General features: G+C 49.9%; 2 protein-coding genes across 3 annotated transcripts in view; both read right to left on the bottom strand.

The window, feature by feature from the left end:
• Window positions 1–38,132: 38,132 nt before the first annotated feature.
• Window positions 38,133–56,517, bottom strand: HSD17B3 (hydroxysteroid 17-beta dehydrogenase 3). Its single transcript, XM_004591861.2, has 11 exons — window positions 56,203–56,517; window positions 52,149–52,195; window positions 50,766–50,841; window positions 49,220–49,327; window positions 46,705–46,772; window positions 46,103–46,138; window positions 44,986–45,020; window positions 44,272–44,353; window positions 42,714–42,779; window positions 40,340–40,489; window positions 38,133–38,647 (listed from the first exon to the last, which is right to left on the bottom strand). Exons 1-11 carry the CDS (start codon window positions 56,354–56,356, stop codon window positions 38,537–38,539), a joined length of 933 nt encoding a protein of 310 aa, XP_004591918.2. The 5' UTR covers window positions 56,357–56,517; the 3' UTR covers window positions 38,133–38,536.
• A 10,651-nt stretch (window positions 56,518–67,168) lies between these two features.
• Window positions 67,169–70,748, bottom strand: part of SLC35D2 (solute carrier family 35 member D2) — a 27,379-nt gene continuing 23,799 nt past the window's right edge. For both annotated transcript variants that reach the window (XM_004591860.2, XM_058657381.1), the window contains 3 exons: window positions 69,174–69,252; window positions 68,628–68,710; window positions 67,169–67,722 (listed from right to left, as the gene is read on the bottom strand). In XM_004591860.2, coding sequence (XP_004591917.1) covers window positions 67,620–67,722; window positions 68,628–68,710; window positions 69,174–69,252 — 265 coding nt within the window. In that variant the 3' untranslated portion in view covers window positions 67,169–67,619. The remainder of the gene's footprint in view (window positions 67,723–68,627; window positions 68,711–69,173; window positions 69,253–70,748) is intronic.

The following is a 70,748-nucleotide window of genomic DNA, read 5'->3' as shown; positions in this document are numbered from 1 at the left end:
CCAATAAAAAAGTCACACTTGTGGGTGCACATGTGCACACACAGTTTCTTCTTGTGCAGCCTCTGGCCCGAGCATTTTGAAAGGCAACAGGGCCTAACCCGGAAAAGGTGGGAGCTTAGATAGTATCAGGGGCAGGCACAGTAAGGAGGTGCCCCAGGGAGCAGTTGAAGCCGAAAAAATCTTGTCCTAGTTAACTGCCCAGACGGACCTAGGCCCCTGGGTACACATGCCAAGCAACAGCAGAATAAACCATCATCACATCTCCCAAAGGTCAGACCCCACCTGTCCCCAGACCCGGGCCAGGAGCACAGTCCCAATGCTATGACTCGAGCAGACAGAAGATTTTGGCTCAGAGAAAGCTTCTCCCAGTGTGACTCCTGGGAGCCAGTTGGGCTTCCTAGCCCTTCCCTGATTGGCTGGTGACTATTCTGGGAAACGTTAGCTTCATGCGTCTCCCAGCTGTGTCCAGGTCTGCCAGGCATGTCCCCTCTCCCACCTGGTTAGGACCCTGGGACACCAGTCAACTACTCAGGAGAAATGGCCAAGCAGCATGCCAAGGAGCCCCTAGGCTAATGGTACCTGAATGGGAGAAGGGACCCACACTTGTGTGTTCCCACAACACAAAGTCGTCACATTTCTTGTGCAGCTTCTGTCCTGCGTTCACAGGCAGGCTGTCCCCATCCTGATGTGTGACCTTCTAGAATTGCTAAGGTAGGCACTCCACTCCCTTGCTGGCATAAGTCACGCCTTAAAATGAGGGGCACAATTAGTGTACCAAGGACTCACGGGATCCTGGGAAGTCATCTCTGGTCCTTTGTTAACTTGCAGTTTCATATTTTTAAATATTTAGGCCGATTTATTTTTATTTGTATTCCTTCTTTTTAAATTTATTTGAAACACAGGGAGAAACTCACACAGAGAAAGAACCAAAACTCTTCCATCCTCTGGTTTACTCCTCAAAGACCTGCAACAGCTGGTCCTGGGTCATGTTGGAACAAGGAGCCGGGAACTCCCTCCTGGTCTCCCATGAGAAATAAGACCTGGCGTTCACTTTGGTTATTAGCCCCTCATTACTCATTTCCAGGTCCAAGTGATCATTGTGGTTCACTTGGAGTAGATTTCCTGCTATCCTGTTATCTAGCTGATACAATTACCATTTCAAGAATGAAATGCTCGGGTCAGCATGGTGGTTCAACAGGCTAATCCTCCACTGACATCCCATATGGGCACCAGTACATGTCCCAGCTGCTCCACTTTTTATTCAGTTTCTTGCTTGTGGCCTGAGAAAGCAGTGGAGCATGGCCCAGGTCCTTACTCTCCGACCCCTACATAGCAGACCAGGAAGAAGCTCCTGGCTTCAGATCGGTTCAACTTGGCCATTAAGGCCATTTGGAGAATAAACCAGAGGCTGGAAGATCTTTGTCTGTGTCCCTTTCTCTTTATAAATCTATCTTTCCAATAAAAATAAATAAATCTTTTATAATGAATAAAAAGCAGAAATTTTTAGACCTTGTGAAAACTATTAATTTCACTTAAAAACTATTTTCCAACCATTTAGTAGAGTGGCTATAAATATTGAGGGAATGTTTGCTAAGTACCCTGATGGAGAACATTGCTTCATTTTATAGCCCAATAATTTTTTCTACAAATTTAATAATATAAGAGAAAATAGTAACCATCATACTTCAATTCTAGTGTTTAGAGAACTATTTGCAGTAGGACCATTCATGGTTTTTTTTTTTAAAGATTTCTTTCTATTTGAAATGCAGATTACAGAGAGAGGGATAGAGAAAAAAGATCTTCCATCTGCTGGCTCATTCCCCAAATGGCTACATTGATCCAAGCCAGGAGCTTCTTGTGGGTCTCCCTTGTGGGTACAGGGTCCCAAGGCCCTGGGTTATTCTCCACTGCTTCCCCATGGCCCAAGCAGGGAGCTGGATGGCAAGTGGAACAGCCTGGATTAGAACTGGTTCCCATATGGGATACCAGCACTGGCACGTACAGGATTAGCTTACTGAGCCACCATGCCAGTCCCCAGCTCATGACTTTAACCACACAAAGTACTTCAAGTATAAATAGTACTTGAGTACTTGAAGTACTATGCCTAATTTTTGATGACTTAATTCTTCAAAGAAAGATCCAGTTGTAGGATTTTTATCTCTGAGAATGAATTTCATGTAGAATGCCACCTCTATCTCTTCAAAATTCCACGAGAAAGAAATAAACCTAAAACAATGTCTGACAATGTGATCATAAAATTATCATTCATCCAGATATGGTGAGGAACACTGAACAAGTGAGGATGAGGAGAGAGTGCCACAGGTCCATGGGGCATTCCAACCCTCCCAGCCCTCCAGTCCATCTCCAAACATGAATGGGTTTTTAAAGAAAATGTATTTCTTTCTTTATTTAAAAGGCAAAGTGTTGTGGGCTGTGGAGCTGATTTGCATTGCTTTAGCTGAGCACTCAGGAATCGGGCCTAAGGCGGTAGCACCTGGCCTTTGCGGACTCATTGACGTCCTGTTGTCCTGTTAATGGACTTGGGGGGAAGAAGAGATAATATGTAATAGGGAGGCTTTGGAGCAGATGGCTCCCAGCACTTCTACCACCACCATGGTCTCCGTGTGCTTTTCACTTGGACATTCCCCGTGCCTACTATGCCAGCTCAGCGGAAGAATTCTAATCTGTCCAGGCATTTTCATTATTGTGAGACTGGCTTTTTACACAATGTGAACTTGGAGGTTAATGTCAATGATAATGTCTTACAAAAGGGCCTTCTATTATTCCTACTGTTTTGGGTGTCCCCATTGACCTTATGCTAATCAAGGGACCTGTGTTTAGGGTTTCATCCTTTCCTTAATCTTTAGGTTCTCCTTTTCTTTGTAATACAAGATTAGGTTGTAGGATAAGAATTGTAGCAGGAATTCCTATTGTTTTTGGATAAAGCAGATGGCATGGTTGTCCTTAGAAACACCCACTTGACCATGACATGGAAAGTCTGAGCCAGAGTTTAACTGATTCTGTATAAATAAAGCGGACGGCTTTATTGCCTTGTCCACTATCATCATGGAATCCTAGTGGTCCGTCTCTTTCTGCGCCTCGTCCACGCACCCTTCCCGAGTTCCGAAACCCAGGCTGGAGCTGGACTCCGGCAGCAAAGTGACAGAGACAGAAAAGATCTCCCATCCACGGTTCACTTCCCAAATGTCTGCAATGGCCAAGGCTGGGTCAGGTTGAAGCTACGAGCTTCTTCTGGTTTCCCAAGCAGGTGCAGCATCCCAAGGCTTTGGGCCGTCCTCGACTGCTTTCCCAGGCCATCAGCAGGAAGCTGGATGGGAAGTGGAGCAGTCAGGATTCGAACTGGCAGCCATGTGCGATGCCACTGTCACAGGTAGTATCTTACCCATTGAGCCACGACTCTCAATTCCGACATGAATTCTTCAAAAAGACAACTCTTTGGGGTTTTGCCGAAACCAATAGGTTGAACAGAAAGACATCCCCAGCTGCCACTCTACAAAAGCCGTTTCCAGGAGACCAGGTGCTTCTGAGGGTAATCGGAGAGCTCAGAGGAGAAGCCCCTCCGAGAGCAGCTGTCTTCCCTCTTCCTTTGGGCTGTGTGTGCAGCTGGCGGTGGCTGGGCCCTGCGTTCCTTGTGCACTTTTCTTCCCTTGCCTGGCAGCGCGGGAGATGAACTATGAAGCCAAACACGCCTTGTCTTTATTGTGCTGCCAAGCGGCTGTGGCTCTTCCCAGCAGAGTGGATCTGATGGGGGAGCTATTTATAAACCGAAAGAGGCCATCAGGAAAAGTGTGGAGCGATTGTCTCCAGCCGTGAAACCAGCATGGTGAAGACACCAAGCAGGAATCGCTAGCCTCCCGTGGGTTGTTCACACTCCTCAAGCTGCCTGATGAGAACACAGTTGGGGCCCCACAAGCTGCGGCCTGCCAGCGGCTGGGAGCAGAGCCCTGCTTTCATCATGCTTCTCCCCAGAGATAAACTGCACGTCACAAAGACCTTGGAACAGCCTTATCTTGTAATTGAACAGAATGTTCCAACAAATTGGAACAGCAGCTCCAATGTGTTCCCAGGCTGCCTGAAACACACACACACACACACACACACACACACACACACAGGTTGTGCTGTTGTACCATACAGGAGCAGGGCCAACCCAGAAAAGGCTTGCAGAGAAAGGGGCTTGACCAGCGCGGGGTGCAGGGCTCGACAAAGGCAAATTCTCCTCCCATCTGCCTGCCTAGGGGTCCTGCTTACCTGCCAGGATCCAACCACCTGCGAGGAAGGAGGGCTGAGCTGCCATGGGAACTCTGGGTGGCAGTATCATCTCAAAAGTCACCAGAGTGCATCACCCCATTTTAGAGCAAGGGTGCAAGGATGTTTTCCTCCTAAGGTTCATGGGAAACAGTGGCCAGGAACAGGAGCAAACAACCTTCCCCTCAGTTGTGGCAATCAAAGCTAACACTGGGGGCCCAGCATGGTAGCCTAGTGGCTGAAGTCCTCGCCTTGCATGCACCAGGATCCCACAGGTGTGCCAGTTCTAAATCCTGCAGCTCCGCTTCCCATCCAGCTCCCTACTTGTGGCCTGGGAAAGCAGTCGAGGACAGCCCAAAGCCTTGGGACCCTGCACCCGCATGGGAGACCCAGAAGAAGCTCGTGGTTCCTGGCTTCGATGTGGCTCAGCTCTGACCATTGGGGTCAGTTGAGGAGTGAACCAGCAGAAAAATCTTTCTCTCTGTGTCTCCTCTGTCTGTAAATCTGACTTTGCAGTGAAAATAAGTAAATCTCTTTAAAAAGATTTTAAAGATTTATTTACTTATCAGAATGTCGGGATTACACAGAGAGAGAGAGCGAGGAAGATCTTACACTTACTAGTTGCTGCCCAAATAGCCCCAAAGGCCAGATCTGGGCCAGGCCAAAATCAGCAGCTAGAAACTTCATCAAGATCTCCCACACAGGTGCAGGGACCCAAGGACTTGGGCCGTCCTCTACTGCTTTCCCAGGCATGTTAGAAACGAAAGGGTCAGAAGTAGAGCAGCCGAGACTTGAACCAACACCCCTATGGGATGCCTGTGCTACAGACAGTAGGCTCACCCACTGCACCATAGCACCAGCTCCCAGAAAAAAAAATCTCAAATGCTTGCGATAATGCCCTATCGGCATGTCCTGGACGGGAACTTGCACATTGTGGCCATAGAATACCTGTGAGTCTTGCTGGTGTTCAGGACACACCAACTCTGCCCAGGACTTTCCGAAACAGCCTTCAACTTGGCAGCCTTGCCAAGGTCTTTCCAGGATCCCAGTGACTAGCGGCCAGTGGAATCCAGGGCTGCAGTATTTACTCAGTGTTCAGCGCCCCCTCTTCTCCCTCTTGGAAAACTTATGGTGAGAACAGCTTTTTTCTGGAGCAAGCCCTTAAGAGAAACCAAGCACTGTATCTTAAAAAAAAAAAAAAAAAAAAAGTTCCAGTAAATGCTTCCTACTGATTTCTAAGGAAACCACTCACTGTGCATTTCCTATCAGAGTCGTCACTGGTGTGGAGAAGCTTGCTGGGGACCATGGGTGTGGGAGCAGCAACAAGGTGTGGCTGGAGTGTCAGGTGCACATGGACACCTGTTTCTGCGCCCAAACGGATGCTCAGGTGATTCCTGGCTTACAGTGATTCTATTGATATTTTTTTTTCCTCCTTTTTTTTCTTTTTTTCAAATCTCTTTCTAAGCTGCCATGCATTGGTCCACTCCTCAGATGTCTGCCACAGCCAGGGCTGGGCCAGGCTGAACTCCATCTGGGTCTCCCATGTGCCATTACCTGCTGTTTCCAGAGGTGCCTATGGACATGGAAGCTGGAGTTGATGGCCAGAGCAGGGGACTGACCGCAGGCAAAGGAGAGCCAGAAGTTAGCCCACAGGAAGTATATGTATACACACATGTGTGTGCTTCACATTTATGTTTGTGTGGGCATATGTATCATGTGCATAGACATGTGAGGTGTGCATTTGTGTTCAAATACATGCATTGTTTATGTGCATGGTCATGAGTGTTCATGTGTGCACTCACATGTGCACATGTTCGTGTGTGTGTTGACTGTGTATCGCTTGCATGTTTGTAGGGAAGATGCCAGCTGTGAGGGGTTCATCAGTTCCTTTCAAAGATATTAAAAAGTGGCTACCTCGTCTTCGGTTCCCGCTGTGACTGACACAATCAGCCAGAAGCCACCTGGCTCCTCCCTGGCTCTGTCCACTACATGTGACGCGACCAGTGCTGGGGAAGTTCCAGCACACCCAAGGCACTCAGCCAAGTGTTTCTCGCAGTTTTTTCAAGAAAGAAAAAAAAGCTGAGACAAACACTTACACTGGAACAGGTATCATATACATGCTTTTAATAATTATTTGTTTGAAAGACAGAGCAGTAGGGAATGTGAGAGGGAGAGACACACACAGAGAGATTTTTTTTTTCCATCCACTGGTTCAGTCTCCAAATCGCTATAAAAGCCAGGGTTAGACCAGGCTAAAGCCAGAAGCCAGGAGCTCCGCCCAGATTCCCCCCATGAGTGGCAGGAGCCCAGGGAGTTTAGGCCAGTCCTTGCTGCTTTCCCTGGTGCATTTGCAGGGAGCTGGGTTGGAAGCAGAGTTGCCAGGTTCCTCACGACATATGATAGCCAGGTGAGAAGCCACAGCCAGAGCTGAGCTAATCTGAAGCCAGGAGCTTTCTCCAGGATTCTCACGTGGGTGTAGGGGCCCAAGGACTTGGCCCACCCTCTGCCACTTTTCCAGTCCATAAGCAGAGAGCTGGATAGGAAGCAGAGCAGCCAGAACTAGAACTGGTGCCCATAAGGGATGCTGGCTCTGCGGCTGGAATCTTCACTGGCTATGCCATGGCACCAGTCCCCATTGTGAATTCTTTTGATAAAGGGCTCCTGGCTCCTGGCTTTGGATCAGCTCAGCTCCAGCTGTTGCAGCCTTTTGGGGAGTGAATCAGCAGACAGAAGTCCTCCTCTCTGTCTCTCCTCTCTCTGTAAGTATGACTTTCCAGTAAAAATAAATAAATCTTTCTTAAAATTTAAATAAATAAGAAGAAAGGGCTCCAGAACCCACACTGTATTCCTCCCAGGGTCTGTTGAACCCCAACATCTTCCGTTATACCCTGAATGTATTCTGTAAGTAGCCAGAGGAATTAAAAGAATGTAATGGACATTTTGGAAACTAAAGAGATCACTGAATTTCTTTCTTTGTAGTTTCTTTCTATTTACTTGAAAGAAAGATTGACAGCAGAGAGAGAGAGAGAGAGACCCCATCTGGAGATTTACAGTACCTCCCAACAGCCAGACTTGGAGCCAGTCCGGAGCCAGATAATGTGTTGTCGCTCTGCCAGAACCACTGGTGTACCCACAGCGTGCTGGGCCAGGCAGCATGCCCAGTGATTGAATTTTTTTTTTGAAGTTTATTTCTTTTCTAGATTCCCCAAGCTTAAAGGTAAAGTGCGTGTGTATGAGGTTGCGGAGAGAGAGAATGAACCCTGTGTCTGTGGAAGCCCAGCAGTGTGAAGGGGATTTGCAGGGCGTCTTCCACCCCCCACTGCCCTCTCCCTCTGTCTTGGAGTTTAACAAATGCAAGAGATGTGGAGACAGAGCCACTGAGAGGGCCCAGGGAAGATGTGAGCTTGCCTTAAGGAACAGGACGAAAACTCCAACCAAACCTCTTGGTCAGATAACCCCCAGAACCCTCCGCACAGGCCTGGGGCCAGACCTGGGAACCAGCATTTTGTGAGAGTCAACTGTGGGGGTGGCCTGGTCACTGAGTGGCTCAGGAAGAGAGCCCAGAAGGGCAGACCCCCGTGTCCCCACAACCACAGGGAAGCAGGAGCCAACGCGGGTGGCAACGGACTCCACTCTGGGCCTCTCTGCCCGCCCACCCACCGCCCAACTCCCGGGGCTGGGGTGATGGTGGTGGTGACACACCCGCTGCCTGGAAGGACCAGGCTGACCACCACCGACCGCCCAGCGGCTCGCAGTGGGTGGCATCGGGTGGCTCCTTTCTGATGGTGGCCTGGCCTTGTCCCCCGGGATGGGACGCGCACTCGCGGGTCTTGGGTTGGGGGGGAGGGAGGCCCTCCACAGCCAGCCCCAGCCGCCTCCAACCGTTTTATTTACTTAAACAACAAACACCCCGCCCATGGGCAGTTCCTGAATGGGACGAGACAGCGCGGCTTCCCGGAGGCCACCCACGTTGCGGGCCGGCCCCGGCGGCGGGGGTGAGGAAATGACAAGCTGTGCGTTCCAGCGCCCGCGGCCGCCCGGGACGCGCCCTGACCGGTGCAGCCGCGCCCGGGCGCTCTCTGCCGCCTGCCAGGGTCCCCTTTTATTTTGCCCTGTGCCTTCCTAGTCTTCTCATCTCGGGGGCCCATAAAGAAAAACAGATAATAAGAGAAGAGAGGGTGGGGGGCGGGAGAGAGAAGAGTGTACGCAGTCCCTCCTCCCAGGGTGGGGGAGAGAAGTTTGAATAAGCAGAATGTCACTGAAAAGGCAAACAACCAAAGCTGTTGCTGAAACAACCAGATGGACTCCCAAATGTCCCTCCCGCCTGGCCCCCGGGGCTGGGGAGGCGGTGGGGTGGGGGCGAGCGGTGCCTGGGATGTGTTGGGGGTTAGGGAGGGTGTGTTCACCAGGCAGTTATTTAGGTCTGGAATGGGCAGATCAGCCCTGCAAACCCAGGCAATTTTGGAAACCTCAGCTCTCACTGGAATAACTTACAGTCCAAGGAGCCCTTAATGACCTTGGCTTTTTTTTTTAACGTGTTCCGTATCACGACTCTTCTCAGATGCATGGTCAACGTCTTGAATCGGCGATGGCTGCCCAGATTCTTTTTTTTTTTTTAAAGGCAGCACCAGAGTTTATTTTGTTTTCTGTCCCTCCAGGACTTTCCCAGGCCCGGACAAATGGCCCTGTGCGTGGCGAAATGGGGTCCATGTTCCCCCCTTTTGCTCCTTAACGTGTTTCACGCGCCCTGTGTTCATGAAACCTGCGGTGTTTGCGCAACCGTCTGCGGCAGAGAGACTGAGAGGGGCAAACATTTGTCCTCACACCCACTCCTCTGTCTCCTCAGGAGAGATCTGAGTGGCTTTGGAGGATATTTTGTCCTTAGGGCTGTTTGGGGACTGCTGTACATGGCTTCCCCACTGGCCATCCATGTGCTATCCCACAATGACCCTCCAGGAGCCCACCCGGAGCCCCCCGTTCACATGAGAGTTCCTTGGTGGTGCCCCTCACTCCCTGGGCTTTTTGCAAATGTTGCAATAGGATGACATGTGCCACACGGGGCATTCTGACCACATGGAAATGCCTCCCTGTGCCACCTTGGCAAAGTTCATTTTCCAAAGAGAATTAACTTCAGTGGCATTTACAAAATGCTCATCAACTAGAAGGGACACTTTTTTTCTTACAAAATCTTTTCTATTGTTATTTATTTACTTCTTCATTTCCTTGAAAGGCAGAGACAGAAAGTAAAGAAAAAAAACCCACAGAGAGAGATCTCTGACTCACTGGTTCTCTCTCCAGAGACTGGCAACAGCCAGGCCTCCTTCCAGGCAGCGGAGAAATCCCCCCCACCCCCGGAGACTTCTCTGGAAGCAAACAAACTTTGGTAGGTGATATTGGATGGACAGAGCCAGAGGCAGTGCCCAAGAGGAAGAAGAAATGGAGGATGAGCCACACCCAACCTACTGTGGAATAATCCAACCAAGTTCTTCAAGGATACCAACAAACACAACAGTGGCCAATCACAACAAGCTACCCAGTTGTGAGCTGGAGGGGCAGAAATGTCAAGCTCCTACATTGGCACCGCTGCCACTACCCACTTAGTACTGGATCCTGGGCAAGGTTGCTTTGTCTGACAATGCCTTGAGATCCTACCTACAAAAGGGACCATGCCACAGAGCCAGCTGTGGGGATCCGGAAAGCTGGCACTGCGAAAGATCCTTTCCCTGGGCCATGTGTTTCCTGTTCGAGGCTGTTGACGAAGCCACCCACTTCCTGTATTGTTTCTTGTCCATGAAAGAAATCAGGTGTGTGAGATAGATTTAGATGAGCACCTGAGGATGAGGTCTCCCACATGGGTGCCAAGGCCCAAACAGTTGAGTCAACTTCCACTGGTATACCCAGGCACATTAGCGGAAACCTGGATTGGAAGTGGAGCAGCTGGTACCTGAACTGGCACACAGGTCTTTAAAGGTCTTTAAATTTAGTCAGATCATGTCTTTCAAGGAGCAGATCTTTGAAATCTGAAAGCTAAGCCTGAGAAGGCATCCTGATGAGGAAAGGCAAACACTGGGTTGATACTGAAGTCAAAGAATTGATCCTATTGGCTAGCCAGGGAATTGACAGGCCAGGGAATGTACTTGATAGAGCTTAGGAGGACAGGAAGGGAGAAAGCAGGGAAAGAATAATTCTATTAGATGATGTCAGAGAAAATAGCCCTTGCCAGAGGGAGGAGAGGCAGGTGTTTGGTCAAACTACCTCTTGGGACGCTTGCATCCCATGTTAGATTGGTCAAATCCCATACCTGGCTTTGAATCCTGGCTCTGTTCCCAACTCCAACTCCCTGCTAAAGCACGCCCTGGGAGGTGTGAAGGTTCAAGTAATTGACTCCCTGCCACCCACGCGGGAAACCTGGATGAGTTTCTGTTTCCCAGTTTTGTGCTAGTGAGCCTTTAGCAAGGGACCCAGTGGACGGGAGCTGGATCTGAGTTTGTTTTCCTCCCTCTGCTTCTTTGTCTGTGTCCCTAAAATAAATAAGCATCAAAAACAAAGACAAATATGCTTAGTAAAGCAACAAATGAAACTTGCACTTTTGTGGTTCAAAAGTGGATCCATACAGACCATCTCCAATGGCTCGACCTGGTACGAGAGGGAACACTCATCCATCAACCATCAGCATGCACAGCTTCCCTGTGGAACAGCTGGAGCTGTTTTCTTCCAGCGCATCACCGCCCCTTCCTTGGTGGAATGCAGACAGTGGGTGTAAAGGCCTGGGACCGAATCACCCATCTGAAAGAGAAGAAAACAGCCAATGTGTCTGTGAGCAGAAAATCTGATCCAGGGAAGCCCCAGGTGTAACTCAAGGAGTCGTGAGCTGGAGGAAAATAGCATCTCTCTCAGGAAAGAAAAGTCTGCATTCTCAGATTTGGTAAGCAAACTGGAAATGTCATGAAGCTCGTAGCTTGCAGTTCTAGCTGTGTGACCAAGCCACAACATGAAGAACCCTAATACACAGGGCCGGACTATTCGGAGTGTTCTCTCTGTTAAGTGGATGCAGAGATCCAACTGTACTCCATGACCCCTCACCATTCAAAGATGGAACTTGGTTCCAGATCCTTCCCTTCATTCAGGAACATTGTGTACAATCCTGTAACACAGGGAACTCATGGGGCTCCTGGGGCTCCATCACAGCTGTGCCACAGGGCAATATTCAGCAGTGAGCAGGTGCACGGGTGGGTAGGTGATGACGTCATCAACAATGATGAGATGAAGGATGGAGGGCATGGTGAGAGAGAGAGCTCACCAGTTAGCAGCTGTGGGTAGAAACCAAGAAGAGTCTCTAACTTGTGCTCATTCCTCAACTCGCAACCCAAGCAGTCGGTCAGCGGGTAACACCACCTTCGGTTTAGGATGGAATTGTCTAGGTACAAATCCCAACCATCCCAGATGGCGCAAGTACTCCGGAATCACTGTCTCCAAACCCCAAGTTTTCCCTGTCTCCCTGACCCCACTCCTCTTATCTTCAGGGAAAAAAACTCATGCTTTTCCTCTCTAAGTTTTCATTATAAAAATTCTCTTGGCTCCTAAGTCTGGTGGGCACGTCTCCAGCTACTATCAGACTTCGCTGCTGGTAGCTGCAGAACTTGTGTCAGGACCAATTCTTTCTCTGACTCGTATCTGTCATGGCTCAATTAATCCTCTTATTTCCCAGAACCCTGAATCTCAAGGGTTTTGAGTGAACAATTACTAAGTAAACTCACCATTTAATTTTTGTTGTATCAAAGTGGCAATAAATCCCAGCCTTGAGGAAAGAAACCTCCTAAACTTCCAGGTCAAGGTCCTTGGCTAACCCAAGACGGGTAAGGGCAGAAGTACCAGATGCAGAGACAAGTTTGCCTCCACCCTGTGTGTGTCTGGTCTTTGCCTGTTTGTTTTAAGGATGACTGGTCCAACTTGACAAAGCAGAAGAAAACCGAAATCTGAAATGTGATGAAATCGCCTCTTACTGGCAATTGAAAGCCTCTCAAAGTTTCCAACAACTAAAGTTAGTACCAGGACACTTCAGTAAAAGGTCATGGGAAAGTGGAATTAAAAGATAAGCTTCAAGAAACAGGCATTTAGCTTAGTGATTAAGACCTCAGTGAAAATGGCCATCTTGCACATTGCTGTGTTCGGGTTCAAGTCCCAGTTCCAGATGCTCAGTCCAGCTTCCTGCCAAGGGAGATCCTATGAGGTGGCAGGTGACAGTACAAGTTGTTGGGTCCCTGCCATCTATGTAGGTGACTTAGACTGAGCTGCAGGTTCCTAGCTCCAGTCCCTGCCCAGCCCCAACCATTGCAGGCATTTGGGGAATGAGTTCGCAAAGGACTGTTCCCTGTCTATTTCTCAAATTGATAGCTATTTTTAAAAATTACGGTCATGTTGGGACAAACATTTCTGATACCCATGCCTATCTTTCTTGGAATTTACATTTCTGATAACCATGTCGAAGACCTTCATATGTGGTTGGAGCAATGTCAAAGTCGTTGGTTCGATCCCTGTCTGACGCACAGGAAAAGCTATGTCTGCTTCACTCACTCCTTGCACAGCCAGACTACACAGAGTAGCTGCTCAAAATGATCCTGAAAGGACCTGACATGACAGTTCAATTGGCTAATCACAGTATCACATGTGGGCACTGGTTCGTTCAATGGCTCCTGCACTTCCCATTCTGCTCCCTACTTGTGGCCTGGGAAAGCAGAGGAGGATTCCTGAAGTCTTGGGACCCTGCACTCGTGTGGGAGACCTGGAAGAAACTCCTGGCTGGTGGATTCAGAACAGCTCGGCTCCGGCTGTTGCAGCCATTTAGGAAGTGAACTAACTGATGGAAGGCATCTCTCTGTCTCTCCTTCTCTCTGTAAATCCACCTTTCCAATAAAAATAAATACATTTTTTTAAAAAATCACAAAAAAATTAATGTTATGGAAAGCTATGTGTGGACTTCAGACTTTTTATAGCAAAGTTAACTCATTTGTTAAGTCTGTCTTCTCATGAACTTTTTGAAATACCTGGCTGTATCTGGTGAGTTCATCGCAGAATTGTCTGTTACACTGTACACAGTACATCTGAGCTGCCAATGTTTTCTTTAGGAATAAAACAAACTTGAGAGACCTAAGAGCTGAAATCTTTCTGCGGTACGAGAAGAAAATTCAACTAACATTTAAATGATGTTTCTAAATATTTCTTAGAAACCTGCCCACTCCCAGACCCACCCAAAACCTGCTGAGCAAAGATCCTGGGAAGCAGGATAGACATCAGTACATCATCTACGCCTGGCAACTCCTCAAGGTGACTCTGGTCAGCCTCAGAAATGGACGGAAGATCTTCCTCTCTGTCTTTCGTCCTCTCTGTATATCTGCCCTTCCAATAAAAATAATAAATAACATCTTTAAAAAGAAATAGTGAAACTAGATACCATAGTTAAAAAAAAATTATGTTTGCAGGCCTGGTGCGGTAGCCTAGTCGCTAAAGTCCTCACCTTGCATGCACCAACATCCTATAGGGGTATTGGTTCATGTCCTGGCAGCCCTGCTTCCCATCCAGCTCCCTTCTTGTGTCATCCTCAGACTAAATTATTATAGTTTAAAAAAAATAATAATTAAGGGCCCCCAGTGTGATAGCGTAGTGGTTAAAGTCCTTGCCTTGAATGCGCCGGGATCCCTTATGGGCGCCGGTTCTAATCCCAGCAGCCCCACTTCCCATCCAGCTCCCTGCTTGTGGCCTGGGAAAGCAGTTGAGGATGGCCCAAAGCTTTGGGACCCTGCACCCGCATGGGAGACCCAGAGGCTCCTGGCTCCTGGATTGAGATTGGCACAGCTGCAGCCGTGGCGGCCACTTGGGGAGTGCTGCACCGCCACAGAGCACAGCCCGGGTCTACAGGGATAGCGCTGTGTGAGGCACCACCGCTCGCTTTATCCATATAATGCCGTTCTCAGCTCTGTTCTTCTCTAAGTCAGCTCGGCACCTAACCTGACCCTGACTCCATCACACCCCTAGGAGGACAGCCCCTGAGGCAGCATTTCCAAATAAAAGCTGGCGGCTGCTTCCCCTCTGCCCACCTCCTAGGCCAGGGTGCCCATGTGCCCAGTTCCCTGAGCCTCCATCACAGGACACCATGCCAGCAGACTGCCTTGGAGCTCCAGCCGCGGCTCCTGCAGAAAGGAACCCTCTTTCTGACTCTTCACAAGGTGGTCAGTCCCATCCGACTCCAATATCACACACCAGAAGCACCCAGACATCCACACTGCAGACTGTTGGGAGAGGGGTGTGGATACCCTTGGGGAGGTTGGTATTTAGTCGCATTCCTGGTCTCTGCCCACTAGATGCCAGGAGCAAGCTGTGACTAGAAAAACAACATCTCCCAAGCCTTGCCAAGGGACCCCCTGGGGGCAAACTCCCTCCCCTCTCCTACCTCTGTTAAGAACTTGCTAACCAGCCAGCCAGCCAGCCTGGAGCCTCAAGTGTAGGGATTAAAACCCTACACAAGGCCCCTTGAGGGCCAGTCAGACCCTGGCTGGAATTAGCAGCTGCCCGACCTTGAGCCAGTGAGTTCACCTCTCCTGCCTTGTGGCTTGGGGAGATGGCAGGGCTCACACTCCGTGGGGTGACTGTAAAATCAATCAATCAATAAATCACAGGGGATCACAGGAACACACGCACACGCACGCACACACACACACAGCCTGCTCCGAAATTCTGTTTTTTGTCTCCTGATGTTGCAATAAAAACGAGGTATTTTCCCTTCTGTGTTGAGGTGGGTGCAGGAAGAACTCGGGAATGCTTGTTTTTCCTTTCTTTCTTGCTTTCTTTCTTGCTTTCTTTCTTTCTTCCCATTTTTTTTTCCCCCAGCTAGAGTCCTGTTCGGACGAACAACTAAGAAAGCGTGAATTCTCTCTCTTTCTCTGTGTGGTTAGATCTCCTTGAGTTTTACCTCTTCAGGGGCAGCCACTCCCTGTCCTTGAGAAAGTAGAGACAAAATTGAGACAAACTGCAAACTGTCGCCACCAACACAGGTCGGACTGCTGGGCTGCGCGGTGGCCCCCCAACAGGCAGGCCCTGGCTGCTCCTGGGTGGTCCCGGGCGGGCCGCGGGAATCGCAGCTGTCTAGGGCAAGAGCTGCGCCTTCTCCCCCCACCCCAGGAAAGGTTCTGTTTGCCTCCTAAACGTGCAGCTCAGCTCGGCTTCCCCTCCGTTTCTATCTCGCGCTAAGTAAGTGGGCGAGATGACCCAGCGTCCCTGGGAGACCCCGACTTCGGAGCCGGCGCAGAGGCGATACCAGGGATCTAATCAATGAGAAATCGCACGCACGAGCAGGGGGAGCAGCCCAGGCTCCAGGTGTTAGTGGTTCTGGGACCCGCAGCGTCCACGCACGCCCCTTGCAGCCGGGAAGCCGGGGACACCCCGCACAAGCAGAGATCGCAATTGCATTTGCCTGGGCAGTGGGCAGAGGCACTGCCTGCCCTGGGCATGGTCCTGGAGGGGTACCAATGACCGGGGCGGACGAAAGAGGAAGTGCTTGGGTCGGTAAGGGTTCAGGCTGAAATTGGGGTTTCAGGTCAGAGTTAGGGCTGGTGGTGGAGTTAACTGGTAAGGTTTAGGTGCTGGGATTGTAGCTGGGATTGTGGTTGGGATCAGGCTTGTGCTTGGGTTTAGGGTTAAGGAAGGAAGGGACACGCCCCTTTTTTTTTCTTTTTTTTTTTGAAAGAGCTACAGAGAGAGGAAAGAATCTTCTACTTGCCGATTCACCTCCCATGATGGTTCCAAAAGGCAGGTCTGGGCCAGGCTGGAGCCAGGAGTTCTGTGTGGGTCTCCCAGGCCCTTGAACCTGCGCCCCTCTCCCAGCTGCTTTCCCAGGGACATCAGTAGGAAACTGGATGGGAGGTGGAGCAGCTGGGACTCAGAGCTGTGCCAGTATCCAGCATGCCAGCAACACAGGCAGCAGCTTAAGCCGCAGGGCCACAATGCCCTCCCCAACTACATTTCAGAACAGGAAAAATGAAGGAACTCGTTATGTGTTGGCTTGCAGCACTTCTTTCTACATAAATTATCATCTTTCGTGTTTATATATTTAAGGATTTATTCTGCCAATGTTTTTTGCATCCACAATTTTTAGAGGAAATTCCGCTCTCTTGTTGATTACAGGGTCTCCATTCATATAAATAAGCAGTCACTGTTTAGTATTTTTTTTCACAACCTCGACTTATTCATTTATTTAAATAAAGATATTCTGTCTATATTTAACCCTGTTCCCACCATATGTCAGTAGCAGAAATATGTAAACCTCTCAGCTAGCTGGTAATTATGAGCTCAGAGATGACAAGCCCCTTTCCTTGGTTGCTAGTAAGTTTTGGTTTTGTTTTAAGGTATACAGAGAGAGAGAGAGAGAGACAGACAGAGTGGGGATGTGCGGTGGCTTGTAGGTGAATCCTCTGCCCACAGCGCCGGCATCCCATATGGGTGCCTGTTCATGTTCCAATTGCTCTACTTCCTAATCCAGCTTGCTGCTTAAGGGTTAGGGTTTGGGGAAGGCAACGGAGGATGGCTGAAGTCCTTGGGCTTCTGTGCCCAAATGGAAGGCAACGAAAGAAGCCCCTGGCTGGTGGATTTGGACCGCCTCGTTTCCAGCCTACCATTGCAGGCATTTGGAGAGTGAACCAGCAGATGGAAAGCCTTCCTGTCTCTTCCTGGCTCTCTGTGAAATCTAACTTTAATATGAAGTCTGTTTAAAAGGTAAATAAGGGCCCGGCGGTGAGGCCTAGCAGCTAAAGTCCTCGCCTTGAATGCACCGGGATCCCATATGGGCGCTGGTTCTAATCCCAGCTGCTCCACTTCCCATCCAGCTCCCTGCTTGTGGCCTGGGAAAGCAGTCGAGGACGGCCCAAAGCTTTGGGACACTGCACCCGCGTGGGAGACCTGGAAGAGGTTCCTGGTTCCCGGCTTCGGATCGGCACGCATCGGCCCGTTGCGGCTCACTTGGGGAGTGAATCATCGGACGGAGGATCTTCCTCTCTGTCTCTCCTCTCTGTATACCTGACTTTGTAATAAAAATAAATAAATCTTTTTTTTAAAAAAAAAAAAAAAGGTAAATAAAAAGAGAGACAGAGAGATCTTGTCCACCTGCCAATTCACTCCCCAGAAAAGTTGGGCAGGAGTCTGAAACTCAATTCAGGTACTTCCCCCCACCCCACATGGGTCCAAGTGCTTGAGCTGTCGCCTCCTGCTGCCTAAGATGTCTGTTAGCAGAAAGCTGGGATCTGTACTGGAGCCAGGACTTGAGCCCCTGCATCCTCAGGGCATCTTGGCATACGTTGTAACAACTGCATCGTATTCCTGAGCCTTCACTTTTTTTTTTAATTTTTGGAAATGTTCATTGTATTAACACTTGTAGATTATATTACAACTTAAGATCAGTGAACTATAGAAAATTAAGAAAAAAAGCCCGACGGGACACGTCATGTACCTACTAATATTCTTGAATAGTTCGTTGAAGAGCCATAATGGAAATACCCTTCAGCATGTACCTCATGGTAAGTTACAGAACAGAGGTGAAATTAAATCTTAGAAGATGATGTTTTGTGAACAAATTCTTCAAAAGAAATTACCTGGGGGCTAGAAATTGCTTTGCCCTCACCCTTCAAAATCCTCAGACAACTTGAGAACCAATCCCTAGGAGTCACCACAGGAAGCTTTCATAATACTTACGCTGGAAAAAGCTAGCTCTGAACTGGCTTCCATTTTACCCGAGAAATTTTTCTCTTTTGTTTTGGGATTTTCTTACATTTATTTCGTGACATGCAGAAGAGCAGCCACAGGTCACGCTGCCAATCCCCAGGTTTGGTGCCAACACAACTTTTTTGCTTGACCAACTTCTGTTCTGAAGAACAAATGCCAATATCATCATCTGATAAGACACAGCCCTAACTGAGAAAAATTTCCAAATACTAAACGAACAAAATCTCTGAAGTCTAAAACACCAAAAAATCACAGATCTGAAAGATCAAAATTTCAATCGCAGAAACCCTGGAAGTTGAAATCCCCATAAATACAAGTCCCGTTGAAGAAAAGCTACGCAACAGCGGTTGGCCACCCTGTGTGTTAACAGTGGAAACTTCCGTTGAACACAAGCCACTTGTCTGTCCCCGGCCCTGCCTCCAGCTGGGGCTGTTCATCAACTACAGCCGCATTTGCCTGAAGAAACCAGCCAAGGGACAGAGCTGTTCTCTGCTGCCCCGAGTTTGTGGCTGTACCTGAGTTCTGTCATCCAGGGCAAGGCAATCACAGGACACAGAAGATGAGGAAATGCACCCGGCCATGCATGTGTCCATTGTCCATCGGATTCTGGAAGAATTTCAGCAAGAGCGGGAGCATGTGGAAAGTGCATATCAACATATTCTTCCTGGAGGATCAGGTCCTAAAAGACCAAAATAAAACACAACACATCGAAGCATGCAGCCAGCTGTTCAACACAAGACTTCTGAATAAAGCTCCTGATGCTGAAAGCCAACCAGCTCCTGTAGGCACCTCTATGCAGCTAGGCATAATCTCTCCAAATAATAGATTTTTTCAAAAGCCACATTTTCTTTGGGGGGGGGGGTTGTTTGTGATTTCTTTCAGCTTTTTTCTCCCTAATTTATGTATTTATTTGAGAGACACAGTGACAGATACAAAGGCAGCGACAAAAGAACTCTGGTCTCCCATCCTCTGGTTCACGCCCCACGTAACTGCAATGGTCAGGACTGGGTTGGGGTTAGAGTCAGCTTCCGGGAACATAATCTAGGACTTGCAGGTGGCTGGCAAGAAAGAAATGGCTTGAGTCCACTGCCTCCCAGCAGCTGCATTGTCAGAAAGGTTGAATCAGGAGCTACAGGTGGGAAGCTAATGCCATTGGTGTTGTGATAAGACATCTTAATTACTGGGCTAAAAGCCCCCACTCTCCTTCCCACTCTTTTAAATCATCAGTCTTCATTTTTATAATTTTTCCATGCTCATCTTCACAGCATTGCTAACAGTGACAGCACAAAATTGTGTAAAAACGTTCACAGCGTTCTACTCGATTTCATGCACATTTTTTGCAAGCTTGCCTCAGGAAAATCCATCGCCACAGCCCGACCTGGTGGATAAGCATGGTACGTATGCATCAAGACTGTCCCACTTTCTTATTAGTGAAGAAATCTATATTTGTGAAAGACTTTCTCAAGATCTCAGCTCTTTGAGGGATTCCACCTGCTGGGGTGACCCATGGTGGGTTTGGATTCATCTCAATGTTTCAAGATGGCAAAATTTTAAAAGATCAAATGTACTCTGAAGTGGGTAAAGCCGCTACCTGTGACCTCAGCACCACCCCCAAAATTTTTACATAAAAATTAAATTACAAAATTTTGCAAGTGTAAACATGAATGCATGCTAACAGCAATTGAATGGGCATGACATTATTCATAAAATAAAATTAAGTAAGTAAGATAGACAGCTCCAGGCTTCTGTCTTCAACCTAGCCCAACTCCAGCCATTGTAGCCATCCGGGCAGTGAACCAGAAAATTTCTCTCTGCCTTTCTCTCTCTCTCTGCAACACTACCTTAAAAATTTTTATTTATTTTTGCTGGAAAGGCAGATATACAGACAGAAGGAGATACTGAGAGAAATATCTTCCATCCACTGATTCACTTCCCAAGTAGTCACAATGGCCAGGACTAAGTGCCAATCCAATGCCAGGAGCTAGGAATTCCCTCTTCATCTCCCATGTGGGTGCAGGGTCCCAAGGCCTTCGGCCATCCTCTGCTGCTTTCCCAGACCACAAACAGGGAGCTGGACCAGAGGTGGAGCAGCCAGGACAAGAACTGGCACCCATATGGGATCCTGGCATGCAAGGTGAGCAGTTAGCCTCTAGACTATGTCCAGGCCAAACACTACCTCCTAAAAAAAATTTTTTTTTCAGAGACAGATTTGCAGAAAGAAGGAAAGACAGAGAGAACAATCTTCTGTCTGCTGGTTCACTTCTCAAATGACCGCAATGGCCAGAGCTGAGGCAATCCAAAGCCAGGAGCCAGGAGCTTCTTCTGGGTCTCCTACTTGGGAAGGAGCAGGATTGGAAGTGGAACAGCCAGGATGCTGGTGCCACAGGTGTGGAAAATTAACCTGCTATATTACCACCCCAGCCTCAACACTACCTTCCAAATATTGTTTTAATTAGTATTTTTAAAGGACAACTTTTATGATTAAAAATCAGTAGTAATAATGCACATTGGTGAATATACACTGGTTTTTTTTTTCCTGTCATCATTTTCTAAGCAATACATAGCTCATTCATGGCATTTCCATGCATTGGAGAGTAGAAGCAGGCAGATGTACACAGGTTGTATGCAAATATTCCACAATGTTGAAGATGGGTCCTAAACACCTGTGGATCTGGAGGCTGTGCAGGTCTGGACCCAGTCCCCCTGTGTGCCTCTTACAGGGCCCACCTGACTCCCTGGCTCCTCCAAAGCCCTCTCTACACAGCTAATATGGGGGAGTCATTGGTCAAGTTAGCCATATGGCATCGGTGGTCTCACACCAGTTCATTCCTTTACTTTCCAGCCTGTGTCTCATAGAAAGCAATCCCAACCCTTTGGGTAGACCCAATGTCCTTGAAAACAGCCCTGTTGGGCTTTCTACACATCCCTACTTGGCAGCTGAAACACCATCCTTAAATTTGCCCAGAAAGTTTTAGAAACGGCTGGACAAACCAACCTCGGTAAAATGTAAGGTCCATTCAAGACTTCAAGTCCAATCACAAGAGATTATCTTTAATAACAGTACACATCTAGACTGTCCATCCTTAAATAGTCAGCTAGTACTCATGCTTGAAGTAGAAAGCTGAGGAAAATGAAGTCTGTTCACTGTCATTTCCTGGATTCTAGCTAGGGTTTGCAATTACCTAATTTTAGAAATTAAAGGATTCGTGTGATTCTGCGAAGTATCCAGACCACCCAACTGCCTGCCTCTATAAAGAGAAATAATGATAACCCCTGTATCGGCCAGGTTTTCATCACTATAATCAAGCACTCGAAGCAGGCTGACTTTATAAAGAAGTTTATTTCTGGCTCGTGGTTCTGGAGGATTACAGTAGAAGATCAGCTGAGTCTCACTGGTTGAGTCTCTGGCAACAATTTTCTTGATGACAGAATCCCAAGGTGGCCCAGGAGATTCGGTGGCATAAGATAGGGGACTTGCATGTCTGTTGATATGTGCCTATGGGTGGCATCTTTCTTCTTATAAAACTGCATCCTGGAGCTCCATCCCAAAGGCCCCAACTTTAACAGCACAATGGGATGACATGTTCCCTGCTTAGCACCCTTTAGTGGCTATGGCTATGTCCCCTATGTCATGTTGAGAAGTTGTTGGCTTCACTGGACAAGAGGTAACAAACTCCATCTATCCTCACACAGACTCTGTTGCTTCCTATGTAGAAATGCAAGGCCTGTTGGCTGTCCATGGCCACCTCAGAGTGTCCACAGACTGTTGCTTGCTGTAGATCTTGGCCCAAAGCATTGTTCAACTTGTTTGTCTTCTTCCCTTTGAAGAGATACTTGAAGTCTACTGTTGGATTAGAAGAGCCACTGTCTTATCTTTTGTGTGCATTGGAGTATGTTCTTTAACCTCACATGGGAGTCAGCACTGTGAAGACGGCCCAGTCATGCAACATGGGCTCTGAGACCTGAAATGAGGCATCCTGTTGACCTGAAGCCCACTTCTGATCAGGCCCCCTATCCAGTCAGACCGCAGTCCTGACATACAGCAGCAGGTGCAGAAGACAACCTTGACCCACCCCCAGCCCCACACTTTAACACATGCCAGTGGGTGCAATTCTGGCCCTGGAAGACCCTCAAGAGTTCCCTACTTGACCTGCCCCCCAGACTTGACTCTCATGTGCACTGGCGAGTACAACAGCCTGGATGTATATGACTTCAATTGTGAGAGACTTCAGCTGTGGCCCCAGCTGAGGAGCACACAGGGGTGATGACCAAAGAAAGAAGGCCAGCAGAACTGGTTCTTGGTGTGAATCTGTCCCATTGTCATCTAATGAACAGACGGAAACTAGAGCCATCACCACTGACACACAGGATGTCAAAAAAAGGGAGGAACGAGGCAGTGAACCACATCCCACATCGGAGCTGGACAATTCAGTCCTTGGCTCCAGGTCCTTACTCCAAGTTGATGGTACTGCAAACCGCGGGAGGCAGTGGTGAGGACACCAGTCGCTGGGCTCCTGCAACTTTGCACGGAAGACATAGATTGGGTGCCCACACCCAGCTTTGGCCTCGGCCAAGCCACAGCCACTGAGGGTATTTGGAGAGTATGTCAGTGAGTATTTCTCTTTCTCCCTTCTCCCTTCTCTAACAAATTAATTTCATATTTTTTTTTGCAAAGCAAACTAGAAATTGGCATAATAGCCGTGAACACAACTGGATAGATGGTGAAACCATTCACTAGGTTTGGAGCTGAAGAAGGAGTTGTGAATTAGTTTCCCAGACCCCACAGGGGACATAGACACTGTCAACTGGGAGCTCCCTTGTCTTTCCACTGACTAAGCCAGAATTGACATGCATCTCTGTGCAGCCTCTTTCGGACTCTTCCTATTGCTACAGAAGACATTCCAGATATCAAAGACCAAGCCCTTTGTTTCCGTTTCCGCTCTAGCTTCTCAAGAACTTGCATTCTGAAACTGTTCTCAGCTTTGCCGTCTGTACTCTCCTAGGTTCACTCTACTGTCCCTGGTGGACTTTGAGGATCCATCTGATATTTACTAATTTGTTTAAGAGATGCAAGCCTTATCTCTCATCTGCTGATTAATTCCTCATATACTCTGCAGGACTGGGGCCAGGGTCAAAGCCAGGATTCAAAACCTTAGCCCAGCTCTCCCCATACGGGTGGCAGGATCTCACTTACTTGAGCCATCACCTCTGCGTCCCAGGGCCCATATTAGCAGGAAGCCAGAGTCCAGAGCAGAGCCAGGGACCTGACGCGGGTACTGAGTTGTGAGATGTGTTTGCTTGGCATCATCTTGCCCAGTAGACTCCACCTCTTGGTTCGTGTGCTGGCTTCTCTCTCTCTATCAGATCTCTAAATGTTGGAGGTGAGGATGCATCATCCCTCGGCTCACTTCCCTTCATCGTCCACATTGCAAGCCACAGATGTCACCCAGTTTCATGATCTTAAATTCTGTGTCCACCCCAGTACTCTGAGATCTTTATCTTTATCCCCAACCCCTCCCCTAAACTCCAGATGTATTATTCTTGCCACCCAGACTAGAGGGAAAAAAAAAAAAAAAAAGGAATGGAGAAGAGGAGGCAAAAAGAAATCTGTGAAGTAGATGCCCAGAGCAGAAAAAAGCTCATCATGGATGCGCAGCACTGGTCCTGGGTGTGGTACCCACTTGGTGTTTGAACTAGAGCTGATGGTCCCTTTTTGCCACTTGCCTGCCCTCTGAGTGGGGTCCTGCATGTACCAAATGGTTCACAAAACCCCCTGTCTTTTACCAATCACAAAGAGGTGTTTGCAAGCTATCCTGTCTGTAGTACTTAAAAAGATTGGCTTTGAAATCCAAAGTAGAAGCAAAGCCTGGTGACCACGCGCAGGGTAGAATCTTACAAACCTCCCAATGGCTCCCCTTGCCCACCCAGAAGCCATGCCAGCTGCAGCTGAGGCCCCATCCATACCCCGACACCCCAACACCCTGCCTGTCCACCACGAGGCCTCTCCCCTCCTGCTACACCCCCGGCCTGACTCTACATCCCAGTATCAAGCCGGGCCAAAGAGGAGCCGTGGGCAGGCGTGCTGAAAGCCAAGCCAGAGAGATTGATGTGTGGAGCCCGGGGCCGCCCAGGCCATGTGCTTGCCATCTGTCAGGCTTGAGGAGCCCAGCCAGCCCTACACGGTGATTCAGAATTAAAAGAATATTCTTTGGTTTGACTGACACCCCAGGCGGCCCCCTGGGCAAGAAGGCCAGGCTCTGGGGTCCAGATGGGCCAGAGGGGCCTCTGCTCTCCCAGGGGGAGATGCCTCTGGAGGGGCTGGGCCACCCAGCGTCTGGGGAAAGGGGAGGGAAGAGGGAAGGAGAGGGTAGCTTGGCTTGGGGGTGGGTGGCAGTGGGGTGTGTGTGTGTGTGTGTGTGTGTGTGTGCAGGCGGGGGCCTGAGCTGGGCCTTTCTTGTGGCTAGGCTTCAAAGCCAAGGGTGGGACAGAAAGAAAAGGCCCTTCCCACTCTGCCCCTGCTGCCTAGAACCTCAGGGAGAAGAGCCGTGCCAGGTTTTCCCAGCCCTGGCTGCCCCTGCAATTGCCACTATGAGGTTTCCCCGCCACTTCCAACCCCAGCAACCTTTTAGGTGGGAGGGGTTTCAGGTGAGGTTGCAGGGGAAACAGGGCATGGATTCCAGGGTTTTCTGCACGCCAAAATACATTTACCTTTTCATCCCTTTAAAAACATTTTTTCCCAACAGATGTTGAAATCCCTGTTTTAGGATAAAATCTGATTGCATCCATTTGGGGCTGACACCCCAAGGGTGGACAGAAGGGACTTCTTTCAGGGCTGGCACCATAGTCCAGGGTCCCCTCCCTGCAGAGGCCATAATGGGAAAGGGTACGTCTCCTTCATGGGGTGGACAGGTAGGATTCAGGCCATGGCCAGTGACACTGTGGGCAGTGCAGTGGGGGCAAGAGTAAAACATTTGACACACTCAAGCACAGATGGCTCCTGGTGCCCAGCAGTACTCACTGGAATACACAGAAAGCCTCTGAGGCACCCAGAGGTGCGCCAAGCAAGACAAGAACCAGGACAGTGCAGAGAGAGGCTTGAGTGCCAGAGCAAGTTAAGTTTGTCTCACCACAAAGCCCTCGTTGCAAAGCAACACAGCTTGGGAAGTGATAGCACATTATTGGGGCCAGCTAAGCGTCTGCCTGTGGTGCTGGTATCTCATATGGATGCCAGTTCAAGTCCCAGCTATTCCACTTCCAATACAGCTCCCTGCTGCTAATGGGCTGGAAAAGCAGGCAAGAATGGCTCAAAATCCTTGAGCCCCTGCACGCACATGGGAGAACCAGATCTTGGTACCAGATCTTTGCTTCAGCTCAGCTCAGCTATAGCCGTTGCGACCATATGGGGAGTGAATCAGCAGGTAGAAGAGATCTGTCTCTCCTCTCTCTGTAATTCTCAATACAAATAAATAAATCTTTTTTTAAAAAAAGAAAAGTTGGCACATTGTAAACACTCAACGAGCAATTATAAACGCCAGGAACTTCTAAGATCCCAAGCTGGTAGGCATTCTAAGTTCAAAGCCCTACAGCTGCATGCAGGAGGGCTCAAGTCCTTGGGCCCCTGTACCCACATGGGAAACTAGAAAGAAGCTCCTGGTTTCTGTCTGGCCCAGGGATAGCAGTTGTGACCATTTGGAAAATAAATCATTAGATAGAAGATCTCTCTCTCTGACTCCAACTTTCAAAGTAAATAGATAAATATTTTTAAGAGTCCATTAAGACACATTCCCCTTTTCATATATTGCTGTCTTCTGTTTGACTCACATCATAGGAGACACTTGGTTGTACTCTCCTTGCCAAATTTGGACCTTATACGATAGATTAAGGAAAGCACCTTCTTTTGTTGTTGTCATTCCCTAAAGAGTTTCAACAATTTGGCACTATTCGTACCTTGCTTATTTAGACCACTTACTGACATTTGGGAAATTTTTAAAATATGTCCCCAGGAGCTGGCGTTGGGATACAGTGTGTTAAGCACTGCCTGTGACACTAGCATCCCATGTGAGTGCCAGTTCAAGTCCAAGCTGCTCCCTTTCCAACCCAGCTCCCTGCTGATACACCTGAGAGATGATCTTGGTGCTTGGGCCCCTGGAACCCACGTGGGAAACTCAGGTAGAATTTCTGGCTCCTGACTTCAACATGGCCCAGCCCCAGCCATTTTGGCCATTTGGAAAGTGAACCAGGAGATGGAAGATCTGTATCTGTCTCTCTCTTTCTGCCTTTCAAGTAAGTTCTTCTCTTTAAGAGATTGGTGGTTAATTTTCTTTGCTTTTACAGTGGGCTACCTGTGGTAGGTTTTCTGTAATGAATGGAATATAGGAGGATGGTGGCAGGTCACTTCTGAGATGAGGGGGTTGTACCCATTGCAGCTTCCATTTCTCTCTCTCTCCTCCTCCTCCATCACTCACACTAAGCAACTCCCTGTCATGTTGGGAGTAGGAGACCTCAAACGACGGACCCAAAACCTTTGCCAATAATAGCCAGCCAGGAACTTAGGCCTCCCAGTCAGCATGGCGTGTTGGGGTGGAATCTCCAGCCCCCGCGACCTCACCAAAGAGCCTGGAGCGAAACCACCCAGCTGAGCCACTCCCAGATTCAGAAAGTAAGTGAGATCCTACGTGTCTGCTGCCATTAACAGCAGTGGTTTGTGATACACTAATGGATAATAAATGCTATAGTTAACAAGCTAACTCTCCCAAACTCACCTCTTGCTCAGTATCAGTTTAAATGTTGCTGGAACACGTCCTTTATTAACTCCCTATAAAGATCATGAGGGTAGTAAAATTCATCAGTACATGAAGATGTCTTCCCCCATTGCAGCTTCACGTCGAATTCCTAGTCCAGCAGGGTCTAGAAAGCTGCCTGGAAATGTGTTTTCTTGAAAGTCTGAGGCCACTCGGATGTGTGTGCACACACGTGTGGATGTGTGTGTCACTCTGCCTTACATGCAAGTAGTTTTAAAACAAAGAGTAAGAAAGTGTAAACTGGCTGGCTGCCATGCGACTTGTAAGCAGTCCGTGTGTTCCAAGCAGCATCTTAACCACTAGCCCAAATACCCGTCCCATTCCTTGAGTTTCTGGAAGTGCCCCCATCTTGTCCACACGGTGGAACAAACTACCAAAGCTTCAGCCAGCAAGAGGCAGAGCACGCCAACATCTTGCTCTGGGTCTACTGCAGCAGTCCAAAGAATTCGTCTAACTGGGGACTATGGTGAGGGGCCAGCTGGAGAGGGGTCTTCACACACACACCTGTCAGGGGACTAGCACATGCATGCACACATATACCTGAATATGCCTGCAAACACACACGTGCACACACTAGGAAGGAGCCCTCCTGGTCCACTGGTTCCAGGACTAGTGCCAACAGGCACACATGATTGTAATGAATGGAATCCCTCTTGCTTTTTGAGGTCAGGATGGATACATTAAATACTGTTACACGTAGATGGGCTCATAGATTAAAGAGTTGGCTCCCTGTTGGAATGAGAAAAAGGGAAGAGGCCTCTTTTAAAGATTTATTTTTTTTTTTTTTTAAAGAAGAGTTACAGAGAGGGAGAGAGAGAGAGAGAGAGAGAGAAAAAGAGGTCTTCTATCTGCTGGTTCAATCCCATGTAAGTACAGGGGCAGCAATGGCCAGAGCTGGGTTGGTTCAAAGTCGGGAGCCAGGAGTTTCTTTTGAGTCTCCCGTATAAGTGCAGAAGCCCAAACAGTCGAGTCACCCTCCGCCACTTCCCCAGGCCATAAACAGTGAGCTGGATGGTAAGTGGAGTAACCAAGACATGAACTAGTGCCCACAGGGAACACAAGCACTACAGACAGAGGCCTAGCTTGCTATGCCGCCACACCAGCTCCTCCCCACCCCCAACAATCTGATTTAAAGTGAGATGGAGAGAAAGGGCTGTATAGAACAATCTTACAATCTTGGCATGCAAGGTCCACTGTTGAAGCCTCAGAAAAAGCTTGATCTGTGCCTAAAATCTCTGGGATCACAGCAGTGATCCCAACCCGCAGTGGCTCCTTTCCTCCCCAGAAACTTCTGGGCACTTAAAAAACTACCCTCAAGCTCATGAGCCCACTGGTAGTAACAGGTGGAGGTAGGGGGAAAGGAGACTAAACCCACTCGTGGCAATGGCGTGTCATTTTGCCTCCTGGCCAATGCCTACCATGACTAATAGAGTGTGTGACTCCCAGAAGTTGGGAAGGTCTCCATGTGGAGTTGCTAAAACTTCTGGCTGGTTAGTGTTTAAGCTTCCCCACTGAAAATAACTCCAAACAATTTTTCTTCACCTGCTAAAAGCATCGAAGAACTGATCGTTATCGAGCCAGAAACCCCAAGAGAAAGCTGTGATTGGAAGCGCTCTGCCCTAGAGGTGTTAGCTGAACTTGGCCCATCTGAGCTCTCACTTGTCTGGCCTCCTGGAGCATTGAAGAGAAAAATGATACCTGGGGACCACCCAGGGTGGGAAATCTAATCTAAAAGTGGGGCCCATGAGCCTGCTCCACCCTGCCCCCAGAGGGGCTGCAAGCCGTGCAGGGCTGTGGGGAGGGGGTGGGGTACAGGGAAAAGCAGCCAAGAAAAGCTGCATCTGTGAGGCAGCCCACACAGCAGCTGCAGCCAAAACCACACAACCCCGAGCTGTGAGTTCAGTTAAAAGCATTCCAGCTGCATGGTGGCTTCAGGTGGCAGTGGGATGGCAGGGGCTCTCTGCAGAACACGCCCTCGTTCCAAGCCTCCAGAAACTCCCCACAAAGGACTTTGTAAGGCAACGAGTGACAAAAATAATAGTAAAACACACAGGCAGAAAGTGTCATGCATGAGACCGGCCAAGTCCAGGTGCCCAGCTCTGGCTCACAGCACAGGTGGGCTGACAATAGAAGAACCACCATGGATTCCATCTGATGACACAGGGGGCCTGGGAACAATTGAGCCACAAGGGACACAACATGAAGCACTAGAATAGAGATTACCCCTGGGATACAGGGTCACACTGGCCAGCTGATAGCTCAGTGCTCTGAAATGGAAAGTTCCAGAAACTCGCATTTCTCCATCACGCACTTGACTTGTGAGAGAAGTTCAGTGCTCACGGAAGCTGCCACTGTGGATTCAACTAACCGCAGAGCTAGAATGATCAGCAAACAAAAACCGTGCTTGTACCAAACACGGACAGACTTTTCTTATCCTCGTCTTCACCATCATCGCCTAGGCAGTATAAGGTAACAACTACTTATACAATGCTTACGTCACAGGAGGCGTGCTAAGTCGTCTAGAGGTGGGTCAAAGCATACAGGAGGATGTGCACAGGTTACACATATGCACCACAGCGTTTTGTATCAGGCAGCTGAATATCTATGGATTTGGGTTTCTTCTTTTCTAAATTTGCCATTGTAATCACTTTTTTGAAGATGTATTTTGATTTTGATTTGAAAGGTAGATTTACAGAAAGGAGGAGAGACAGAGAAAAAGATCTCCCATCCACTGGTTCACTCCCCAAATGGCCATAACGACCAAAGCACTTCCGTTACACTGTCAGAAGGAGCAATAGGAATGTTAAGTTTTGTGCCTGGGAAGATCTAACTCAGGAGCCATTTCATGATCACGGATTGGTGAGAGGAAGAGAAGATTCCTAATGCCTTTGTCGGATCTGATATCCTAGGTGTGATGCTGACCACACAATGCCCCTAAACGTGTCGGTCACAAGTACAGGTGCAAGCCTTCTCCTTTCCTCCCAAGGTCAAGTTGAGCTGGGCTTTCATCCCAGTCATCACTCCCTCCCTGTGCCGTGTTGCCTACACCAACATGTCCTACGAGCCCAGCCTCCAGATGAAAAAGCATGCCCGCAGAGCCCTCTGTAGCTTGGAGCCAACATCCACGATGGTTTCCCCAGCAACCCCTCATGTATCCTTTTAAAGATGTATTTATTTTTATTGGAAAGGCAGATTTTTTTACAGAGAGACAGAAAGATCTTCCATCTGCTGGCTCACTCCCCAAATGGTTGCAATGGCTGGAGCTGAGCCAATCCGAAGCCAGCTCTCTGACAGGTGTAGGGTCCCAAGGCTCTGGGCCATCTTCCTCTGCTTTTCCAGGCCACAAACTGGTATTTGGATCAGAAGTGGAGCAGCCAGGATGTGAACCATCACCCATGTAGGATGCCAATGCTTGCACGTGGGGGATTAACCATGTGAGCCACCACACCAGCACCCCTCCCCCATGTATTTTTAACCAGATCCTCAGCGCCATGATCTTCTTATCCAAGTTTGTTTGTTTGTTTCAAAAAACTGAATTGCTTTGAAAGTCAGAATTCCAGAGAGAGGGAGAGATACACATAGAACTGTTCCACCTGCTGATTCATTTCCCAGCTACCCCAAAACAGCCAGCGCCAGGCCAGGTTAAAGCCAGGAACTTCATCCGAGTCTCCCACGTTGATTCAGCACCCAAGAGCTCAGACCACCCTCTACTGCTTTCCCCAGACCATGGACAGGGGGCTATTTCAAAAGTGGAGCAGCTGGGACACGAATCAGTACCCACATGGGGTGCCGACCGTGGAGGTAGCTCTCTGTGGTGTCACGTTGCCAACCCCTCCAGCCGTCTTCCCTCCGCTGTGTACCAGTTATATTGTGGGTACTTTCCACATTGTGTTCTCACGGGGAGCCTCTACTTCAGGAGTGAGAGGGCCGGGAAGAAATACACGAGCCGCTCAGGAAACAAGAAATTTCAAAGAGTGACAGGTGCTATGAAAAAAAAAAATCAATCCAATTTTAAGGAGAAATCAATCTTAGCTTTACACGGGGGTCCGAGAAGAGCTTTTTGCTACACTTGATCCTCTGAGCTGGAATTTCAATGACAAGCAGCAGACAAAATGCAAGATCTGAGCAGAAACATCCCGGGTATCACCCGGTGCACCTGGGAGAGCAGTGTAGCTAGACAGGAAGTGGAGCAGCACCCATACGGGATGGCGGATGGCGGATGGCGGATGGCGGGATGGCGGATGGCGGGATGGCGGGATGGCGGGATGGCGGATGGCGGATGGCAGGCTGGCGGTCCTTAGCCCACTGCACTACAGTGCTGGCCCCGAACCCAGGTATCTTAACTGGCGTCCTCACTGCAGGGTCAGCGCTGCCACATGACCTGGACATTTTTGAAGGGTGTGGGTCAGAAGTTTTAACACGCTGCTAATGCAGACCCTAGGCAACAGCAGCCACATAGATCAATGAGTTGCCAACATCCATGAGAAAGACCCAAATATTCCTGGTTTCTCAGCACCTGGCTTTTGCGTGGCCCAGTCCTGGTCATTGTGGGCTTTGAGACGAGAGAATGACAGGGCTTTCTTCTGTATCTGTCCCTCCTTCTCTGACTCTGAAATAAAGAAACCAAACTTAAAATTTTTAAATGTGAGCTATAAATTTCAGGCCCAGCGCGGTAGCCTAGCGGCTAAAGTCCTCGTTTTGAACGCACCAGAACCCCATATAGGTGTTGGTTCTAATCCCAGTGGGCCCACTTCCCATCCAGCTGCCTGCTTGTGGCCTGGGAAAGCACTCAAGGACGACCCAAAGGTTTGGGACCCTACACCCATGTGGGAGACCTGGAAGAGCTCCTGGCTTTGGGTTGGCACAGCTCCGGCCATTGAGGTCACTGGGGAGTGCCCTCAAAGACGAAAGATCTTCCTCCCTGTCTCTCCTCCTCTCTATGTATCCGACTTTGCAATAAAAATGAATAAATCTCTAAGAAAGAAAAATCAAGCAAAGATCAAGGAACTATTAAACACAACCAAGCAATTCAAGGCATCAGCTTCAACAAGGATATCAGTGGACCATAGGGAAACACGATTAACTTCTGTCAAGCAGATGGCAACACTGTATCAATGTAAGTTTCCTGTTCATTAAAAATATTGATTTGTTTGAAAAGCAGAGCAGCAGGGAGTGAAGGAGGGAGGAAGGGAGAGAGAAAGAGAATCCATCCTTCATCTGCTTCATTCCCCAGGTGCCCACAGCAGCGGGGGCTGGGTCAGGCTGGAGTCAGGAGCTTCATGCAGGACTAACCATGTGGGTGGCGGGGACCTCAAAGCCTGACCCATCATCCTCTGCTTTCCTAGTCACATTAGCAACGAGCTGGATGGGAAAAAGAGCAGTTGGGATTTGAACCAGCGCTCCTGTGGGAGTTACTGGACCCCGGGCAGCATCTTAGCCCACAGCTAACATTAGCTGCATCCCCTGGTATAGTCCCCAGGCTGTGGTTCATGTTCAGGAAATATAGACCGAGTATTCAGCTGCAAAGAAATATCAAGGCAGCTAGCAGGTGCGATGACTCCACTGGCTAACCCTCCGCCTGAAAGCACTCACGTGGGAGACCCAGAAAAGTCTCAGAAATGGCCAAAGCTAATTAAAATAATTTAAAAGGAGAGACAGATAAACATGGCAGCAGGTGAAGGTCTCAGGGAACTCTGAATAACACTTTGCACTCCTTTGAAAAGCTCCTGGTTACTTCAAACTGAACATTTATAAAGAAAATGAATAGTAACTTTAGCATTAGGGAAAAAAAATCTTTAAAAGAAAAAGGTATATGGCTAGAGCCTGCACTAGGCACGCCTGGCACAGCTTCCTGCCCCATAACTGGCAAAGCTGAGCACGCTGCCCGCCTGCCCTCCATCGAGGCCAGCGTCCCCAGACACAAACAACAGACTCTCCAGGGCTTTTCCTGAAAGAGGAACGCTGATGCGGCCTGCAGCCCATCACAGGCCGCCTCGGGCCCCCCAGGTAGCCGGGAGGGGCCGCTCAGCCAGAGCCCAGCCTAGACAAAAGCCAGAATAGCGCCTGTTTCTTTTAAGTCCCACTGTGCAGCTGGTGTGCCCTGCCTGGCCCAGAGCAGCCCCTCGGCAGGGCATGCTCCAGGGGGAGGCCGCTGCTGCCCCCTCCTCAGGGAGGCCGGGAGGTCACGGCCAAAGGCTTCCTGCCAGATCTGTTTGGGTCAGTTCAGAAAACCAACGAAATCGCCAAGGTTGCTTTGACTGCTAAGCCGTTCTTTGTGTGCGTGTTTAATGTATTTATCTGAAAGAGACACAGAACTCACGCTATTTCAGTAATGGCTGCAGCATCCAGGGCTGGGCCAGGTTGAAGCCAGGAGCCAGGCTGTGAGTGCCCCCCCCTTCCCGTGGATGGCAGACAGCCAAGGACCTGACCCATCACATCACTGTGGCCTCCCAGAGTGCACATTAGTGGGGAGTGGGGGTAGGGATCAGAACTGGGGGGTTGAGTAGTGACTGGACCTCCCCAAGCATACCCCATATAGGATGTAAGGATCCCAAGGCAAACAGGGACTGCAGAAATGCCTGTCCCCCAATATCACTCTAGAACAAAGAGGTAACACCCATCCCTCCCCTTTACACACACACACACACACACACACACACACACATTAGTGCATTACACCGAACTCAGGGCACATCCAACCTGAGCATGCATGCCCTGGGGAATGCTTGCTGGGCTGAGGGATGGGTGGGAGGCCGGTGAAGAGGGGACCTTCTGTCCACAGCTCCTTGCCGGGCAAGGGGTCGACTCCTTGGAGTCCAAATTTTCCCACAAATGCAACTTCCTGTGAGTGGGGCTCACCCAGGCAGGCAGACCCGCTGGCCTAGGGAAGTGCTAAGACAGGAACCACGGGTCCTTCTCCGAGAGGCTGGGGTTGGGCGTCTCCTTGGGCCCCCCCACCCCTGACACCCCGGCTGCTGCCCTGTCCCGGGCGAAGATGCCGCGCGGCCAGGGCCTCTGAGGCTGGCACGGAGGCACAGTGCCCCCGCGCGGCCGTCCACCCCGGGGCGCTGGGCCTCCGCCCCTGGACCTGGGGCACGTCAGCTGTCAACAGGCCTCCCGGGTGACAGCTGGGGTCGGTGCGTGGGCGTCCGGACGGCTGGGCTGGGACAAGGTTCCAGACGCGGGGGCCGCGCGGGGCTGTCGGGGCAGGGCAGAGGGACCCCCTCTCATGACCCGCTGCGCTCGGTCCCCTCCCGGCCTGCTGACCGTGGCCTTGAAGCCAGGCTGGCTTCTTCTGCGCTGCGTGATCCTGGGCATCCCTTCGGCTCCCCACCAGCTTGCTCTTCGCCCCAAGGCTGGTGGCCTGCCCCCCGCCCAGACCACCCCCGGTGAGGGCCAGTTTCTCTGGGTGCCCTGATCTCTTCATAACTAATCTGCTCACAGTAGGAAAAAAAAAAATAAGGAAAAGAACTGGCTGAGGCTTAGCGTACCACACCATCATGCTGGCCCCTGAGGCTACTTTTTAAAAAGTGAAACAGGACAGGCATTTGGCATAGAGATTAAGAAACCAAGGAAGGCTGCCCTGTCCCACCGTCCTGTCTCCAGGGCCCGATTCTAGCTCCTTGACGGCTCATCAAAACCATTCTCAAAATTTAATTCCTAATATCTCATAAGTTAAGGGAATTTCACTTGTGTTCCATCGAGAATGTAGGCTCTGGGGGCAGGAGAGGAGCAGATGATGGCTCAAGGGATTTGAGTCCTCCCTGCTCACCTAGGACACCTGGAGTGAGTTCCCTGCTTTGGCCCAGTCCCTGTTGTTGCAGGCATTTGGGAGGTGAGCCCCAAATAGAGTTTTCTTCTATATGCATCTCTGTCTCGAACTTTATGTCTCTTAATTAAAAAAAAAAAATGGGTCCAGGGTGGTAGCCTAGTGACTGAAGTCCTAACCATTCATGCAACAGGATCCCATATGGGCGCCAGTTCTAATCCCGGCAGCCCCGCTTTCCATCCGGCTCCCTGCTTGTGGACTGGGAAAGCCATCGAGGACGACCCAAAGGCTTTAGACCCTGCACTCACTTGGGAGACCTGGAAGAGGCTCTGGGCTCCTGGCTTCAGATTGGCTCAGCTCTGGCCATTATGGCCACTTGGGGAGTGAATCATCAGACAGAAGAGCTTCCTATCTGTCTCTCCTCCTCTCTGTACATCTGACTTTCCAATAAAAAATAAAGAAATAAATAAAATCTTTAAAAAAAAAAACCTTTAAGATAGCAGTTAATTGTGGCACCATCATCCCATATGAATACGGCTTGAGTCCCAGCTACTCCACTTCGATCCAGCTCCCAGATAATGTTCCTGGAAAAGTAGTAGAAGATGTCCCAAATGCTTGGGCCTCTGCACCCAACGTGGGAGACCTTGAACAAGCTCCTGGCTCCTGGCTTCAGGTCCTGCCCAGCCCAGGCCATTGCGTCCATCTAGGGAGTGAACCATGCATGGAAATTTTTGTTTCTCTGTCTCATGTGTGGTAGTCCCAAACCACTGCAACTTTCCAGCAAGAGCTGAATGGGACAAGTGCCATATGGCTGTCCGTCGCCGCAGGCATGGGGGTGACCCATATTTGGAGTCTTTCTGGTAACGCATTTAAAACTTCAACCTAGCCCTTTTAAAGTATGTATCAACTTATCATACGTCCCTGTGACCTCAGTATATCTATTTTAAAACCAGCAGGTGCTTGGGCTGAGCCCTTCAGGGAGAGATTCCTGCTCCAGCTGTCAGGGGTGGAAACTGCCAATCTGTTTTGCATCGTAATGATCCCAGGGCTTGGTTAGCTTTGGGAAGGCAGGAGCCCCTGTCCACCCAGCACTTGTCGTTTAGACCCGGGCGTTCTCAAAAATAGCTGGGGACAGTCAACAGCCATGAGCCCCGGCTGCAGGCAGGCCTGCAACCCCACAGCATGAGGGTAATATTAAATCCATCCTGCTCTACTTCTTTTGGGACGCTGTTATCTGCCTGTCGGCCACGAGAGGGTGCTGTGGCTGCGTGTGTGTACAGCTAGTCTGCAGGGGCGCGGTAGGCATGGTGAACTCCAGCACGCTGCTTCCTGGCTCTGAGCTTGGGGCTTTCGGTGTGGCAGCCCGGGGTCCCTCACGGCCTCATGCCCGACATCGTCCATAGGACATCCCTCGCGGGACTGCAGGGGTTCTGTTACAGTTAGAGGAGCACTGGGTTTCAGCTCCTGGAAGCCCGGTCCGTGTCAAACGCGTTTCTCCTAACTCCAAAGGCTCCGAGGCCAAGGTCAAACTGGTGGTCAGTTTGATTTCTTCTGAAGTCTCTCTCCTCGGCTTGCAGGTGGTCCCTTCTCGCTGCGTTTGACGCTCCTCGTCCTATCAGGACAACGCCCCACAGCCTCCGTGGTCTCCAAACACTGTTCCATTCTGAGACCCTGGGGGCTAGGACGTCAGCAGGTGATTTGGGCAGGACTGAAGGGAGTGTTATTCACTCTACCTCACTGGGACAACTGCACAGGAAAGACTAGCAAGAGAGATACCTGAGAGAGGCAGAGCCTGTGGAGTCGGCGCTGTGCTGTCTTCCACTAAAGACCTCAAGTTAGTGGATGCAAAGGTCTTTCTTAGGATTTGTAAATCTATTATTATTATTATTAGAAAGACAGATTTACAGAGAGAAAGATCTTTCACCCACTGATCCACTCCCCCACGTGACCGCAACAGCTGGAGCTGAACTGATTCGAAGCTAGGAGCCAGGAGCTTCTTCCAGGTCTCCCATGTGAGTGCAGGGTCTCAAGGCTTTGGGCCGTCCTCTACTGCTTTCCCAGGCCTCAAGCAGGGAGCTGGAGGGGAAGTGGAGCAGCGCGGACACCTGCTGCCCATTTCATCCCAGGGACACTGTGTGTGCCCTGGGCCCCTGGGAGGTGGAGAGACACAGGGTGGATGGGTCTGGGAGAATGGCCAGCTTCGGGTGTAGGCAGGTCTCTCAAAACCCACCCCTCCTCCCCCCAGGAAAGGTGCCAACAGCTGGGAGTCTTGGTGGGCCTCCCCACTCTTGAATGATTCGCAGAGGGTGGCTGGCATTGAAAAGTGGCTGGCATTGACATCTGGGCAGCTGGGCCAGGCTGCAGAGCCAGCTGGCTGCCCCTGCTTCCATGGTGGGGGAAATGAAGAATGCAAAGGCAGGCTTGTCTTCCGTTTTGCTGAGGGTCCCCGTATGTGCTTCAGCCAAGGTAGGCAGGAAGGTTTAAACCACGACTCCACCACTCATTACCAGTGCTCCTGCCATAGGATGGGCTCCTGCACCTGGGTTTCCTCATCTAGAAGATGTGGCCACAAGAGCCTGGGCTGTGCCAGGCTGAAGCCAGGAACCAGGCACTTCATCCTGGTCTCCTCTGTGGGTGCAGGGACCTAAGCACCATCCCCTCTGCTTTCCCACACACCTTAGCAGGGAGCTGGACAGGAAGTAGAGCAGCCGGGACTCTATAAGGTGCGCCCCTATGGGGATGACAGTAGTGCAAGCAGAGGCTTAACTTTCTGTGTCAATCGTATCTACTCCCTACATCACAATGAGACCTTCCACAGGCCCTGTCTGTCATTTGAGCGCCAGCAACTGCTGGAAGTCAGCCCCAGGCATGCTGTTTTTGTCACCCTAGCTACTTGCCTTTGGACACACACTGGGAAGCAGTTCCATGGCTGACCCAAGGGCCGAGGGGCTCACCATAATTGCATATGCTAGGACAAGCATTTCTACTCAAGAATGGGCGTGGCATGCGGTCTATCAGAGATGCCTGAGATGAGGTCCTCTATTAGATTCGATGTAGGTTTGGAGTCCTCGTCCTTGAATCCGAGAGGGAATGTGACACAAGTCGGAGCAGCTGCTCATTCTGGGAAGCCAGCCCCACCCATCCCCGAGCTGTGAGGAACCCTGAGCTGCCACGTGGACATGCTGGGGGGACCTGCACTCCTGGCATGCCCAGGTAGCACCCTCTGCCATCAGCAGGCCGACAGGAGAGCACTCTGCAACATTGTAGCTACAGAACTAGACACATCATCCCGTCTACAGCCAGCTCCTGCCTCATGGCAACGGTTTCCCAACTACTTTAAGTCATGCATTCACCTACATTTTCATTTCTATATAGTCTTACAAAGAACCCAGCTATCTTAAAAAAAAAGAAAAAAGAAAAAAGATTCATTTTGGTTTTATTTGAAAGCCAGTTACCAAAAAAGAAGAGAACAAGCAAGAGATTTCATTTGTTGTTTCATCTCCAATTGTCGGCAGCAGTTTAGCTGAGCCAGTCCAAAGCCAGGAGCCAGGAGCTTCTTCCACATCTCACATAATGGGGGCAGGGTCCCAAGAGTTTGGGCCATCCTCCACTGCTTTCCCAAGCCACTAGCAGGGAACTGGATTGGAAGTGGGGCAGCTGGGACACCAACTGACACTGCTGTGAAATGCTGGCAGAGGTTAAACCAGAACTGGCCAGCCTCAAACCCAGATATCTTAAAAGAGACAAAGTGGGGTGCATGCCATGAAATGGGACTGGCGATCACACAGAACCCAGCCTAATGGAGCCGCTGATTTCAGTGAAGCAGAAAAAAAAAGTATACTCTAGAACCTTCGCTTTTGATGCTATCACGCCCCCATGTCAGGGGACTCGGGGTGCTGCGCCGCTCCTCCAAGTCCCCTGCGGCCACCCCTCAGTGGGCCCGGACGTTCTGCTTTAGGTACTCCGTATAGTGTGTCAGGAGCAGCCTCTGGGACCAGCGGCTGTAGAAGATACAGGCTGGGATCAGGCCCAGGAAGCTCGCCTGGAACAGACAGAAATCCTCATGAGTGTCTGGGAGAAAGGGAAAAGAGGCCGTCACACCTGGGAAACTTCGGCAGATGTTCCGTGGGCATGAGCGATGGTGCCCGCCCCCTTGCTCTGGGTTCCAGCACGGGGTTCCTGGGAGAAGGGAGGTGAAGAGGCAGGGTGGCCATTCTGCTGTCAGTGCTGGCCCCACGCACAAGCACAGCCATGGGACAGCTGCTGTGTTCCCCTCTCCCCCTGGGAATCTCCCTGGAGGAGAAGGAACCTCCAGATAGGCATGCTGGCTCCGGGTTCAACCAAGTTGTGTGGGCCAAAGGAACAAAGGCAGGTCCCAAAGGACCTCTGTCTACAGCCTTCCAGAAAACGCCATGAGGATGAGAATCCTCTGTAAGGGCTCTGTACCCTGGGTACCAGTGTACCTACCTACAATCAGGGCAGGCGGGAACACTCTGCTGATTTGTCATATAACTGGCATCTCTTCTGGCTGCCGGAGTCCCTGATGGCTAGAGTGTAAGGACCGCATGACCCTTTGCTCAGCAAACAAGGTGTTGTGTAGACACCAAAGCGATCGTGCCTTTGGACACCCTGGGAATGTTAACCCCCAAAAGACTCTAAGCTAGGAAAACCACACCAACACCGACAGCTGCCTGACTCATTCTTGCCTTGTGAGCACTTGCTCATGCTGCTGCGGTCTCTCATCAAAATAATATTCCAGGAAAGCATCAAAAACGTTCCTGTCAGCTGGCCCATGCCTGGGGCAGGGTACCAGTTAAGCATTGTGTAAGGGCAGGAAGTCATGAGCAGGTATGGCTTATCAACCCGAGGCACTGGCTTCTGGAAGTGGCAGAAACCATAGCTAGGCAGAGGTAGTCAGGAAAGGACATTTTGTGCTGTAGGAGAGTTCCAGCGCTCAGGTTCCACCAGTGTGCTTGCTCTAAGGAGGTCCAGGCTCCAGGAGCCCTCAGCGTGATCTCATTAACCTGTCACTCCTCAACCTACCTGCTCCCTTGAGACCCAGGGAAGACAGAAATGGCCCAGGATCATTTGCCATTTCTCCAGGCAGCTCGGTCCCTCTGATCCTGGAGCCCCTCCAAGGTTGGATCTTTTGGCTTGGTGAGGCCAGCCACAAAGCAAATCGAATCCCCGCCCCCTTGGAAATATTATGCAAGGCTCACCTTACGTCTCCATCTCTGTCGACCCAACCTAGGAGGACCACACAGGAGGAAGCAGGGAGGCTCTGGTACCAAACAGAAGTGGACAAAACTGGCTTTGTCTAGGCAGTGACATCAGGCTGGCAGCCGAACATCAGCCGTGGTGGGAGTGTTTATACCCCAGGGACGTGGCAAATGCTACACATCTAAGTGAATTTTATTTTTAATCCGTGCAGGGCTGAGAGCTAAACATTCAGTCAGGCAGTGGATCAAGCAAGACTGTAATTCCTACATGGAAGCTCATGGCACTTTGCTCTTCCCTGCCCAAGAGCTCCAAGGAGCAAACTGCTTTCTGCAAGGAGAAGGGAAACAGTCCAGAGTGGGATCAGCTCTGTTGAGCATTATGTACGGGCTGGACTCCCAGCCTCCCTTCTCACTGGACAGCATGCCCTAAGACAGTCTCTGAGCTTCCCAGTAGCAAAGAAGGGCTAGACCAACCTGCCTCCCGGGCTCCAAGGAAGGAGGAAGTGACCAATTACCAAGAGTTCATGGGCAAGGCAGCCGCAGGTTGCATCTCCGCTCGTGATGTAATTTAGCGACTCCTTCACAAACTCGTCAGCCGTCTTGGTGATCACGTTGGTGTTTAGATGCTTTGTCATGGAGGTCGAGATCGCGTAGGGTGTCAGCACCTGCCACAGGAAAAAGACCAGGGAAGACTCTGGGCAACCAGCACCCACTCCCCGCCTTCTCCTTCTCGGAAACAGACCAGGGCTCCTTGGTGATTAAAAGTGAAGACCTGGCCCAGAGCTGGGGACCAGAGCATGTGGGCTACAGAAATGAAACCTCAACCACACATTATTGGACAGCTCAAATGATTCAGGGACCATGAGCTAGTTAGTTAGTGCTCGGAACAGGACGGCCAGACTCAAAAAATAGAACAACAGTTCTATGAAGATGAACGCCGGTTCGAGTCCCAGCTGCTCCACTTCCCATCAAGCTCCCTGCTAATGGGCCTGGGAAGGTAGTATAAGATGGCTGAAGGGCTTCAGTCCCTTCACGCTTGCGGGAGACCCAGAAAGAATTCCAGACTTCTGGCTTCACCCTGGCAGTGGTAAGCACGTGAATGGAAGATCAATGATATGAAGCTAGGAGCCAGGAACATCTTCTAGGTCTCCATTTGGGTGCAGAGGTCCTAGGGCTTGAACCATCCTCCACTGCTTTCCCAGGCCATTAACGAGGAAGCTGGATCAGAAGTGGAGCAGCTGGGACATGAACTAGTGCCTATATGGGACACAAGTACCATAGCCCCCAAATAAATAAGTCTTGGGGGAGAAAAAGGTGAAATTCATATTGGCCACATGAAAAAAAAAACCAGCATAATTCTGTCCCGCGGATAGCATGGGACAAATTAAAACACTCTTCATATTCACTTGAAATTGAACTCTGGCTACATTGAAAGGTATCATCCTGCAACCCCATCTCAGAATCTGATGTGTAACACATGACCACAGCTGGAGCAGCGGGAAGCTCTGTGGACTCCCACGTTCACACCTAAGTGAAATGCCCGGAGGGCCACACCCGCACCGTCACACCTCTCATGGAGAGACAGGTAGCAAGCCATACCATGCTCCAGAAACCTAGCACCACACCCCCACACCCTGGTCTGGTGTGAGGAGTACCGTGGGGTTGGAGAAGGAAAAACATCGTGGTAGTTGTCTTGGTTTTATTTTTCTTCCCATCACATTAGAAATGACAGCTGTGTCATAACTGAATTCAGATGGGAGTCAATAAATCCAGTGGAATTGGTTCTAATGGAAATCAGTACTGTAATGAAACCTTTTCTTCCCAGGACCTCAGACGTATTGCTCCCTGGGAAATAAAAGGAAGATGTGTTCTCAATTCCAGTCTCCTGCTAGGAAAATAAGAGCAAATATTTTCATTCTAGCAGCGAGTTTTGGTTGGCAAAACACCTTTACATGCGAGACAGGGGCACCATCAACACAGTTTAAATTTGTGGATTTCTTCATTAGCTCTTCATAATATGCAGAGAAGTGAGCAGGTGTAACCATTCGAACAGGTGGAAAACTGTAGTCCACAGAGCTTCAGTGAGGATCCACCGGACAGCAAGGGTCAGAGCCGGGATGCACCCAGAACTAAAGCCACACACTCTCTCTTTGCGTTCATTTAATGAACAGTTACTGAGCATCACTGGGCCCGGGGCAGAGGGAGGAGGTGTTTAGAGAGGCCAGTTGATGTTTGCAAGGTCACAGCCTGCTCCACTTCTACTTACTAGAAGACTGAGCATCCTCCACCCCCCTCTCCTGATCCCCACTGACCCTCAGCAGCCAGAGCATCTCTGCTGACCGATACTGCTAAGGGCCACATGGTTAGGTAGCAGGTGTCTGTGGGAACCATTCCTGCTTAGAAGTCGCCAAGGAAGCAGAACAGCCCTTCCCCGACTGCCCTAGAAGCAGAATGTGGGGTGCCCAAGGAGCTGCCTTCCTAGGTACAGGGTCCTTCCCCAACCCAGTATGCACCAGATGTGCCCAGTTTTCTCATACGGATGTCCCCCCACAAAAGCCCGTCTCTGTACCTGGGTCAGAGGATTTAGGCAAACCATCATTTTCCAACCTGATACAGCCCCAGATTGCACAAGGGCCTATGGCATTTCTGAGACACCAGCCCCCACGCCATTTTCCTTTGCCAGTACCCAGTGCATGGAAAGAGCAACAAATGCCAGGGGAAACAAGTGGACCCACCATGGCTACCACTGCCCCAGCCACGGTCACTGGAACCCACATGGGGGTCTCCTTGTGGGCTGCCCGTGCATAGCCAATCCTGCTGAGGTCAGGAGGTCTCTGGCTCCCTCGCTCCACCAATAGCAAACCTGAGTCTCCACCATGGAGCACTCACCTGGATAATGATTCCTTTGTCTTTATACTCAGCCCTCAGAGCCTTGGAAAATGTGCACACAAAAGCCTAGGGCGAGAAGGAGAAACCCATCAGGCCCCCAAGCTCGCCGGCCTGGCCCTGCTGCCGTCAGCTGACTCTCTCCAAGGTGCCACCCGCTGTCAGCAGAAGGGTACCAAGCCTCAGCAGTGTCTGGGAGGGAGTTCTGAAGATCTGTCAGCTGGGGCTGGGCCGGGAGCTGCTAACTCAATCCAGGTCTCCCAGGTGGATGACAGGGATCCAGTTACTACAGCTGTCACTGCCGCCTTCCAGGTTGTTCTTTAGAAGCGAACAACACCGTAGCATAGTGGGTCAAACCGCAGCCTGCAGCACACTGGCTCAAATCCCGGTTGCTGCACGTCCGATCTAGCTCCCTGCTAATGAACCTCAGAGACTAGCAGAGAGTGGCTCGTGTGATTGTACCCCTGCACCCACATGGGAAACCTGGAAGAACTCCTGGCCCCTAACTTCAGCCTGACCTAGCCCTGACTAGTACAGCATTTGGGGAGTGAACCAGTGGTTGGAAGACACGAGTGTGTGTGTCCCTCTTTCTGTGCAACTCGTCCTTTCGAGTAAATAAAATAATTCTTTAAAAGAAGGAAGTTGGTGTGGAGCCAGAGCCAGGCATTGAACCCAGATCCTCTGAGCTGCAGAATGCAGGATGCAGGTGCCTTATGCAACATCTTTTTGTTGTCAATTATGCCTTAATCAAGCTGGGGGAGGGGAAAGTGAGGATAAGGGAGGGACAGCTTATCTTGATGGAGATTACCGCCTCACTCCATCATTTTGGAATAAAAGGCCCCAGTGCCATGACACACAGGCTCACCTACAGAAAGCCTCATCTGTTTCTCCACTGAGTGTTGGGAACATCTGGTTCAGGATTAGAAAGAAGTCACCAGCAGAGTGTCAGCCTGGGAAGCGGGTGTTGCTGGAGTCCTGCACTGCCACCTGCCCACAGCCTCCTAGAGGGAGTGCCTGCTTTTAATTATATCTGTTTATTTGCATGTATGAAAAAGGCAGAAAGGCAGAGAGGCAGAATCAGAGATCTTCCAAATACTGGTTCACTCCCCAACCCCTCAAACACCCATAACAAGCCAGTGAGCAGAAATCAGGAAACTGGGGTCCAACCCAAGACTCTTCGGCGGACGACAGAGACCCAAGGACTGGAGCAGTACCTGCTGCCTCCCAGTGTGCGCGCAAATGGAGCCAGAACTCAGCCCCAGGGGCATCTCAGCCACTGCCCCAAACACCTGCACCCAGGTGTTTCTACTAAGCACAGATTCCCCGCTGTCTACTTCTGCTTTCTGCTGCGGCAAGGGGAACTTCGAGAAGTTCATGGAAACTGAAAAGATCAGCTTACTGGAGTGGGAGGGGGGTACAAAGCCCTTTTTGAAATGTCTGCAGAGGAGGGGTGTCCCCGAAGCGTGCAGACACAAATCTGTCCATGCACTTGCCAGAATGATCCAAAGGCAAAGTGGGAGAAATGAGCTCGGAAGGGAGAGAGTTGGACCACTTGGCTCACCTTGGACGCTGAGTAGAGGGAATAGAGAGGCCAAGGGAACAGCGCCACCCCCGAGGAGATGTTCAAGATGAGGCCTTTGCGCCTAGAAAGCAAACAAGCCATATCTCCAGTGCTTTGCTGCCCGAGCTCAGGCAGGAATGTGCCAAGTGCTTCCCGAGGAGGCCAGCAACCTGTTCCCTGCCTAGTCCGGGGTGCCCAAGACTAGGACTGGCACCAGACCCCACACAGGCTCACCCACCTGCATGTGACATTCAGGGCTCAGCCCGTCAATCTCTTAGGTAAAACCAAGATAGTGCTTAGATGGGGTTTGGGTTCTCTTTCAACCTTTAGGGGAACCCCCCCCTAAGAGCTCCAGGTCCCTCAGGTCTCGACACCTGGACCCCTGGCAGGGTGGATGGCCCAGGGTGGAATCCTGTCTTGGCAGGAATCTGAAAGTCCGGTACTTGCTTACATGGATACCCCCTGGCAATATCCTTAATCCTTCCCAAGTTGTTGGTGGGTGTGGAGAAAGGTTGGGCTGGGGAGGCAGGGACAGCAAGCTATAGGTTCGAAAACAAAGCCAACTAATAATAAATAATATAACTATAATATAATCAGCAAAACATGGTCTAGGTCCCAGATCGGCTTCTGGAGCGTTGCCTTCTACTGCACCTGAGCTGATGGTATGCCCTGTAGTCAGCAGGCAGGTGGCCGTGTGGCCTTGCCATGTCTTACCTCGACTCCATGTGTTTCAGGACGAGCTGCGTCATCTGCGAGAGAAGGTCAAAGTTAATCCTCCCCACGAACAAGGAGCGAGCGTGCCGGGTGCAAGGTCAGATCCTCAAAGTCAATTCAGCAGCCCAGCAGCTCATGATGGGAGAGGAGGCAGTAGCAACAAGGCAGCAGAACTTTCTAGAATCCCCGGGCCTTCATCTGAAATGCTGGCATTCGAGAAAGAAGGCTCCTGCCTGGGAGCCAGGGCAGGATGGAGTCAGCTTCTGTTGGCGCCTTCTGGAGGACACCTGCGCAGTCCCCATAACCCACCCCTTACCTCCACCTGCCCTAGCTCCCGGTTGGGCTATGAGAGTGACCCCAACTCAAAGAAAGGGCTGAACTGGGTAGGCCCAGCTCAGAGCTTTGCCCCGTTCTCTTGTTGCCTCAGACCCATGCTTCTGTCTCTGCCCCGAGGGAGCATATGGGAAGCATTTCCAGGTGGGTCCCAGGCGCCAGCCACTCTGACAGCTGGGATGGTTAGCGGGGGCGCGGCGCACTCATGGCATCTCCAGAGGCTTCCTTCAAAGTCTTCCCTGGCTTAGGGAGTGTGGGGTCTACTTGGGTGCCACTTTTTTTTTAAATGAACAAAGGCGTTTCTCTGTTGAAGACCCGGGGATAATCCCAGCCATGAAGGAAAACCTGGAATCGCAAGGCCCAGGACTGAAAGACCATGACGTAAAACGCAGCGCAACAGCTCAGCAGCTTTACACTACCTCTGCTAGAGGGCCGAGTGGGCTGCAAAGAGCCACAAACAGCTCCACCTACTAAGAAGTGTAGACCCAACCATGGTGCGCAGGATGTTACCGAACACATCAGCCTGCTTATAAAACCACGCCAGTGCCAGCATTTGCTGTCTGCCCTAGAGACAAGACTTAGACACTAGGGAGAATGAACCCACAGCCAGTTCTTTCCAGTGGAAACAGAATGGGGCGATGCAGAGACCACACCATGACCTCCCTGTCAGGTCCAGTTCCACTTGAACCGATCTGCCTCTACAGTGAAAGGGGGCACTTCTACAGCCGCCCAGTTCCGCCAGGTGCCACACTTCGGCCCTTTAGCACTTGCATTGATTACATACCTTCATAACTGAGGTGATGTTACAATGGATGAGGGCCTGTAATCAAAAATAACAAATAATGACAATAATACTCCTACGCCCAAACATTAGAGAAATTCTCTCGGAAAGCAGGCAGTGCCAGAGACCACGGAGTGGCAAATGGGCACATCAAAACGTTTCCATCATTCACTCAGCTTGCAAAATGGGGTCTGAATGGAGCTTCAGCAGGTATGCACCCAGCATGCCCCCCGCCCCTCAACCTGTGTCACACACTTCCTACAGCCACTGAACAAATTTCATTACCTGGGAGAGAAGAGAAAGCCCCAGAGGTGACCTTCTCCCTGCACCTCCATGAGATGAATCTGGAAGGCATAGCCAACCTCTCACAGCGCACAGCATAGAGCCCCAGAAGGACAAGCTGGTGAATAGTCACCTGGTGACTCCTGGATGTGGTCCCCGTTTGTGTATCAAGGAGTAGTGGGAGAGCAGACATGCTCTGAGCAATACTCAGTCTTGGCCAGACCTGCTTCCCATCACCACTTCCCAGGCTCTAGTGACAAACCAGATGGAGGCAGGTTGGAAGGGGCCCCATACCTGGGTGAGTGGAAACCGGACCTACCTACCTGGATCTCATCCGGTGTACTAAGGAAATGTGTGGGGAGGAGGCTCGGCAGCATTCCGACGTTGTTGACTGCAGAAAGAGGCGGAACAGACATGCAAAAAAGGAACAGGTGCGAGTCGCCATGGAGAAGGAAACACAAAGGAAACGTACTCTGATGACTGGGGAAATGTCCAGAGACAGGGGTTACCACGATTGGACCACAGCACAAGGCAGCCATCACAAACAAGAGCTGCTTGGTGGGAAACCATTGGTGATGTAGAGTTTCAAGATTTATTGTTTGTTTGTTTGTTTTTTTGGGGGAGACAGAGTTATAGAAAGAGAAGAGGCAGATGTTGTGATCTTTCCAAAGGCTTGTGCCACAGCTGCTGCAGTGCTGGAAGGAACCCAAAAGTTAATCGTTAAACTTGCGGGCTGGGTAGCTCCAAAGGAGACAATGGGTCTACTATGTGTGCACACCCCGGGTAAGCCAAAGCAAGATGCACTGCCTGCCAGCGTTTAAGGTTTTTGTCTCCATGAAAAAAAACACAACTACAAAGTTTTTTGATGGAAAGTTAGATAACCTGGCAATTACTACATTAGGTGGACATGTCCAGGATCTGAAAACAAAAATGCATTAAACACACTTGCATTAATGAGATTGTTCTTTCAGGCATATGTGGGAAACAAACACGGTGTCGAAATCTGCTGTCTGATGTCCTTCCTCGTAAGCTGTAATGATTAACTAATGACACGACCTCTGTATGTGATCCATAAGAACGAGATGTTAGGGTAAGGCTCTCGGCTCTGGCGTCTGAGCCCAGAAACACCTGGTCCCTGCTACCCTCAAGTCACTGCGGATTCTCGCTTTTTCAGCATTCATCGTTCAGTCTTGTTTATTGCAGAGTTTTTGTGTGCTGGCATGCGGCAGACAGATCTCCCATCAACTGGTTCACTGTCCAAGGAGCTACAATAGTCAGGGATGGGCCAGACCGAGACCAGAAGCCAGAAACTTCACCAGGGTCTCCCACGTGGGTGCAGGGACCCAAGGACTTGGGTCATCTTTCATTGCTTTCCCAGGCGCAATAGCAGGGAGCTGGATTGAAAGTAGAGCAGCCAAGACTCAAATTGGTGCTCTAGGGAGATGGCAGCACAGTAGCCAATCGCTTAACCTACAACACCACAGCATTGGCCCTTGTAGGGTGTTTTTTTTTTTTCTTTTTTAAAAGCAAATTACAAGGACTCAGTAGTACGTATAACCCTGGTTTTAATGATACTAGAATTGCAAGAAATTTGTATTTCTTTTCTCTGCCTGTCGTTTCTTTTGGTTCTTGTTGCAATGATGTGATTTACATTTTTATCTGCAAACATGTCATTGCTTTTCAAATTCAGCAGGAAGTTCAGAAGTCAAATTGTGTGTATCCAATACACTTATAGGTGACTATAAAATATTTTGTCTATAAATTATTACAGAAAAAATCTCGCTTTCTAAATAAGACAGAGGATCAACTCTCAACCACTTGAACATTCTATTTCATAGAACAATCATAGCAACATTGGTCAGCTAAACAAATTCTCCCAAATCCATGTTGCTGGTAGTCTACTTTCTATAGAATGTTAACATTAAATCCATGAAAAAACGTTTATTCTAGGGCTGGTGTTGTGGCCTATCAGCTTTAACTGCCATTTGTATCTCTGGCATTTCATATGGGCATCAGTATGATTCCTGGATGCTCTATTTCTTACCAAGCTCCAGGCTAATGGCCTGAGAAAGCAACGGAGAATGGTTCAAGTCCTTGGGCCCCAACACCCATGTGGGAGACCCGAAAGAAGCTCCTGGCTTCAGCTTGGTCCAGGCCCAGTGGCTGCAGGCATTTGGGGTGTGAACCAGCAGATGAGGGACCTTTCTGTTTCTCCCCTTTCTTCCCCCATAACTCTGTCTTTCAAGCAAAATAAATAAATACATATTTTTAACTAAGGAAAACTCATTCTGATGAGAAGATAGAGCTGACAGGCTGGAACGTGGAAGTCCAATGCATTCCAAAACCAGATGCAAATTTGTTGCGAAGATTTGTTTATTTTACTTGAAAGTCAGAGTTACAGAGAAAGAGAGGGAGAGGCAACAGCTGGTTCACTCACCAGCTGGCTGTAGCCAAAGGAGGGCTGGTTTGAAGGTGGGAGCTTCTTCTTGGTCTCCTACATGGGAGCAGGGGCCCAAGCACACAGACCATCTTCCCCTGCTTTTCCAGGCCACAAGCAGGGAGCTGGATGGAAAGTGGAGTAATTGGAGTTGAAACCAGTGCCTATACATGATGTCAGCATCGCTGGTGGAAGATTAGCTTACTACACCACTGCACCAGCCCTGAGATAAAAATTTTATAAGCCACTGGTGCCTCCTGAGAACCCAATCTTCAGCAGTCATTTGAATGCAGCAGCTCAACATGGTTGTGAGTTTCAGTATAAACTTCCAGGAAACCACCGAGTGCCCCAAAGATCACAATTGCACTGACAAATTACAAGCTGGGCATTCTGTAACTTACCTAAAATTCCGATTTCTAAACCTGCGAGCTCTTCTTGAATAGACTCATAGATATCGGCCCTGGTGAAATCCGTTTGTATAATCCTCGTGCTCCTCCCCGTGGTCTGCTCTGCATGGGAGACAAGAATTCTTTTCAGGGACCTGGTGGCCTTCAGACTGCAAAGGTCCCAGTGGAGACATTGAAGAAGACAGGCCTTTGTCTCCCAATTGCAAGTGAGAGGTAGCCCCGGGTCAACGCTAGAGGGGGCTGAGAATCAGTGAGTGGCGCTCCCATGGCCTGCAGGTACTGCAGCAGGGTCTCTAAGTGGGTCTGTAATCCACAGCATTAGCACCCCTAGGGGAAGCCTGGGGAAAGCAGATCCCCCAGGCTCCACTACACCTGCTGAACCAGAGGTCGTGGGCGGGGCTCCTGGGTGGCTGCGAACTCCAGGTATCCCCTGGTTGCCCAACTCCGCTCAGCAGTGGCCGGCCCCTCGGCACAACCACAGCGACCCTCTCTGTGCACAACACTTAAACACTCCTGTACACAACGACTTAATTTTAAATATATGAATATAAAATATGTATACACATAAACTTATGTATACACATAAATTTATAAAATAATATATGAAATGTGTCAATAGACTATATAAATGTACACAAATAGATGACACAATTTTAAATATGTATCTATTACCCCAAAAAGAACAAGGAAATGTCCTGCATTCTGTAAGTACATCTTCAAGAAGACATCTACACTTTTCTCGCTTGCCTGCTACATGCATAACAGTTTGGAGTTAGGGGAAGCTCTCAAGCTACCACGTCCTTGCTTTTCAAAATGATGTGTCGCCTCGTGAGAAAAGCATGAAGGATGTCTGGGTCCTCCACAATGTTTCTTTACTATCAGGACCTGGGACACAAACAGAATTCATCAGCTCAAGGACATCAGGCCTCCCGGCTGTGCGGGCACAGCCACACAACTCCCACATCCGCCTTGGCTGTCTCCAACCCCAAATCTCCCCTGGGATGGGAGGATGACTCCAAACAACTGCCTTTCCAAGTCTTCATCATTGAACATTCACCGCTTTGAGAGTCTGTCCACTGTTACCTTGATAGTTACAAAAATTCAACACCCCTTGTTGTTTTCAGACAAAAAGAAAATGTTTTCGGGGGAAAAAAAGCAGCCTCTTGGAGTGGTAGGATGTTCATACAACCCCTGCAACCACACAGGGCAGCCCTGGATTGATTCTTAAAATCTGACAGCCAGCACTAAGCGTTGCCCCTTACCCTCCTGCTTCAGGCAACTGGGATCCCAAATACAGGGCTGGCTCTTCCAAGACGTGGCACGACAAGCAGCCAGCTGCAGCCTCTGTCTGGGCCAGTCTGATGAAGGTACGGAACCCTAGGAGAAAGGGGCCTTACTGTGTGCCTGAGTTCCTGCCTTACACGCCTTAGATCCTGCCAGTCACCATGGGAAATGGGCACATGTGGGAGCTTGGTTATGCATCCCCAGACAGGAAGAGAGTCATCTTAGCAACAGCGCCTGTGAGCAGGTAAATACTCACCGATCTCCGTGGCAACAGCTTGCAGCTTTTCCAGCGTCCGGCTAATCAGCACAACATTGAGTCCTTGCTTTGCTAACTGGAAAGGAGATAGGAAAAGCTTGTTTGAAAGGTGGACTTGGTCTCAGGGCGACGCCGTTGGCTGTAGGACGAGGTCCTGTCTTCAGGCGGTATTAGCAAGGCCGTGACCAGGGTTCTGGGCCCCAAGCAAAACTGCCACGGAGGGTCTGACTTTGGCATCTCACTGGCAGGGAGCATGTCCTATGTTTTTTTTTGTTGTTGTTTGTTTGTTTTTTGTTTTTTTTTGTTTTTGTTTTTGTTTTTTTTTTTTTTTTTGCAGACCAGCAACAACTCTGAGTGCCTGTCAGGCCCAGGATCTGACAGCCATGACTCCAAAATGCATGAGAATTTCAGCTATTTGGCTCTCCACAGGTTCAATTAACTGTGAATTGAAATGAAAACTTCTGGGGGAAAAATGTGCCTATGGCAGACACATACAAATTTTTTAAAGGAAAAATAATGTATTAAGGCTAGCACAATGGTTCCACTAGCTAATCCTCTACCTGCAAGCATTGGCATTCCATATGGGTGCCGGTTCCTGCCCCAAATGCTCCCCTTCCCATCCAGCTCCCTGCTTGTGGCCTGGAAAAGCAGTTGAAGATGACCCAAAGCCTTGAGACCCTGCACCCACGTGGGGGACCTGGAAGAAGCTCTAGTTCCTGGCTTCAGAACTGCTCAGTTCTGGCCATTGTGGTCATTTGGGGAGTGAACCAGTGGATGGAAGATCTCTAGCTTTCTGTGTCTCTTCTTCTCTCTGTAAGAGCTGTCTTTCCAATAAAAACAAATAAATTTTATAAAAATGTGTTTCTTTGAAGGGCAGAGTGACAGAAAGAGAGCGGTATGCTCTAACTGCTGGTTCACTCCCAGGTGCTGCAACGGCCCTACTGTTATGAAGTGTTCAAAGGTTATTTGAGAGACAGAGAGGACTCCCATTTGGTTCCTTCTCCATATATCTGCAGTGACCAGGCTAGGCAGAGCCGGGCTGAAGTCAGGAAGCAGCCATTTCCTGTAGGTCCCCTACTTGTGCAGTGAAAGCCCAGTCACTGGAGTCATCATCATTTGCTGCCTTTCACGGTCTATATTAGCAGGAAATTAAGAGATGGCAGCTGGAGCAAGGACGCAAACCCAGTCACTCCACTAGGGCGCAGCAGGCTTGTGTTTTAAAATAAACAGTGTCTTGGGATAAGATTCTGATTGTTTCATTTACTTCCCTAAGACATATATTCTGTTTCGGCTTATGTCTCTCTCTTGTTTCGTGTTTGGAAAATCTCTTCTTTGGAGTGAGTAGTTGTAGGACATGCTTAGCACAGCAGAAGCATAACGTACCTGCAATGAATACGCCTTTCCAATCCCGTCTCCCGCTCCAGTGACCACTGGGAAAAGCAGAAAGACTTTGAGTGACAGACTACATCTTAACACTCCCCCCGCGTACTTCTCTTCCAAGTCCTGTCTCTCAGGACATTGGCCATTCCGAAGTATCACAGCATGTAAATCTTCATTTTTTAAAAGATTTCATTTATTTTTATTTGAAAGGCAGATTTACAGAGAGAGAGAGATCTTCCATCGCTGGTTCACTCTCCAAATGGCCACAACATCTGGAGCCAAGTCAGTCTGAAGCCCGGAACTAGGAGCTTCTTCCAGGTCCCCCGTATGCGTGCAGGGGCCACACACTTGAGACTCAACTGTTCTTCCAGGCCACAAGCAGGGAGCTGCTGGGACACAAACTGACACCCGTATGGGATGCTGGTGCTTGAAGGTGAAATATTAACCGGTTGCGTTACCATGCTGGTCCTGACGCTCCCATAATAAACATTCAAGGTGAAGCTATTTTTAAAGTGTCATTATTTGCAAAGACAGGCGAAACGGTGGCAAACACCTCCAGAATGAAACAAACAAAAAAAATCAACCAGGAAGCATTTTAGCCAAACTCCATAAGGATTTACACATGGAAAGCAGTGTGCCCTGTTAGCTCCCTGCCCATTCACCTCCCAGCCATCAAAGGGAGATTTCATGGTTTTTCCTAACTTTTCCCTGTTTTGTACTCCCACGGGACACAAGCAGACAACACCTGCAGAAGATAGGAGGCCTTCTTCCAAAGAGGAAAGCACCGGAAAGAAATAGAACGGGGTGAGGAATACGAAAGGAAAGACCCTCAAGCATCTGTACCCAACAGGGCCAACTGGGAGAGTCCAGCGATCACGGTGTTCCCAGCCAACACCGCGCTCAGACTCAGTGGTTGCAATCTAGGATGAACCTCATTCACTTCACTTCTGTGCCAGCCGACTAGGGAGTGTTTCTTCGACAAACAGAAGAGAAAGCCCTTGGTCAGGGTTATGGCGTAGTACGTAGAGCAGCATCCGTGACACTGGTATCTCGTAAGAGCAGTAGTTCACGTATCGGCTGCTCTACTTCCAATCCAGTTCCCTGCTAATGGCCTGACAAAACAGCACAGGATGACCCAAGTGCTTAGGCACTTGTACCCAAGTGGGAGACCCAGATGAAGGCTTCATCCTGGCCCAGCTCTGGCCATTGAGGCCATCTGGGAAGTGAACACACAGATGTTCACTTTTTTCAGTCAAGATCATATTGTTAAACATGATGACAAAAATATTTACATCCAAGCTGTGTGACTTTGGTGTCCCAAGTTTGTCAATATACACCAATGAAATAATTAGGACTTCAATTCAAACCTGGGAGTATGCTGTCCAAGAGCTAAAAACTTTAGTTTCCACTAACCAGGTTTCGTTTTGCTCCCCGCTCAAAATATACAAAGGTACTTCAAAAAGGCACAGAAAAGTAAATGAAAGATAAGTTTGAGTGCAAAAAAACCCTACCAAATGATTTTTTTTATTCTTCAAAAAAAGTGTGTATGGGAGCAATTATTAGGGCACAAGGACTGAGCCATATTTGGGGGTGCCCACATCCCATATCGGAGTGGCTTGGTTCAAGTCCTAGCTCCCCTCTCCATTCAAGTTCCCTGCCAAGGGGCACCCCGGAAATGAACCTGGAAGGCAGCTAGTGACAGCCACCCATCTGAAAGACATGGATGGAGTTCCAGAAGCCCAGTTTTAGCCTGTCTCAGTCCCAACTCTCACTTGGCACTTGGGGAGGGAACCAACAGACAACCTCTCTCTCTCTCTCTCTCTCTCTCTCTCTCTCCTCTTCTCCTTCTCCCTCTCCATAAAAATAACCTATATCCAAAAGGTGCAAAAACAGTGTGTGCCTTTGAAAAAGTTTCCATACTGGAGTGGGTGTCACGCTGTAAGTTAAACCCTGACTAGCCATACCTGTTTTCCCTAGCAGTGCTGGTTCCTGTCCCAGATCCTTGTTGTCTGGTCCAGGTAATCTGCTGCTTTTTATCTGCCTAGGAGGGCAGTGCAGAGTGGTCTGAGTAACTAGGCTCCTGCCAGCCATATGCAAACTCTTGAAATTCCTGGTTTCTAACCTCATGCTGACCCAACCCTAGCTGTTGCATGCATTTGGGGAAAATGAAGCAAGAAATGGAAGATCTCTTTCTCTGGCTTTCCCTTGTTCTGTTACTCTGCCTTTCAAATGGATAATATAATTCGTTAAAGTTTTCGCACCAACATAAATTTGTCTTTTCATTCCATGTTTTTCCATGAACTTCTTGAAATTCAGTGGTGTTATCTCTCCCCTGTCTTATTATGCCCAAAGCCATTTTACTCTTGTTAATGATTATTTCATTTAACCTTGACCTATAAAACAGGTTAAAATGGAGTTTTCCCCCTTAAGTCCCCAGGTGCGCTGAGTCCCTGCCCCCATTTGAACTTCTGGATTGTGTGTCTGTGAATGGCTTTGCCCTCAGCTCCTGGGTGTTTGAATCTGTGTGGAACAGGGTACCTGGATCCAGAACACACAAGCTAACTAGCGAGTTCAATGGAGACCACACACTCTCCCTAGAGGGGATAAGCTCAAGGCCAGTCCAATACAGCTCAATGGGGTTGAGCAAGGGTGTGTGGCCAGCAGCCAAAATGCTAGTGGGGTTGCTCATGTCCTGTGTAAGAGGGCTTGGTGTCCCAGATGCGACATCTAGCTCCTGACAGCCGGTCCCTGCGTCTGGAAAATTAATCAACAGCTAAGAGCTCTGTCCATTTCTCTCTCTCATTCAACACACACACACACACACACACACATTACAAATAAAAGAAACAATTCAAATTCACCTGTCATTCCAAACAATTTCTCATTTGTGAATTGCTGTCATTTCCATTGCTAAGTTCATGAAGTTGCCAGTTTGGCAAGAGGAACCATAGAATGCCCAATTTAACTCGAAATGCAGGTAAATAACAAAAGTTACTCCTTGTGTAGCTGAATTTCACATTTATCTAGCTATCCCACAGTTCATCTGATAATCTGTACGGGAGGAATTTACATCTTTAGTAAATTTTTAATCACAGCATTGCACCTTGCTTGGTCTGCTTTGAAACACAAACCTGTGCAAAGACCTCCGTCATTCCTTCAAGGTGATACTGGCAGCATGAGCTCATGACCTCCAGTTTGCTCCCAGGGGACAGGCCACAGGGAAGTGGTATCTAGTTGGCACAAGCCAGCCCCAGAGTCCATATCTAATCATCTTGCAAATGTAGCTTCAGGGTGACCACTTGGCATAGTGGTTGAGTTGCCAGCTAAGACGTCTGCGTGCCACGTCATCAAATCCGGATTTGATTTCTGGCTGCAGCTCCTGCCTCCAGCTTCCAGTTAACGCACGACCTGGCAGGCACCGGATGAGGGTGGCTCAAGGGACTGTGGCGCAGGAGGAAGGTGGGAGAAGCAGTGCAAGCATTTGGGAGACAACTAATTGATAGGCGTCAGTTCTCATTCCTGTTCTCTCTCTCTCTCTCTCTCTCTCTCTCTCTGTCTCGTGTACACACATACATGCTCTCCCTGCCTCTCCTCATCTCTCTCCTCTGACTCTCACAGAGACCTCTGTGCTCTAAATGTTATGACACCCTCGTTTCGTTAAAACATTTGGACAGATATTGTCTAATGAATTAAAATAATGCAAATGTCCCAGGTTTGAAATACTCTTGAACAAAATGAAAGCACCTGGATTTTTGTTCATCTGAGGATGAGGCTCTGGTGACCATCTAGAGCATCTAGAAGCTCCACAAGTCAGCAAACACAGCTCGTGGGGCTGACTGCTGCTCATCGCCCCCCCGGGCCCCTCAACGTCCCCATAGCTTCAGGCATTCTAAGACAATTTTAATTTCACCCCCACTTCCCTGTCCCACAATGAAGGCACCCAAAACAACAGCCCTTTTCTCTCACAGAGAAGAATTGCAAGCTGTCTTCCAAGCCATAGTGATCACGAGAAAAAACCACCCCAACCATAGAACAAGAGAGGGGAAGGGGTCCCTACCTGCCCATTGTCCCATGGACCGCAAGAAACCACCAGGCAAAGCCGGCCAGCAGCTTGGGAGCACGCGTCTACAAAGTCCCAGGCACTTGCCCAGGCACAGCAGGCACACCAGGAGCCCTACACACACCAAGAACTGCTCCAGAACTTCAGCCATGGCTGTGCCAGCCAGGAGACCCTCACCCCTCAGCAGCGTCGGCAGCACTCAATGCCTAGCGCTCCTCCTGGCGGGAGTGCCCAGGCGCTGTCCATTGGCTCTGGGGCACTGAGATTAGAGAAATCTTGCACAACCCGCTGATTCACGGGCCTCTGACTACACTGTTCTATCTCAACCCTGCCCAGCCCTCAGGTCCCCTGCCGCCGCGGGGCAGTCATTCGAGATGAGAACGTTGGAGGTCACAAGGCCAGCTGAGGGAAAACGGGAGCTGAGGTCCTCTCTGTGAATTTGGGTAGGCTGTCAAGGAGTTTCCCGGAGGGTCTTGTGCAGGGAGCCAAGTCAGCAGTGTGGAGCCGGGGGAGTTGGTACAACCCTGTGACAAAACAGAGCCTAGGAGGTCCTTGGGTCCCTGGAGGAACTGCCCTCCGCAGGGCACCCAGAGGTCCTGGAATGCAGTTTTTCTCCTACGACTCAGTTGTGATAAAACACCGGAGGCAGGAGCATGTGTTCGGCTCAGTGCTTAAGTCACTTCTTGTCTTGGGGCACCCCTATCACAGCCCCCAAGTTTGAGTGTCAGCTGCACTCCCAAGCCCAGCTTTCTGCTAATGGGCACCCTGGGAGGCAGCAAGCGCCAGAGCTTGAGTCCCTGTCACCTGTGTGGGAGGCCTGATGGGATTCTAAACACCGAGCTCTGCCTGGCCCAGCACTTGCCAGAATGGACCAACAGATGGGCTCTCTCGCTCGCCTCTCCTTAGAAATGGATACATAAATAAACAAGCAAACCAGTAATTTTTCTTTGTTTGTTTAAGATTTACTTGTTTTTATTGGAAAGGCAGATATACGGAGAGAAAGATCTTCCATCTGCTGATTCACTCCCCAAGTAGCTGTAACGGCTGGAGCTGAGCCAATCCCAAGTCAGAAGCCAGGAGTTTCTTCCAGGCCTCCCACATGGGTGCAGGGTCCCAAGGTTTTTGGGCCATCCTTTACTGCTTTTCCAGGTCACAAGTAGGGAGCTGGATGGGAAGTGGAGCAGCTAGAACACAAACCAGCATCCCTATGGGATCCCGATGTGTGCATGGTGAGGTTTTAGCCACTAGGCTACAGTGCCAGGCCCAGTGATGTTTTTAGAAACCAATCTGGGGGCCTGGCGGCATGGCCTAGCGGCTAAAGTCCTTGCCTTGAATGTGCCGGGATCCCATATGGACGCCGGTTCTAATCCCGGCAGCTCCACTTCCCATCCAGCTCCCTGCTTGTGGCCTGGGAAAGCAGTTGAGGACGGCCCAATGCATTGGGACCCTGCACCCGTGTGGGAGACCTGGAGGAGGTTCCTGGTTCCCGGCTTCGGATCGGCACAGCACCGGCCATTGCGGCTCATTTGGGGAGTGAATCATCAGACGGAAGATCTTCCTCTCTGTCTTTCCTCCTCTCTGTATATCTGACTTTGTAATAAAAATAAATCTTTTAAAAAAAAGAAAGAAAGAAAGAAAGAAAGAAAGAAAGCAAGCAAGCAGTCTGACCCTCTGCAACATTCTCTGACTTCCTGTTTTGAGAGGTGACCCAGACTGACACAAGGGCCCCCACCAGTGCAATCTGTCAGTGAGGTGTGCAGCCGAAGGGACCTGACCAGGCGTCTGCTCTGTGTTCTCTGGACTTTCCACCTCCATAACTGTGAGTGAAACAGATCTCTCTCCTTTTTAAGGTTTCCCTACTTGAGATAACTTTGTTACAGCCATGGAAATTTGACTGAGCTGGAAATAAAAAAGAATGCCAGAATGGAACCCTTCATCCCTGTATTCATCAAATATCAACTGGCTGCCCACCAGAGGGCAGTCACGGGTCAAAGCACTGGCAATAGAAAACTAAACAAGACAGGTCAGCTCAGGTGTACCTTCCAGGAGGAGAGTCATTAGACAAATAAAGACAGCATCAGGTGCAAGGGCTGTGGAAGTCGTACTGAGAGAGCTCCTAGCACAACTCATCAGCAAAGAGATTTTTTTTCACCGAAGTCTCTGATGTGGGTGGAACTTGAAAGCAAAGAAGCAGCCAGCCCGCAAGCGTGAGGGGCCCTTGCAGGCTCCTGAGCCCAGTCCCTGAAGTGAGGAAGAAGTGCGAGTGTGGGGTTGCAAGGGCACCATGCAGTGGACAGACAGGTTGGGTCTGCAGAGAACACAAGACGGAAGGAAAACCAGGGCAGGGAGGAGCCAGGACCTGGTGGGTACTGCCTGTGCTGTCTCCTGTGCTAGAGGGAGGGCTGCACCCCGAAGCTGGGTTTTAAGGCAGAAGGCACAGCACGAGCGAAGGGGCGACCTTGCAAAGATCAGGTGGCTAAGGAGTGTGGCTTCTGCTCTCTGACTCTTCTTGCTGGCCCCCACCTGAAGAAGCATGTGTGGGATGCTCTGTGAGGAAGCCCAAGCAGCTGGGTGGGAGCTTATGCCCCCAACAAGCGAACAAGTGAGTTCAGAAAAGCTTGGATCCTGCTGAGCCCTAAGATTACTGCAGCTCTGTCGAAGCCTTCTTTGCTGTCCCCTGCGGGGCCTTGAACCGAGGAACTCAGCTAATCCGAGCCCGTTTCTGACCCCACAGAAACAGTGAAGTTGTAAGCCATGTCACTTTTTTTAAAGATTTATTTATTTAATTATTTATTTATTTGTATTACAAAGTCAGATATACAGAGAGGAGGAGAGACAGAGAGGAAGATCTTCCGTCCGATGATTCACTCCCCAAGTGACCGCCAACAGCCGGTGCTGTGCTGATCCGAAGCCGGGAACCAGGAACCTCTTCCGGGTCTCCCACATGGGTGCAGGGTCCCAAAGCTTTGGGCCGTCCTCGACTGCTTTCCCAGGCCACAAGCAGGGAGCTGGATGGGAAGTGGAGCTGCCGGGATTAGAACCGGCGCCCATATGGGATCCCGGCACGTTCAAGGCAAGGACTTTAGCCGCTAGGCCACGCCGCCAGGCCCCAAGCCATGTCATTTTAAGCCCAATCATTGATTTAAATTGTTGCATAAAATAGATCATTGATGCAGTTTCTTTTTATATTTGTCTTTGACAACCGAACGATATGAAATTTCAATTTCAACAGAATATGATCATTTCACACATTTCCATGGGTAGAAGGATTCTTAAAAACATCTTATTAAAAGCATCAAAGCTTAGCAAGACCAAAAAGTCAAGTACAAATGAAAACAATTGAACAGTAGCTACTCCCACCCCATCTCCGAAGTGGTCGCCGGGCACATGAGCCTGACCGCTCCTTGGCACACGCCGATGCTGAGGGGGTAAGTTCTGGGGCTCTGAGTCGTGTATGACTGTGAGGAAAACACAGCATGGACTCCACATACACACAAAAAAGTGTGGAACAGATTTTTCCTTGTCTTCTCTATTCTCTAAAACAACTGTGTAACAGCATCCGCTTAGTGTTGTAAGTCAACTAGAGCTGATTTAGGGTGTGTGTGTGTGTGTGTGTGTGTGTGTGTGTGTGTGTGTCTGGGTTAAAAGCGAACATGTAGTGCTTTTACACATGACCCTGAGCATGAGCAGAGCCTGGTCTCCACGGAGGATCCAGCAGCCCCTCCCCAGGGGCCTTCTGAGGGACGGCTGTCCTCCCTGCGGTGGCTCCCATCCGATGACCCAGCAGGGCCAGGCTGGCCATCTTGAGGCTTGCCAATGCCAGGGTCACTGCCCTGGCTAGTGGCTCTGCCAGGAAACAGCCTAGGGCCAAGCCAAGCTCTGCACTGCCAATCTCCACACACTCTCATGCCAGAGCTGGGAGCCTGTAGGGGCTAGGAGGATAAGAACCACACCTTGTCAGGTCAGTGTCCAGAACCTGTGGGTTTAGTTTTCTTAAGGAGAGTAAGGGGCATGCCATCAGCCCTGTACCAAGTGGAAAGCAGGCAGGACACAGGCCTAATGCCACGGTCCTTGGCAGGCCACTCCTGCAGTGTGCCACCACGCTAGACCAGCATCCTGGCGGTGCCGATGGCCTTCAGCAGGACAGCAGCCTGAAGGGTCCTAAGCAGGCTCACCTGCAGGACAGCATCACCATGTCATTTCTTTTTAATTTTATTTTTATCTTTATTGGAGAGGCATACATACAGAGAGGAGGAGAGACAGAGAGGAAGATCTACCCGCTGATTCACTGCCCAAGCAACCACAATGACCAGAATTAAAGCGATCTGAAGCCAGGATCCAGCAGCATCTTCTAGGTCTCCCATGTGGGTGCAGGGTCCCAAGGCTTTGGACAATCCTCAACTGCTTTCCCAGGACACAAGCAAGGAGCTAGATGGGAAACAGGGCCACCGGGATTAGAACTGACACCTGTATGGGATCCTAGCATGTTCAAGGTGAGGATTTTAGCTGCTAGCTATTGTGCTGGGCCCCACCATGTCATTCTTTAGAGTAACATGCCAGGGGTCTGAGAAGTTTTAGACTATTGTACCCACTGTATACAACCATGCTAGGGCAAGGGCCTGAGACAGGATTGCTAGAGGAGGAGGCCATTTTTGGGGTCACCAAGAAACCCAGGCTTCCCTGTCCTCTTGGTCTCAGGGGTGACAGGGTCTCAGGACCCAGAGGCTGGGGTGTGTGTCCTGGCATCGGAGCACACAGTGCCTGTGGTGCTGCCTCCTGGGCAGAGGAAAGGATCCAGCCCAGGGAGACACCAAGGGAGACAAGCCCAGGGAGACACCAAGGGAGACAAGCCCAGGGAGACACCAAGGGAGACAAGCCCAGGGAGACACCAAGGGAGACAAGCCCAGGGAGACACCAAGGATGTCTCAGTTTTTTTCTCTTAACCAGTTGAGGCCATGGATGCCACTGCGAAAGAGAAAACAATACATGGGGACTTTGCTTTTGCCATAGCAAGGATACTGCTCTTGAAAGAAAACATGTCCTTTCCTACTTTGGATCTTCTCTGGAAACTGCTTGGTGAGTTCTTCAAACATCACAGTAGATACGGGTATGGCACCTGCTCCTCAGTCTGGAAGCGTGAGTGTTGGCTTGGGGAGCAGGGAGGAGCCTGCATGGTGACTGACGGCATCTCACCTCTACCCTGACAGTGGTGTACTCACTGTCGGAGACAATAATGGCCTTTGTGCTCCAGCTGGATGGCTTTTCAATCTGCACAGGGGCAGTCTATCCTTGCCCACATTTGGGAAACCATGGGCTACAATCTTCCTTCTCCGGAGCACACTCTACCTGCACTTGGTTTATTTCCAATTTTATGCATTTTGACCCAAGGGCTTGAGTAGTGTAGAAAGCAAAGCTTCTCAGAGTGGTGATGACAATGTGGGACACAGAGACACTGGCACCAGCTGGAACCCCGAGATGGACCCATTAGATGAAATAAGGGCGGATGTCCAAGGGACATGAAAGGCCTCCACCCCTCATCAGCAGGAAGCAGCTATAGAAGATGTAATACATCCACATCCTTCCGTAACTCGAGAATACCTTTGAGGGGGGAATGTCATGGGACAGGGAAGCAACAACTTGCTTAGAGTCATGAATTAGAAGGCATATTCCCCCACCTATATAATACCGTGTGTCAATTAAATGATCCTTTCCTCGGGATGGACTCCCCTCACATAAACCACTCATAAGAATTCAGGCAAAGAGCCCGGTGCAATAGCCTAGCCACACCTTGAACATGCCGAGATCCCTTATGGGCACCAGTTCTATTCCCAGCAACCCCACTTCCCATCCAGCTCCCTGTTTGTGTCCTGGGAAAGCAGTCGAGGATGGCCCAAAGCTTTGGGACCCTGTACCCAGAAGAAGCTCCTGGATCCTGGCTTCAGATCACCTGAGCTCTGGCTGTTGTGGACGCTTGGGGAGTGAATCATTTGATGGAAGATCTTTCTCTGTCTCTCCTCCTCTCTGTATATCTGACTTTCCAATAAAAATAGATCTTTGAAAAAAAAAAGTCAGGCAACAGAGAGGAGTTGTCTCTCTCTCTCTCTCTCTCTCTCTCTCTCTCTCTTTCCCAGACACCAGATGAAAGCGAAAACATTTCTCACCCTTCTCTTCCCCACCTTCTCTATCCCTAAATGTGGCCTGCCTCTATCTAAACAAACTTTCCAAGACAAAGAGGACATCACCTTCATGTTCTGTTTGTTTAATACACAAAGGGAAACAGAAGGAAAGAATAGGAGCGCCACGCACCTTGCCCTTGAGTCTTCATGAACACAGCAATAAGAACCTACTGATCATTCGAGTACAAGCAGGAGGCAGATGACTTTTCTATCCAAACGAGAAAATATTGCAAGCACATCTAGAATTCTAACACGTACAACCACAAAACAAAATAAGTAAAACCAATAATACCGTGGTTTTTGCCAGCATTCGCACGGAAAGGAATGCTAAATTTGGGGCAGAAGTTACGGACAGAGCAGGAGTTATTGTTCTCCCCATCTAAGTTCATCGGTCCACTAAATTCCACCCATGAGCCCCAAATTCAGAACCCTATGGCTTAGGACAGGAAGTGCCTCCCAGATCCCACGGATTACAACACGCCCTGAGACTCTGCCTTTATTTTTAAGATCTCTTTATCTGAAAGGCGAAATGACAGAGAAGAAGGCAGAGAGAGGCAGAGAGAGGCAGAGAGAAAGTAGAGAGAGGTGTTTCACCTGCTGGTCCACTCCCCAAACGCCCACAACAGCGAGGATGAATGCTAGCGCCATCCGGGTCTCCCACGTGGACAGCAGGGACCCGGGGACTTGGGGCACCACCCACTGCTTTCCTGTAAACGCAGTGGCTGACCAGGAAGGAACGCAGCCAGCTGCAGCGGCATCCTGACAAGGGGTGCAGCAGGCTAAGTGGAGACGTCCTGGGGCACCACACAGCTGCCCGCAACATTCTGCGTGTCCTGCCCTGCCCGGGAGAGCTGCTGCTGCCAAGGCAGAGGCCACGCATTGCTCAAGAAAGACCCTGCGGCTTTTTGTGGGGGATAACCTTGCCCAGCTGGGCAGGCACATGACAGGCAGAGTACACCGCCTTGCAGGCCTCGAAGGTCACGGGAATCATTTGGGGTTCTCCGGCCCCTCTAGGCTTCCCGGAGATTCTGACCTGCCAGGCGCCAGCATGGGGCAGCACCTACTGGTTGAGCATGGTGTTGACCCAGCCCTCACGGATGCCCACGCCAGAGTAACCGTGACTCTCAGTCCACAAGACTGAGACTCATTTAAGTCTGAAAGGCTTAAAAATGGAAGTGGTGGAGGGCGGTACCGTGTTGCCACCTGCTATGACATCATCCCGTGTGGGCGCCAATTGGAGCCCAGCTGCTCCACATTCCTGTGATGTGCCTGGGAAGAAGCAGAGCATGAAGGAGCTCCCGGCTCCTGGCTGCTGCCTTGCCTAGCCATAGCCATTGAGGCTATTTGAGGGGTGAATGAGCAAATGGAAGATTCTCTCTCCATCTCTGTACTTATCTGTCCACATCTCTGACAGTCCTTTTCTGCTACTCTACCTTTCAAAATAGATAAAATACCTTGACCATTTTTCCTGAAGGCAAAGAAAATACATTTAAAATAATTAGACTAAACTGAGCCCTATTCCCTCAGGAACCTCCGCTGTCATTGGGATCTATTTAAAATCAGGGGGGAAGCATTAAACCAACAGGTAAAAAATCCCCAGTGAGCAAATGAGATAACTGTTATTTGCAGCACAGCAACATAAAACATCAAGGAAATTAGATTTTCCTTGTCCTGTCTGGTAATGATTTTTTAAAAATGTTTCATTTATTTGAGAGGCAGAGAGAGAGAGAGAGAGAAAAACCAGTCCCCTCTCACCTGCTGTTCATTCTTCAAAAACTTGCAATGGTCAGGGCTAGCTCAGGCCAAAGCCAGGACCCAAAACTGGGTGGCAAGGGCCTCATTACTTGAGCTGTCACTGCTGTGTCCCAGGGCATGCAGGAAGCTGGAGTTGGGAACGGTACAGGGAGTTGAACACGGGCAACGCCGGGAGCAAGCACCTTAACCACTAGCTGTCTTCCCCTTTTAATTTTTTTATTATTATTATTTTATAATACAGTTCCATAGGCTCTGGGATTTCCCTTCCCCCTCCCCAAGTCTCCCTACCCCCCCACACACACACTGATTTCCCCTATATTATTACAATAGGATAGTTCTTCATAAGCAGTCATAAATCCATCATTACTGGCATGGACAATGGCAGAGTCCAGCATGATGTTGTCAAGATAGAGTAAACAGTTTCATTGGGAGTCCACCTTTAGTCTGGATAAGATAGTCTCCATTACACAGCTACTGTACATTCCCTTAGATGAAAAGCCACAAGACAAAACAACAGAAAGAAGAAAAAAAAAGAAAATTACTATGCCGGAAGCTAAATAACATGCTACTGAATGACTAATGTATTGTTGAAGAAATGAAACAAAAAAATCAAGAACCTTTAAAGAAAATGATGCTAACCTGTGAGTAAAGACTTTAATGAGGAAAAAAAACCTGTCGTGAACAAATGAAAACAAGAATAAAAACATCAAAAGCCATGCGATACAGTTTCCGCTGATCTTTGTTGGTGAGATGTGTCTCCTGTAAGCAACAGATTTTTTTTTTTTTTTGATCCAGTCTACTTATGTATGACAAAAATGCAAACACCTGGCCCCATGACCGCCACTCCTTTCCCTGTCTTCAAGGAGCCCTCAGTGCCCTTCCAGCCACCCCTGGGAACTCCCTGCTCCCCACCAAGCCGCCCCTGGAGCTCCCTTCAACCCCAGTCCTTGGGGAACCCGGGTGACTCAGGTAGTAAGACTCCAAGTGCAACTTCCACCTGGGCTGCTCTGAGCGCGCCCTCTGCTGGCGCACGCAGAACCAGAGGGAAAAGTTTCAGAACAACAACATGCTAAGCTCTGTTTGGCTTAGCATTTTTGGCCTCTGGGTCTCAGAAAGGATTTTGGTAGTGCAGCCAAAGATAGATAACCTAACAGTTGAAGTTGGGGGTCAGGAAGTTGTCTGCCACTCCACATTTCAAATAAATAAGCAATCTTTAAAAAATAATAAGAAGTGGAGTGGTAGGCACGTGACCTTTCTCTCAACGGCCCCATCACCCAATCTTTGCCTGTCAGATAGATTCATTTTTTTAAAGTAAAGGAACAATAAAGAACTCGTGTATCTCAACAACTCAAGTGTTGGGTATTTAGGCCAGCACCCATGCTCCTGCGGATGCAGAGCCCAGAAGGCACTCATGGGGTTCCTGCCATTCACGTGACCGACTGAGACTGAGTTCCAAGTTCATAGCTTTAGCACATCCTAACCTGTGTGGGGATCTAGACAGCAAACCAACACATAGGGGTCTCTCTCTCTCTCTCTCTCTCTCTCTCTCATACTCTCCAAATCAATACAAGAAAAGAATAAATGATTTGAATAGATACTTCTCTGAAAAGAAAATAAACAAACGGCCAGTAAAAACATGAAAAAATAATCTCACCAACTGATTAATTCAGGAAATGCAAATTAAAATCATAACACCCATCTGGATAGCTAGCTAGTACTTGGAAGAAAAAAAAAAAAGGAAACGCAAAATAATACATTCCGGAGAACACAGAGTCTGTTGGCAGGAGTGTGAAATGGTACACGCGGATACTGACACCTGCTGGAACACAGACGAGCTTTGTGGGCATCACTCTCGGCAGGATTAGCCACTCACAGAGAGACACAGGTGATGTGCCCCACCTGCAGGTGATGTGCAGAACATTCCAGTCCACGGAGATGAGGGGGAGTGATAACACCCTCCTCCCCCTTCCTGCTCAGCCCGGCTCCATGCCTGGCTCAGCTTCTGCACCCGACCTGGTGGCCACTGGCCAGCGTTGTCATTGAGGTTGACGTGGTCAAGTCCCGTCTGCATCATGTGATTTGTGAAGGTCCCCGCAGGTTGGCACAGGTGAGTCTGGAAGGGAGGCCCCCTGGCGCCCAGGCCTGAGATGTAGCCCGGGATGAGGCTCAGGAAAAACATGACCCGGGGCATAGCACGTTGATACACTCATTATTTTACATGAAGGCCATCCAGACGCCAGCCACTGCTGGAGGACGCTTCTCATCTTACATCCGGGTCAGCTCCATGAAAGAGCAGGTGCTTCTGACCCCTTTCAGGAAGCGCTGGGAGAGATTCCGGAATAACCCGCAAAGACCCACAGCAAGACTGGAAACCCAGCTCCGCCCTGGGCGCCCAGTGAACTTGGTCCCGGCCCCTGGTCTGTTCTTCAGGCTCATTCTCTCTTCCTCACCCCTGTAAAGAGAGGTTCAAGGTCCAACAACCTGGCCCCACTCCCGTTCCAGCTGCACACTGTGCAGGCACAGGCGGACACTTCCGGAAGGGGCGCTCCAGTCCTCTCTCTTGCTGATTTGCCCAATCCCAGGGCATCTCAGAAGAAAACAAGAAGAAACACTCTCTCCCCAGCTCCTACAGGACAACCCCAGTTCCTGATGCTCTTAGCTTGGTCTCTGCGATTCTCCCTGAAGGGGACACTCAACTGCTCAGCCAGGGAGCTCACCATCTCACACCTGTCTATAGGAACTAATGCGATACAAGGTCTCACAGAAATCTTTCTTTATTTCGATGATCAGGAGGAAAATACCAGCGTAGCTTTCATCAAAGCTAACAAAGACCTTTCATGGCTGCCTGTTTCTGGGTCATTTTATTGAAATCAAGAAATGTCTGTTGACACTGGGAAAAAAAAAAAAAAGGTTCCCATTCGGCATTTTGCTTGGGTTCCAGCCTTTGCAATGAAGGTCATGGTGCTAAGACCGCCACAGCAGGGACCCCTCCCTGGCACAGGGCAGGACAACGGGACAGCTGAAGACCGTCCCCAGCACCCAGTGCTCCACCACGGGACTTCGGAAAGCTCCCAGCAACGAACTGGAAGAAGTGCCTCAGAGTCTTCCACAGATTCACAAAAAAACACCTGTTATAAAAATTATGCCTAGCTCTCAAAAATAGATTTTTTATATCAAAACAAGTCTATCTTTCGATTTCATTTGGATATAAAAGCCTTTTAAAGAATCCTTGCGTTTGGGTATCAAAAATGAAGCCACACAGTTTCATCATTATAACAGTTGAAGACCCCTCACGTATATGCTAATTCCAGTTGTGGATTGCGAAGAAATGTACCCCCCGAATGCTGAGGCTGGGCCTGAACACACAGCTGGGAACCCAGGGCGGCTCATGGGGGCAGTGGGCTGTGAGGTAGCTCTCTTGGCATTTGGCACCAGTTCTCATCCAGGCTCTGGTGTCCCACTTCCGCCGCAAGCCCGCTGCAGCTAGCTCTTCCCTTCCGGAGGGCTGCTCTCCTCATCCACGGGGGACGGGGTCTTGAACTGGCTCCGCAGTGTGAGGAAGGAATATCTCAGGCCCCCTGCCATGCTGAAGGGAGGAGAAGCAAGGGGCCGTGTGTAAGCGGGGAGGCCACAGGGGCTGCCCCCACCCTCCCCAACACACACCTGGCCCATCCCTCAGATCTCTGGCTCCTTCCTCGAGTCTGGGGGCTCCTGACTGAGAACTTTCGCCTAAAGTATACAAACTGTTGGACTCAAAAAAAAAAAAAAAAAAGGCATGATTCCATCAGACGGGAGCTGGAAGAGGAAACAAGCCCTTGACTTTGACTAAACAGACCTGATTCTACGTCTTTCCTAAGGGTTTCCATCAGCCTTCGCAGCGCCCTGAATACAGGAGCCCCCCCAGCCACAGTGCAAGTTTAAGAACATCTACCTGCAGCCCGGGAGGAAGTCAGGTGTTTTAGGGGACTTCTGAGGAAGACAAAGGAATGGAATTCAGACCCCAACCCCATGAACGTTCATTGCACATCCCTTAGAGCCACATGAGGAGCTGGGTCAGAGAAGTTGGCAAGCCACCTGCAGTGCCAGCATCGCCTACGGGCTCTGGTTCCAGTTCCAGCTGCCCCACTTCCCATCCGGCTCCCTGCTAATGCCTCTGGGAATGGAGTAGAGGATGACCCAAGTGCATGGGAGGCCCAGAGGAAGCTCCGGGCTTCTGGCTTCAGCCTAGTCCAGCCCTGGCCACTGTGGCCATCTGGAGAGTAAATCAGGATGGACAAAAGAAAAACAGAGAGGTGGACGTGACTTGCTTTTAGACGTTATAGTGTCACAGAAGCAGGCACTGTGGCACAGCATGTTAAAAACTGCAGGAGTTAGGATAGCCCCCGGCTTCAAAGGCGACGTCGGCTTTGCCCTTTGGTTTATCATGTGGCAATCAGGCAGTTTCAAAGTCCTTCTCTGGCAACAATGAGTTCATAGGGAAACCCCACTCACCAAATATTTAACCCGATGAAGTTTAACATGGAGAAGATGTAGTCTCCACCAAGGAACATTCCGATGTAGGCAACGGACACGTTCTGCAGGGAAAGGGAGAGTGGGTCACTGCGGCGGCAAAGGACCTGGATGCCGCCAAACCGGAAACCAGACCCCTGCGCACAGACCAGCACAGGGTAGGCGTTCACGGAACTGTGACCACGTGAATACAAGTCACAGCTTCCGGCTTTAGGGAACAACGGAGCGAGTGTTGTGCTAAGCACACTGCCCTTCCCGGCTCCGTGAACGCCCAGGCAAAACAGCAGGGGTTGGGTTGCAACCAGCTGGCAGGATCCCATTTCCCAACCAGCACCTGGACAGTGATCGCTTCCACGGAAGAGTGGCCGGAGAAGCATCTGTCACTAAACCTAGGCAGTGCTCTCTGATGCCCACAAGCTGTAATTCCTACCGAGCCTCCCTCCAGCAGCAGAATCAAGCCCAGCTTCCCTCCCTCCCTGGAGAGCCAAGTCCCACAGTGAGGCTCAGTCCGAGGCTCCGCCCACTCACCTTGATGGCTCCCACCACGGCCGTGGTCAGGGCGGAGTTGTAATAGCTGCACAGAACCGTGGAGTACATCAGCAGGAACCTAAGACAGGGAAGAAGACACCTGGGCATGTGCCTGGCCAGGCTGGGTCATGACACAGTGACGGGCACACACAAGCACCAAGAACAAAGAAAAAAAACCAGGGCATGTGCGGCGGTGCCTGGGACACCTGCACGCCATCCCCCACAAGACCATGGATGCCTTCACCTGCAATCCAGTTGCTCGCTAATGCAACTTGGAGGCAGCACAGAGGATGGTCCAAGTCCTTGGGTTCCTGACCCCTCACGTGGGAAACCCAGAAGGAGTTCCTCTAAGGACTTCGATCTGGCTTAGTCCTGGCTGGTGCAGGCATTTGGAGCGCAGTAGACCAGAGGACGGATGGAAGAGCTCTCTGTCACCCTGTATTTCACACGCGTCATAAAGGTTTGATACCCCACACCTCAACACACTGCACGTGCTGCACCTGTGACAGCAACGGTCTGGTTACACAACAGCCCCACGATGGCTGCCCGGCTCAGTTCTCCCACAATCCCATCGGCATCTCCATGCACTGGGGGTGAAGATACAGCAGTTTCCAGGGACCCGAGGTCTTTCTGTTGGTAGCAGTGTTACAGGAATGGTTTCCCACCCTTTCTATGCATCAGAACCACTTACTGCAGGTTTTAGTTTTTTATTTGAGAGGCAGAAAGAAAGATGTCCCATTCACTGAGTTTACTCCCCAAATGCCCTCAACTGCCCAATCAAAGCCAAGAGCTGGGAACTCCAGCCAAGTCTCCAGCACAGATGGTGGGAACCCAAGCACCTGGCCCATCACTGGATGCACCACAAGGTGCCAAGGAGAGAGCTGGACCTGGAAGTGGAGCTGAGACTCAATCGCCAGCACTCCGATAATATGGGAGGTGGGCTTCCTGACCAGTGTCTTAGACTGGGCCCTAGAGACATCTTAATGAAACCACGCACTAGATAGGACAGATGCAAGATGCCAGTGTCCAGCTGCCATGAATGTGGGCATTCGTTCACCAGCAGGACAGAAGAACCCTCCAGCACACTCAAGTGGATTCCAACCTTGGTAACCGCCGCTGTCTGGACAGCAAGGCTGTGTTTCCTCGTAGAGCCACTAGGTGGCCCAGAGAACAAATGCAAACCCACCAGGAAATGCAATGTTTCTACAAGCAAGTGAGTAGTGTCCCAAAAGAACCTGCACCAAGGGGGACAGGGAAATTGCGTCATTTCCAACACCAAAAAGTCAACCTCCACGGGACAGCGGTTTTAGAACATCTGTGGACTGATAAAATGCAAGGACACTTGACAGCACTGAGTACTGTTTGAACATGTACAGCGACCGTGCCAGCACCTCTACCTGCGGCACACTGACGCAGGCACTGGACGCCGGCCTCACGTCATGGCAGGAGCCATCGCATCCGTTCTCTCCCAGGGTTCGGATTCCGAGAAAGTTGGATCTGGAAGTGGAGCCTGAACGAGAAGCCAGCACTCTGGGGTGGAAAGTGGGTGTTTCCTCTAGCATCCTGGTTACTGAA

Source organism: Ochotona princeps, chromosome 31, assembly GCF_030435755.1.
Source record: "Ochotona princeps isolate mOchPri1 chromosome 31, mOchPri1.hap1, whole genome shotgun sequence".
NCBI lineage: Eukaryota > Metazoa > Chordata > Mammalia > Lagomorpha > Ochotonidae > Ochotona > Ochotona princeps.
This window is presented reverse-complemented; position numbering and strand designations above follow the sequence as displayed.

Bases quoted from the DNA above. Each gene is read 5' to 3' on its own strand.
- HSD17B3 (XM_004591861.2), bottom strand. From the start codon at position 56,356: ATGGCTGAAGTTCTGGAGCAGTTCTTGGTGTGTGTAGGGCTCCTGGTG. The intron at 42,780-44,271 runs GTGAGCCAAGTG...TTCTCGCCCTAG, and splicing joins CCCTCTACTCAGCGTCCAAG to GCTTTTGTGTGCACATTTTC. The intron at 40,490-42,713 runs GTGAGTGCTCCA...TTCCTGTGGCAG, and splicing joins ACAAAGGAATCATTATCCAG to GTGCTGACACCCTACGCGAT.